This window comes from Eleutherodactylus coqui, chromosome 4 (genome assembly GCF_035609145.1).
Source record: "Eleutherodactylus coqui strain aEleCoq1 chromosome 4, aEleCoq1.hap1, whole genome shotgun sequence".
NCBI lineage: Eukaryota > Metazoa > Chordata > Amphibia > Anura > Eleutherodactylidae > Eleutherodactylus > Eleutherodactylus coqui.
In genome coordinates this window covers 280,887,570-280,959,658 of record NC_089840.1, presented here as the reverse complement: position 1 = coordinate 280,959,658, position 72,089 = coordinate 280,887,570, and the positions used below count along the sequence as shown (strand labels likewise).

At 44.9% G+C, this 72,089-nt stretch overlaps 2 protein-coding genes across 2 annotated transcripts; both read left to right on the top strand.

Annotated features, from left to right (window-relative positions):
- The first annotated feature begins 10,560 nt into the window (after window positions 1–10,560).
- LOC136626729 (zinc finger protein 773-like) lies at window positions 10,561–11,134 on the top strand. Its single transcript, XM_066601735.1, has 4 exons — window positions 10,561–10,572; window positions 10,667–10,807; window positions 10,852–10,957; window positions 11,055–11,134. Exons 1-4 carry the CDS (start codon window positions 10,561–10,563, stop codon window positions 11,132–11,134), a joined length of 339 nt encoding a protein of 112 aa, XP_066457832.1.
- A 33,068-nt stretch (window positions 11,135–44,202) lies between these two features.
- LOC136624422 (oocyte zinc finger protein XlCOF7.1-like) lies at window positions 44,203–62,659 on the top strand. Its single transcript, XM_066598397.1, has 2 exons — window positions 44,203–44,302; window positions 60,206–62,659. Exon 2 carries the CDS (start codon window positions 60,256–60,258, stop codon window positions 61,489–61,491), a length of 1,236 nt encoding a protein of 411 aa, XP_066454494.1. The 5' UTR covers window positions 44,203–44,302; window positions 60,206–60,255; the 3' UTR covers window positions 61,492–62,659.
- The last annotated feature ends 9,430 nt before the right edge of the window (window positions 62,660–72,089 follow it).

Genomic DNA, 72,089 nt, shown 5'->3' with positions numbered 1-72,089 from the left:
ATAAAAAACCCCGGTCTGACTGGGGCATGCAGACACCTTGACAGAATGAATACTGTGTGGCACATGGATTCCCCATTGCTATGCCCACGTTTGCAGCTCCTGACAGAGGTGGCACAGGATTGGAGTTCTCATTGCTTCTGTACAGCATTGTGGGCTATCGCCCCGCCCCTTTTAAAGAGGGTCGCTACCTGGCCGTGCCAACCCTCTGCAGTGTGTGCCTGCGGTTCCTCCTCATGGCAGACGCACTTATAAATAGACATGAGGGTTGTGTTGCTATGAGGCCAGCGTGTGGCATGAGGGCAGCTGAAGGCTGCGCAGGGACATTTTGGTGTGCGCTGTGGACACTGGGTCGTGCGGGGGGGTTGGGCAGCATGTTACCCAGGAGAAGTGGCAGTGGAGTGTCATGCAGGCAGTGATTGTGCTTTGTTGGAGGTAGTGTGGTGCTTAGCTAAGGTATGCCTTGCTAATGAGGGTTTTTTTTTAGAAGTAAAAGTTGTTGGGAGGGGGGGGGGCACTCTTGCCGCTATTGTGGCTTAATAGTGGGACCTGGGAACTTGAGTTGCAGCCCAACATGTAGCCCCTCGCCTGCCCTATCCGTTTCTGTGTCGTTCCCATCACTTTCTTGAATTGCCCAGATTTTCACAAATGAAAACCTTAGCGAGCATCGGCGATATACAAAAATGCTCGAGTCGCCCATTGACTTCAATGGAGTTCATTACTCGAAACGAACCCTCGAGCATCGCGAAAAATTCATCTCGAGTAACGAGCACCCGAGCATTTTGGTGCTCGCTCATCTCTAGTAACTAATAACACACGTCTGAACTGCACAAACATGAAATTTGCCACAACCATTCTTTATGTCCCAATGGGGAAAGTAAAGGGTTTGCAACTTCAATATTTAATTTTAAGCCTGAAAAACTGAAAAGCCGCCATACATTACATAGTTCTTTTCTCAGAAACGATAATGCCTAGGGAAATGATTTGTATACTGAGGAGAATATAACTGATCTCTGTGTGTATATACTCAGGAGAATCTACCTCACCTCTATGAGTATATACTGAAAGGCTATAAAGTACATAAGGAAGCCGCCATGCACTGCAGGGATGGAGCCCCTAAGGCTAAGAAGGGGCTGCAACCTCCAGTCTGGGGGTAAATTTGAATAAAAAGGGGCGTTACCTTTAAAAGTAAAATGTGAGGAGAGTGGTAGGGGTTGCACATTCTGCAGAGGGACATTGCTACATACAGTCTGAGGAGAATCTAACACTCCTATATGTGTATACATATTTTATTCCTTGGTTTTCAAGTAACTATGACTTAATTTTCCCTGCGAACAACATGTAAACACCTGTACTAAATTAACTTGGGCGAAGCCGGGTATATCAGCTAGTATATATATATAAAGATGAAAACACTCACTGACTGGCCATTAACTCTCTTACTTCCTGGTGTCGTACAAACATAAAATTTGGCATGACCATTATTTTGGTCCTAAATAGGAAAACTAAAACATTCACAACTTGATTATACAATGCTAAGTGCAAAAGTAAGTGACCCCCTATGTTATGTAACTTCCCAGTGTCGTACAAGTGTTAAATTTGCAACGACCATTCTTGAGGTCCTACATAGGAAAAGTAAAGGGGTCACAACTTGAGTATTCAATTCTAAGCTTGAAAAAATCTGTGATACATAAAGCTTAAGGAAATGATTTGTATAATCTACCTCACCTCTATGTGTATATACTGAGGAGAATCTAATGCTTCTCTGAGTGTATATACTGAGGAGAATCTACCTCACCTCTGAGTGTATATACTGAGGAGAATCTACCTCACCTCTATGTGTATATACTGAGGAGAATCTAGCTAACCTCTATGTGTATATACTGAGGAGAATCTACCTCACCTCTGTGTGTGTATATACTGAGGAGAATCTACGTCACCTCTGTGTGTATATACTGAGGAGAATCTACGTCACCTCTGTGTGTATATACTGAGGAGAATCTACCTCACCTCTGTGTGTGTATATACTGAGGAGAATCTACGTCACCTCTGTGTGTATATACTGAGGAGAATCTAGCTAACCTCTATGTTTATATACTGAGGAGAATGTAGCTCCCCTCTGGGTGTTGTAGCAATGCAGGGGGAAACACACCTGGCCACGACCAAATGCTGAGCGTCTTGTCTTTATTCAGACTTGATGAACAAAACAAAAAGTACTGGCATTCTCCAGATAACAGAAAGTTCAAGGAAAGTCCTTTTAAATAAGCAGTCCAGCAGTAGTAACACAAAAGTCTTTGTAAACTCCAATAGGGCAAAGTAAAGCAAACCATCCCAGCAGCGTGGTGCAGTGTCTCCAGCTCAGCACTCTCTGTAAGCCTCTGCTGCTCACACAGGACACACCTCCCTCTTCAGACTGCAACCTGCGCCCATTTATGCACCTCACCTACTTGGGCCAGGTGGAACTGAGTACTGGAGTGAGAGACGGACCGGGTTTACCTCACAGATGCTAGCAGTCTCTGCGATATGTACCGTCCGTCCCACACTTTACCTCTCACTCTACTACAGTGTATGTACTGAGGAGAGTCTAGCTCACCTCTGGGTGTATATACTGAGGGGAATCTAGCTCACCTCTGGGTGTATATACTGAGGAGAACCTACCTCACCTCTGCATGTGTATATACTGAGGAGAACCTACCTCACCTCTGTGTGTGTATATACTGGGGAGAACCTACCTCACCTCTATGTGTATACATATTTTATTCCTCTATTTCTCGGAAGTAACCACAGCTTCATAAAATGTTCCACGCAGACAACAGATAAACACTTGTACCAAATTTACTTGCCCGAAGCCTGGTATATCAGATGTGGATGATCTCCATCCTCTGCAGACTCTTTCATGTCTGTTACATGTGCTCCTTGTGAAGCTGCTCTTGTCTGTGAAGAGAACAGGGTGCCAATGGTGGACTTGCTAATTCCGGTGTCTCTGGCAAATGCTATTCAAGCTACATGGTGCTGGGATGTGAGCTCAGCTTCCACTACAGCATGTTGGGCCCTCATGGTTCCCGCGGAGTCTGTTTCCAACAATTTGGTCAGTAGTGAAGTGATGACAGCGAAGTCGAGAGGCGACTACTCCCTGCTAATCCTCCTTGACCTGTTTCAGCATTTGACACTGTTGACCACAAACTCCTCCTTAACATGCTTTACTCTATCAGCCCTCCTTACTGGCCCTATTTCCTTTCCGCCTCCTCTCGCTGTTGGGGTGCCCCAGGGCTCAGACCTTGGTCCCCTAATCTTCTCTAAAGTCCCAATTGGACAAACTATCCGCAAACTCGGCCTCTAATTCCAGATCTACGCTGAGGACACCCAGCTATATGCCTCTTCCTGTGACATCTCAACACCATTCCTCCAAAATCCCACAGACTGTCTGTCTGCTGTCTCTAACACCATGTCCTCCCTCTTTCTCAAACAAAGCCTTTCCAATACTGACCACCTCGTGTTTCCACCCTCTGCTTACCGATCTCCCTCCAATATCTCCATATCGGTATCTGGCACCACTCCCAGACAGCACGCCAACTTCTTGGGCGTCATACCAGACTCTGACCTCTTCTTCAACCCCCACATCCAATCTTTGTCCCAAAAATGCCAACTGCTCCTCAGAAATATTTCTCAAATCTGGCTATTCCTCACCATGGACATGCTAAAACAGTTGTTGCTGCCCTCATCCATTCCCGACTTGACTACTGCTACTTGTTGCTCAACGGCCTTTCCGTACCAGACTCTCCCCTCTTCAATCTATATTAGACACACCAGCTAGGCTCATTTTTCTATCCAGCCATTTCTCTGATGCCTCTGAACTATGCCAGTCATTGCATTGGCTGCCCATCCACTGCAGAACTAAATTTAAACTCCTCAGCCTCACCCATGGCACATCGCTTCCCTTCTGTCCATTTATCACCCAGCCCACATACTCTGATCTGCTAACACATGCAGACTAAACTCCCCACTAATACAAACCTTACATGCTCGCCTCCAGGACTTCACCAGAGCAGCACCCATCCTCTGGAAAGCTCTACCCCAAGGCATCTGGACAATCCACAATGCACAAAATTTCAGACTCGACTTAAAAACGCACCTCTTCAGGAAGGCATACTAAATCTCCTGACCTAGTCCCCCTGCCCCTCCCTACAGCTTCCCACACCTTCCACCCTGCATATGACCTCTACCCCGGCACCTCCCTACCGATCCACCCGTTTGCTTCCTAATAACTGATTTACTCATGTAATTCCTGTACTGCCTATATCGCCTCCACCTCGTTTGTTTCAAATTGATTGTAGAAAAACATGTAATTAGTTGTATTGTCGGTTTTCTCCTGTGCTTGAAAGCGCTGCAGAACAAGTTGGCGCTATACAAATAAAGATTATTATTTTATGGTCTGCTGAGGGTCATTCTGTAGGGTTCTGGCACTACTTCTCCTGTTCCTCCTTGCAGAAAGGAGCAGATCCTAGTCCTGACACTGTGGATAGTGAGTTCAGGACGGTCCTTCGCCGTGTGCCTGCAGGCTGCAACGAGCACAAATCAGTCAGGAGTTCTGTAATAATCGTGGAATATACAGCAATAAGCTATACAAGCTGTTATGTTATTTCCCCTTAATGTTTGGGTAGAGCCACAGGCGCCGTGTAAGGAGAAGCCATCCTCATTCTCCATTCAGCTGCTCCTTCCATCTGTCCCCAGCTGATACCCCATGCACTATGTCAGGGTCTCTGCAACATGCAATCACTCTATCAGACCTGGACCCCCATCCCCAGTGCTGCCTCCGCACATGTGCAAGTATTATTATCATGTCCCTCTCCTCTGCTGCTGGAACCAGAAGGACTGGGCATGCTCAGTAGGAACTTCCCACATCTTGGTATAAGTAACGGTCAGCTGGGTTAGTGAATGGCTACAAACATATGTGTGCCCACTGATAATGGCGGTGCCGGGCTTATAAAGGCGTCTTTATTCCCCGGTCAGCAGCACATGATCAGCAGACTGTAGTTGCAGCGCAGTACAGGGCAGTTTACAGCAGGAGGCGTCAGCAGCTCTTATCCACGGCTCGTTTGGCTCCTGCGCTCTGTAATCTTACAAGCTGTATGAGCGCCCCCTGGAGGTAGGAAATTACCATCACCGCATGGGAGGGAATCAGCGCAGAACACGTCCTACAATGTGGAAGTAAAAAAGTAAGTTTATTGGGTAAAGTAATTGTCCCATTAGGATGTTATCAGTAGACTAGGCGCTCCACAAATTATTGTACCTGCAGTTAATGGGAAAACCCCTTTAACTATTTAATATTTTTACATATCTGAGCTTGAATAACTACGACAAAAAATATCTCCCGTTTTGGTGGAATAAATGTGCTAAGGATGGACGTCGCCCCTCGCTTGTTGTACTTATTCCAGACTCTGCCTATTCAGCCCCCCGTGAATTTTTTTTAAATGCCTACAATCTGCTTTTACACATCAGCTACCGAACCCTCTGAAAACCTAAACCCACAGGAGGGGCGGGGCTTTCTGGCCTTAAAGGGGTTGTCTCATGAAAGCATGTGGGGTTATGCACTTCTGTATGGCCATATTAATGCACTTTGTAATGTATATTGTGCATTAATATGAGCCATACAGAAGTTATTCACTTACCTGTTCCGTTGCTGGCGTCCCCGTCTCAATGGATCCGTCTAAAATCGCCTCTTCTGGCGATTTTAGACGCACTTGCGCTGTGCGGTCTTCTCTCTTCTGAATGGGGGCGCTCGTGCCGGAGAGCGGCTCCTCGTAGCTCCGCCCCGTCACGTGTGCCGATTCCAGCCAATCAGGAGGCTGGAATCGGCAATGGACTGCAGAGTAAAGATCCCGGCGGCCATCTTACTAAGGTAAGTAAGAAGAAGGAAGAAGTCGCCGCAGCGCGGGGATTCGGGTAAGTACTACCCGTTTGTTTTTTTTTTAACACATGCATCGGGTTTGTCTCGCGCCGAACGGGGGGCCTATTGAATAAAAAAAAAAAACGTTTCGGCGTGAGACAACCCCTTTAAGCCTCTATCCTTCTTAGATCGTTCGACTGGCACTTCCACGGGAAGTCTAAACAATGGATTAAGCTAGAAACGGATATTGTTGGAACTTCTCTAAACACGCTGCCTTGGATTTTTTCCTCAGCCAGACCCCATCCATAGTTTAAAAGATATTGTAGAATATAACTCTTATTCACATCTTGTATAAATATCTCCTTCCTGCTGTGGCAAATATTCTGGCAGCATTTACAATTTTATTTGCCACATCCAAAAGCGTCGTATATGCCCCTCACTCCCCCCCTCCGCAAACACATGGATGTACCTGGAATATGAGTTAGGATCTTCCATTTGGGTTGGTGAGAGGGTGCCAGTATATTTTTCAGTTTTATTTCTTCGAGTACCACTTGAGGTCGACTGGGGATATTGTCAGATAGAAAGGGGTCACCTTGTAGGATCCCCCAATGTTTCGATAGGATGTTCCTCAGGTGAGGATGTTGAGTATTAATGTGGATTCAGAACAATGTTTTGGAGTTCTGCTCCTCAGTTTTCTCAGGTTTCTGTTGTGGATTCTCTAACTGGTCTTGTTGTTGCGCTCTTAGCATCGCTGAACTCACCAGCACCCCTGGGTGCCCCTTCTCTTTAAAACACTTCTTTTATACATTAGATTGTTCATTAACCCCTTAGTGACGAAGCCTGTTTGCGCCTTAGTGACGGAGCCAGATTTTGGAAATCTGACATGTCGTTCAACATAGCATAACTCCGTGAAGGTTTTGCGTATCCAAGTGATTCTGACATTGTTTTTTCGCCACATGTTGTACTTCATCTACGTTGCAAAAATAGACCGATTTAATTCGTGTATGTTTATTAAAAGTACCAATACTGGGGAAAAAAATTAAAAAATTATCATTTTTTTCACATTTTCAATTGTAATATGTGCAAACATACTGTACAATTTTTTGATAGGATATATATTTCCATCTGTTTACTTTATTCTGAATGCACATTTGAAAAACTTTCGTGTTTTTTTTAACCATTTAGATGACGTACAAATTTAACATTAATTTTCAGCATTTTGAGGAACACTTTGTTTTCTTACAGCAAGCCGAGTTTGCAAAGGCTCATAGGTGTCACAATGATAGATACCCTCCTAAAAGACCCCATTTTAAAAACTACACCCCTTAATGTATCCACTTAGGGGGGTTGTGTGTATTTTGACCCCACGGTTTTTTTTTTTCAGAAATTAATTAAATTTAGAGAAGAAAAAATAAAATTTCATATTTTTGCAAATATGTCATTTTAAAGACATTGTTTTCCTATAGTGCACATTAAAATGAGGATTGACACCCCAAAATGGATACTCCTGTTTCTCCCGTCTTCAGAAATATACTCATTGTGGCCCTAATCTTATATCTGGATGCACAACGGGGCCCAAAATGGAAGGAGTAGTCAGTGTCTTTCAGAACATAAATTTTGCTTGAAAGCGTTTTAGGCCCCATACCTCTCTTGTAGAGCTCTTCAGTGGCCAAAACCATATAGAACCCCCACAAATGACCCCATTTTAAAAACTAGACCCATTAACAAATTTATCTAGGGGTGTACTGCCAATTTTGATGCCACAGTTTTTTAATGAATTCAAACAAAGCAAAAGGAAAAAATTGTGATTTTTATTTTTTTGGCAATTCTGTCAGTTTAAAAACAACTTTTTTGTACAGCACATACATGAATGAAGACTTGCACCCCAAAATGGATACCCCTGTTTCTCCCGTGTTCAGAAATATACCCATTGTGGTCCTAATCTACTTAAAGGAAACATTGCTAGGCCTATAATGGAAGGAGCACCCATTGGATTACCCACTTGTAGAGTCATTGAGTGGCCAAAACGATAGAGAACCCCCACAAATGACCTCATTTTGAAAACTAGACCCCTTAACGAATTTTGACCCCACAGCATTTGAATGAATCTAAGCAAAGCAGAAGGAAAAAATTATGATTTTCATTTTTTTTGGCAATTGTGTCAATTTAAAAACTTTTTTTTTGTACAGTGTACACAGGAATGAAGACTTTAACCCCAAAATGGATCCCCCCATTTGTCCCGTGTTCAGAAACATACCCATTGTGGCCCTAATCTACTTACAGGACACATGGCAAGGCCTATAATGGAAGGAACACCCGTTGGATTGCAGGGCACAACTGAATAAATTCCAGGCCCCACTGCTCACTTGTACAGAATAAAAATTGACACGTTAAAAGATTCCCCCCCGTCCGCACCCTTTTTGGCGTTCCCCAAATCTTAGATAAAAGTAATAATGTGAACTGTGTGGTATTTCCGAAGACAGGGGTAATTACGGGGGCTGGTTGGGATGGGTATACATTGGATAGCGCCGATTGCATTGCCGGGGGGGACTGCCCGCAGCCCAAGATGACAGCTCCATGCTGTCGGCTACCTGCGGGCACTGACAGCATGAAGCTGACACGTCCTCAGCTGAGAGGGTATTAATCCTAAGAGGACGCATGTTTCTACGTCCTCTAGGATTAAAGCCCACTTAGTGAGGACGTAGAATCCCGATGGGGCCGTCACTAAGGGGTTAAAATTTTGGAGATTTGTGTGTAAAAAATAAAAGTATGGGGGTTCTGGAGAAATAATATAAAATGTGGCACTCGTTTGTTATTAAGTATACTTAATCTGTATAAAGAGCATGTGCAAGACGAGCAAGCGTACAAAATTGCGTCTAGAAATTTACCTCTGCTTCCGGTTAGGCGTGTACCGGGATATAGCTCAGCAGCTACTTTCTTCTGGATGCACGCACGTACACACTTCCGGTCGCCCCAGTTCTAAGAAGTACCTGATACTTTTATCATGTCTCTGTGTCATATGCTCATGAAAGGTGGCAGATTAGTCAGTAAGCCCTCCGACTCGCGTTGCATCTCCTGTATTGTATCTATTGTCCTACGCTAATGGAATAAACACCAGAAGGTACCGACTCTCCAAAAGAAACCTGGAGGAACGGGTGATAATTTAGAGGCTAACCTGGATTCTTGAGGAGGTTCGCTAATCTCTGTAAACCCCTTATTCAAGTAAGTAAAACCTCATACATAAAAGGAAATATACAGAGGTCAGCGTAGCGCTCCTGCGGTCATGTATAGTGAGATTAAAAAAAATTTGATGGGGACTTACCCGGTACTGTGCAGGGTCTTAGTCCAAGACAGGCCCTGCCAGCACCTCTCGGTCCAAGATCGCCTTAAGATATTAGATGAAAATACTTCCTCCACATCCACAGATTGGGAGAGCTGCAGGGTTCCTTGAGTACCCCAGGAAGGGGACCCAATAAAATCAGCATTGATGCTTGAAAAAGGCCACGTTTAGTGGCTGAAACGCGTTGCAAAATAAACTAGTTATTTCCATATACATTTGGAATATTTTTCTCCAGCGAGCGCTGGGGCCATTTTTTTCTCTTTTCATTTTCCTCATACATAAAAGAGCACGGGGTTTTTGTAACTTGTCTTTTTCACAATTTGTATGAATATTTTATATAGAAATTTTTATAAAATATTGATATAATTGTAATGTTAAAATCTGTTTTATTCTTCGCAGATGACGACATCAGGAGCTTAGAGGAACATTTGATATCTTCAGGTTTTACAATGGAAGATGATGGTAACATACAAGATACACACGAAGAGCCTGCCATTATCCCAGATGTACCCTCAGCCCTTCCCAGCAAACATCTGTCATCTGATCCTTTTATAGAGGTTCCATCTTCTAATTCATCACAGACTACTAAGCAACATAACATTTACAGAAGAGATGTTAAAGAAGGAACTGTTGTCTCAGGGAAGAAGTCATTTTCATGTTCAGAATGTGGGAAATGTTTTACCATGAAACCACATCTTGTTGATCATCAGAGAATTCACACAGGAGAGAAGCCATTTTCATGTTCTGTCTGTGGGAAATGCTTTATCCAGAAATCATATCTTGTTGATCATCAAAGAATTCACACTGGGGAGAGGAAATTTTCATGTTCAGAATGTGGGAAATGTTTCACCCAGAAATCAGGTCTTGTTTATCATCAGAGAATTCACACAGGAGAGAAGCCATTTTCATGTTTTGAATGTGGGAAATGTTTTACCCAGAAATTAGGTCTTGTTAGACATCAGAGAATTCACACAGGAGAGAAATCATTTTCATGTTCAGAATGTGGGAAATGTTTTACCCAGAAATCATCCCTTGTTGTACATCTGAAAATTCACACTGGTGAGAGGCGATTTTCGTGTTCTGTCTGCGGGAAATGTTTTACCCAGAAATTAGATCTTGTTAGACATCAGAGAATTCACACAGGAGAGAAGCCATTTTCATGTTCAGAATGTGGGAAATGTTTTACTACATAAACAGGTCTTGTTGATCATCAAAGAATTCACACAGGAGAGAAGTCATTTTCATGTTCAGAATGTGGGAAATGTTTTACCCAGAAATCAGGTCTTGTTAGACATCAGAGAACTCACACAGGAGAGAAGCCATTTTCATGTTCAGAATGTGGGAAATGGTTTACCACAAAATCACATCTTGTTAGACATCAGAGAATTCACGCAGGAGAGAAGTCATTTTAATGTTCAGAATTTGGGAAATCGTTTACCCAGAAATTAGATCTTGTTAGACATCAGAGAATTCACACAGGAGAGAAGTCATTTTCATGTTCAGAATGTGGGAAATGTTTTACAAGTAATACAACTCTTCTTACACATCAAAGAATTCACACAGGGAAGAAGTCATTTCAGAATGTAGAAATTCTTTTTTGAACAAATCACATCTTGTTGCACATCAGAAAACACACAGGAGAGTGGCCATTTTCATGTTCAGAATGTGGAAAATACTTCTTGTTGCACATCAGAGAATTCACATGGGGGACAAGCCATTTTCATGTTCTGAATGTGAGAAATCCCCATAAAGGGGATCTTGTTAAACATCAGAGAATTCACACAGGGGAGACAACATTTTTATATTATGACTGTTGTCAATATTTTTAAGACAAATCAGATCTTGTAAACTATAAGAGAACTCACACAGGGGAAAACCGGCATTTATGTTCAGATTGTTGGAAATATTGAAGAAAAAATGACTCCGCCCATCAATTTCTGATGGAATTCTGCCCTTTAAACATCCATCCCATGATCCTCTTTCCATTGAAGTCTTTCGAACGTAATGTATAAGAACCCACTCACATATGTTTTATTTTGTCCTTATCCTGGCCGGCGCCTATTACTCCCTATCTACTGAGCCAAACTTTTTGGTTTCTCTTTGTTTTTTCCTGGATTACAGATTTGTAGCTGAATTTAGTTGAGATTTAAAGGGATTGTCCAGTTGTCAACTATTGATGGTTCATTCTCAAGATCAGTCATGAATAATAGATCTGTGGAGTCTATCACTGGGGCCCCTAGTGATCAGCTGTTCTCTGGGCCAGTGTGCTCAAGCACAGTCTCATTATTGGAATCGCAAAGCCTAAGAGTGAACCTGTAAATCCCCCCCCCCTCTTCTGATTCAATATCCGCTTTTTTTTTTATTGCCAGGGTTTTATCACCCAGGCTGTTTAGAGGTATTCGCCCATTTACTTAAAGCAATTTCCTCTATGGCTATGATTAAAGCACTGCTTGCGTTGCACAAAGTAGACTTTCTGACTGTAGGTGTTGCTTTTATCAGCTTTTTAAGAGGCCCCAATTGCAGTGTAATCCCTCAGACATCTTGTCAGCACAATGTGCAGAGTTTACAATAGTTAGTAGGATGATTAACTCACTTCTAAGAGGCAGTTTTCTTTTGAATGTACACCGCCGCTAAAGCTGGTGGAAACAACCCTGTGCTTAAGAGGAGTTCCTCTGTTGTGTCTTCTCTTAAATCTACTACCAAATTCCTGTAAGGCTCTCATGTGGCATACTCAAAAGCTTCTAAGAAGAACCATGTCTTCCTGGGTACGTCTGTCTTGTTAGTGTGACAATTTGCAGCTGATCGCCGGGATTATTAAAAACTTTTTTAAATTTATCGGTCTACTTTTTTTTACTCTGATTAAATATGTTCTGTACCAGATAGAGAATGCTTAGATTTCTGTGATGCACATACTTGGTAAATGCCTTTCATATTTCACAATTTTCACTAGCGCTCTGTCATATAAAGAGATTAAGAAAGTGTCCCAATGTCAATACAAGTGGCCTTTTGACAGGTAGATGCTGATTTGCTCTCCCCAGACTGGTGGTTGTTGCCTTTAGAGAGATAGTTGTATTACCTCACCCCAAGCTCAGGAATTCCCCTCAAGCTACGTAAACCCATACCTGGTTATGATTTCTGCCTCATGCTTGATATTCATGCATAGATAAAATCATGACAAGAAATATGGCAGTATATCTTCATGATTAGAGACCCTCCCACCGAGATATGACTGACACTAGGGAATTACAATTTTTGAGTTCCTACAAATCCGACCCTCCCTTCTCTGTATGACCTCAGAGGGGTGGGGAGAAGGTGTATATTGGGGGACCCCATAGTTCTAACCAGTCAATCCATGGAGCTATACTTCGGTATATGGGCGTCCCTCTGTTCTGGATCCCTTTGGGCCGTGTATCCCAAAATCTGGTAACTTTCTTTTATTTTAATCCTGTTTATTTTTAAAATACTGCTGAGTGTTTATTGCCTGTATGTCCTTATTCTCCCCATGTAACAACCTTTTGGTATATCTTTATACATACTATATATTTTGGCACTACTAGATCTTTTCTAGAATAAATCTAGAATTTATCAGTTCAAGCCCTGTCAGGTTTAAAAACGAACCATATTCTCCAAAGATTGTATTAATAATTCATAAATCGAGTTCCAGTGCACCGTTGACAAACTAGTAGTGGCAGTGTTTTATTTCTATGCGTATTGTAGAGCTCTGGAGTGCGTTATAACGGATCAGGTGGATGATTTGAGCCTTCACTTGGCATGCGTGCAGGAGCCTAGTAAAGCTGGGTACATATCAGCCTGTATTCTAACGACTTCAAGGTTGCAATACTGCTAGGGTGATTGAGGACTGAGGCGGGATCAATTGGTATCGTCCCTTCTACTCTCTTCTCCTGTCCAGTGTGGGACAAATTGGTTTGCAGTGCAGGGCCAGGCAGATAGCTGTAGCATTGTAGTCGTACGTGATGGTCGCTTGTCCACTGTGTACAGCATTCACAGCTTCTACAAATGAATGTATGCAGTCTAAATTCACAAACCTAAAATGATCAACATAGTAATATAGTATGCTAAGCTAAAAAAGACAAATGTCCAGCCTATTAACCGCCTTCCCTCCTGTTGATCCAGAAGAAGACAAAGAAAAACTCTTGGAACTGTATGAGGTTTCAGTAACCGTAATGCAATGGTCACATTTATGGAATACAATTGAACTGGATGAGAGCGACTTTTTCATCTCTAAACATGGCAATGTGAACTTCTGGTTCTGACGCCATGCTTTATGGTATTTATTTTTGTTTCTATTTTTATTGTTGGTTAGTGTTCTAAAGTCTTCCAAAACTTTGCTGTTAAAAAGTAGTTATATAAGGACCTTTGGTCTCCGTCAGATAGAATTTACTGGGTAATTTAAGGTTGGTGGTTAATGGTTTTTTAGTGGGAGTGGTGTCTTCAAGTATGGAGTCCTCTAAGGGCTCTCTCCGTTTTATAACTCTACAGTATGATCCCTCAGGTGGGAGTTTGTTTTCATTTAGTGACTAGAATCTCTTTAGTGTCAATTTTCTTACAAAGTGATTAAGGTCTATAAAGAGTTCGAAAAGATCAGGCTTGCTTGATGGACTAAAGGACAAGCCCCTGGATAGTAATTCCACTTCTTTTTTTCAACGTGTATCCAGAGATATTGAATATACCCAATTTTATCGCTTCGTCGTTGTGTGAGGGTATATGTATATATTGCCATATGTTTTTTATGCTTTATACCTATATGCAAGTTCTATTCAATTCCAAATGAAAAAAAAACTTATATGTCGCCTTAACATCAGATATTCCAAGGCTTTGCAAGGCTGAGAGAGATGTTTCTAGAAATTCAGAGATGATACCGAACCAGACACGAAGGCCGCGTGTACTTGGCTGTTTTCCCAGAGGCGCCAGTATCAAGATAACACTGTTCAACTATGTATATAATTTTCACTGTCTCAGGCCGGAAATCCGGACTTCCCATATATGGTTATGCTGTGAATTTCAGCCAATGAGCTCATCACTCATTTCTGGTGATGAGACCAAAGGGTATAAGATCTCATGTAATCTGTAATAAAGGAGCGCAGCCATGTTCCCGTGTGAGGAAACTATACCAGACCTCCGTGTGGTGTCTCTTCTTTACGGCCGGCAACGGGACATTTGGGGTGGGCCTGATTGGTGCTGTACTTAGAATTTCCCTGACAAAATGGCGCCCGAAAGTGGGGCGGTAAAACCAGGAGTCTACAGCGCAATTCACCCAGATCCACGCCACGGTGAAGCCGTCCTGCTGCAAACCGAGCCTGATCAACTCAAAGAACTCCAGGTAAGACCGGCATATATTTATGTTGTGTTTTACACTGCGAGTCTTGCAGTGGGAAGGACTATCTGTGTTTTGTGACCGGACGGGTTGGGTTAAGAGTTCTATATGGTAACTCGTGTGGGCTTCGGGTTTGCCGTCACGGACCACGGACCGTGATAAGCGTACCAATCAGCTCACCCAGAAACTAGTCTGTAGTTTATTTGTACTTTGAAGTCCATGGTGTTTTAACGATAGTGAAGGTTGTTTGTTGTATTTAGTCTCACAAGAGAAGGGACCCTCGGTTGTTTTTCCAGTATTTAAGGGGCTAACGATTTGAAAATTAAGAGGGATGCATGCAGAGAGGGATGCATTTTGTGAGACAGGTTTCATAGGAGAAGGTACCCTCGGTTGTTTTGCCATATATATATATCCCAGGCTAACAATTTGAAAATTAAGAGGGATGCATTTTATGAGACAGGCTTCATAGGAGGAGGGACCCTTGGTTATTTGCCTTATATATGGGGCTAACGATTTGATTTCAGAGGGATACATTCTGTGAGGTTGGTTCCATAGGAGAAGAGACCTTCGGTTGTTTTGCCAGTTTATAAGGGCCTGACAATTTGGAATTAAGAAGGATACATTCTATGGAGCGTGTTATTATTATTGTTGTTGTTGTTCTAATATGCGTAAGACCTTATTAAAGAAGATAGAGCCCCTCAAGGGCTGCCGCCGTGCGGATGAATTTGTAAACTGTAAGAAAACGCTTATAAAAATGTGTAACAAGGACCCGCACGGTAGATTACAAAAAATAGTGTCTGGGAGGAGGGTCTTTAGGACCAAGAAGCGCGCCTTTTAAGACCAAGGTTTGCTAGAAAGTGCTGGAGTGAAGTGAGAAGCAGAGAGACAGTCAGAGAAAGTTATGTACACATTATTTGTTTAAGAAAGTATCTGTAAGTGAAATGTTGGAAAGTACAGTAAGTGATCTGGAGGTTGTCAGGAAAGTGTCTATTGAAGGTTACATTGGCAGTTAGGTAGGGAGAAAGTGCTGAAGGAACAAGCAAAGTCGAGAAGAAAGTTACAATGCATGTGATTTGTTGGCAAAGAGAGAGCAAAAGGTGTATAATATGTATAATCCATACTAGGTGGGTATATGTGTGTGTATATATATATATATATATATATATATATATATATATACTGTATGTGCAAATAGTTAACTGAGCTTGCTATTAGAAGAGAAGGTTTTGTTGACATGTAGCTGCGAGCTTGTGTTTAGTTTTCAAGGTCAAGAGATAACGAAGCGAGAGAAAATGAAATACTGACCCTGGAAAATATCTCTGCTTGCTTAAATGGAATGGAGGCTTGAAATGAATTTAATTAATTATACCGTCTTAGTAGGCAGGAAATATAGCAATTTCTAAGGTATATTCTTACTTATACAGGGATTGAAAATGAACAACATGTTACAAGGTCCCAGCATATGTGTTAATTATGAGTTCAAATGCCGGGAATAGTTAAACTGGGACAACTCTATTGTCTGTGTGTCATATTCGTAGAGAGATAACACATGTTTTAAAAAGGTGGGGGCTTTCAGACTTCACTCTCAGCTCAGGGTCAAATACAGAGAAAAAAAGACAAGGGGGGCTGAAAGATACCCACGCATTCTAAAATACTTCAGCGTTTAATATAACATATAATAGTTTCAGTAAATAAGAAAGATAGAATGTCTCAGTCACTCAGCAAATTTTTTTTTTCACATAATTTGTCAAAGATAGCGCTCATTCACAATCTCATCTCAATAGAATCATGTACTTTATAACATTATAGCACTCACCGCAATGTTTTTCAACTGATGCATGTTTGTTTGTCAAACTTTTTTTTGTCTGTGCATCTGTATGTACTGGTACACCTTCAATAGGGGGTGATGGAGCAGACTTGAGCACATGGATGGATGAGAGTTAGTGACCCGTGTTCAGGCTGTGTGTAAAATGTGTGATGCAGATATTGACTGGGGATAAAAGTCCCGCCTCATGCATGGGACTTTGCTTGGTTGAGATGTGGACGTGCAGACTGTTAAGCTGAAATGAAGTTCTGAAAAAAGACGCACGGAGCCAATATCGAAGGGGTGGAGCTAGATGATGTAAAAGTACGCAATGTGGGTCATCCCTCTTGTCCAAGGGAGGGGGTGAGAATCTTGAGCAGCTAGTAAAAGTTTTTTGTTTTTTTTTCCCTCCCAAATTTGATAAGACATTGCAGGCAGGAACAGACTAATAATGAATTCATTTAAAGGAATATCACATTTCAAATATTAATAGGTGTTTGTAGATTATTCTGCCCCGATGTAACTCATGTCTGTTATTGGTGCTAACATCTTACAGGCCTTATCTGCATCCATCAAATCTTTTTACAATGTTGTACTACCTTAAACCCGGCTACTATTCTTCCAATTCAGTACCCTGGTTCATAGGGGGGGGAGGAGAAGGCATAGGTGATCTAGGTATTGCAAATCAGCCATTTTTAAATTTTTTGCAGCCATTTTTTAAATTTTTTTGCTACAAGATTCTGATCTTTTTGAAATAGAATACCAGCCTGATTGTCTAGAATTGATGCAACAAGAAAATTTAAGTTTAAAAAAAGTTACTGAAAGCCCTTGCTAACAATGCATATTTTAAGTTGTTTTTTATAGATGGTACCAAGGGTGATTGGCGACTCCACACTGGATATGCAGTGGTCACACAACAAGATGTCCTAAAAGCAGAATGCCTACGCATGTCGCAGCACAAGAAGTGGAATTAAAAGCCCTCGCTGGGGCGTGTGGAGTGGCCACAGGTAAGACGGCAACCATTTACACTGACTCCCGGTATGCATTTGGCATAGCTCATGATTACGGCCCAACCTGGAAGACCAGACAGCTTGTTACCTCAGCAGGACAGCCAATTAAGAATGATGCAGCGGTATCACGGAGGCCCTACTTCTACCTGACAAGGTGGAAAGCTCACACCAATTCCTACACCGGAGAAGCAAGAGGCAACGCCATCACAGACCACACAGCAAAAGCAGCGGCCCTCAAGCCGTAGAAGAAAAGAAGAATTTAACAATAACTTTGGACTTTGATAAAAACTTGGACTTTGATATGAATTTGGACTTTGATATGCTAAAGACTTTACAGTTACAAGCCAGCAAGGAAGAAAAAGACAAATGGACTAAAAAGGGACGGCATGTGGTGAACAGTCAACAGCACTTGCCTACCACGGTCCCTGTGCCCCATGATGGCCCAGCTGATGCACGGAAAGACGCACTTCTCAAAGCAGCAATGATGTCGACGCTTGAACAAGGACGGTCGGCTCCTTGGTTTTCTGTAGCTGCTGCATCATTTGTCCAATTTTGCATGATCTTTGCCGTAAAGCAACAGGGCAGAAGTAAGTTTGCCACATAACACTTGCCTAGACCACTCTACCCATTTCAGGGATTGCAAATTGGCTACACTCAGCTCCCACTTGTTGGGAAGTATGAATATGTGCTTGTTGTTGTTGATTTCTTTTCAGGTTGGAGACCTACCCTGTTACCAAAGTAAATAATCAGGTAACCGCACAGGAGCTCATGAATGAGGTAATCTGCAGATATGGGGCACCGGAAGTGATTGAGTCAACAAAGGTACACACTTCACAGGTGAAATAATGCAACATATCATGTCTGCTTTGGGTATATTCCAGACTTTTCATACACTTTACCATCCGCAGAGTTGTGGGAAAGTAGATACAAAAGGCAATGAAGGAAATGGTCAAATCTTGAATTGAGTGTCTTCTATTAGTTTTCATTTTTTTCAGGTGGATACATGCCACAGTAGCTGAATTTGGGGGAATGATTTTCTTGTTAATTTTGTCATAGGCCTCTCCAAGGAATTGTCAATAATGCATTCTGCAGTCTCTGCTTTTCTCCCAGGTCCTACAGATGAGTGTCACAATCTGAAACCAGGTGACAGGGTCTATGTGAAAAAGTTTGCGCCCACTTGGATCCACACTTCGCACTGAAAGAACTAATGATCCTGCATATCCTTTACATGCTATAATGTGGTACAATTTCTCTAACACACACCTTTGACTACTGTACACTAGCCCCCTGTTACAGAACAAATTAATACAATCAAATGTGCAATATGAAGAGTACACTGAGGGTGAGAATCCAACACCGCATCGTGCTAAGAGACAAGTTGACACTCTAGGTGGTAACTTTGATCCACATGTACACGTAGATGTAATAGGAGTGCCAAGGGGGGTTCCAGATTAATTTAATTCTAGAGATCAGGTTAAAGCAGGTTTTGAGTCCTTATTTGCTATTGTCACTGTTAATAATAATGTAGATTGGATGAATTATATCTATTACAATCAGCAGAGGTTTGTAAACTACACCAGAGATGCTTTACAAGGGTTAGCTGACCAGTTAGGGCCCACTGCACCCATGGCGTTCCAAAATAGAGTGGCCCTGGATATGATTTTAGCAGAAAGAGGTGGGGTATGTAACTTCCTGTATGTAATTTCCTGTATGTGTATTATCCCTTTAATCAAAAAGAGTATGAGTAAGGGACTGGATAATGTGACACTAACATTTCCCTTGTTTGAAAAAAAAAGAGATGAAGAGCCAGTTCCGATAATGCCAACCACATACGTTACCAGAAGAATGGAGAGATGTACTAGTACTGCGCCTGCCCCGATCTCCTAAGATGGACTGTCAGTGGAATTCCCATTTGCCTAGGGATAGTGCAGAAGACCTTAGGTTCCGGCGAGGGCACACCCTGTGGGGTGTTAACTTGTACAGATAGAGGGTATGGAGGCCCGGAAATAAGCCCAGGGAATCCATGGCCTCCTTCTGAGGAGAGGTAGGGATCCCCCCTCCTAGGAGTAGGGACTTACGGGCAGTGGAGAAACCCTGACGCAAGGGAGAGGCGACCGAGTAAGAGTGCAAGGTCTGGTGCTTGATCTCCATATTAAGTTTTTTAGGGGGGTTTGTGAGGGTATATGTATATGTATATATTGCCATATGTTTTTTATGCTTTATACCTATATGCAAGTTCTATTCAATTCCAAATGAAAAAAAAACTTATATGTCGCCTTAACATCAGATATTCCAAGGCTTTGCAAGGCTGAGAGAGATGTTTCTAGAAAGTCAGAGATGATACCGAACCAGACACGAAGGCCGCGTGTACTTGGCTGTTTTCCCAGAGGCACCAGTATCAAGATAACACTGTTCAACTATGTATATAATTTTCACTGTCTCAGGCCGGAAATCCGGACTTCCCATATATGGTTATGCTGTGAATTTCAGCCAATGAGCTCATCACTCATTTCTGGTGATGAGACCAAAGGGTATAAGATCTCATGTAATCTGTAATAAAGGAGCGCAGCCATGTTCCCGTGTGAGGAAACTATACCAGACCTCCGTGTGGTGTCTCTTCTTTACGGCCGGCAACGGGACATTTGGGGTGGGCCTGATTGGTGCTGTACTTAGAATTTCCCTGACAGTTGGAGTTTGTATCTTCCGAATTGTTTTTAGATATTTTTGATTTCTGGCATGTTTTTCTCCCTGCCCATTTGCCACTTATTCTCTTCCTTTTTCTGATCTGTTGCGTGACTGATAAAAGTGAGTAATTTTTGAACATCCCATCGGGTTGTTCCCAATGGTTTTGAGTAGTGTTTTTCCTTTAGGGTTCAGGGACAGCACAGAACTCCGTGTGACCCGGGTGTTGCTTATTAGACCCTCTGTTTCTGAAAGTCGAGGGGTTGTCTCCCCTAAAAAAGATGTTATCGGGGTAGTAACATGATTTGTATTGTTGGTAATCTCAAATGATTAGCTAGTTGGAAGGATAGGATCAATATTAATATTGGTTCTAAGGGGGGTATTTTCCTTACTTTGTAGGAAATTGATCAAATCTGACGGACTTCCTGCGATATTCTCCATAGCTGGTGGTTCTAAACGCATATCTGAATATATTGGAAATTGGGTGGGTTGGTTGAAGAGTTAGTTGGGGACAGTTTATCCAATGGAACTTGTGTTATGTTTTCTCCAGAGGAGTTCGGATTATTAGAAATAATGGAAGGGAATGTGGGTTTTGAAGGTAAATTATTATTTAATGGATTATAATCATAAGTGTTTTTTTTAGGGTAATTATATCTTCTTCTATTGGCTCTCAGTGCCCTTTCTTGGGTAGGGTTTCTAGGGTATCTGTGCTTCCAAGTAGATTCTCTTGGGATGTGTCTGTATAATGGTTCAGAATGAAAAGTGTTGTATTGATATCCATCTAGTCTGTTTGGCCATCTGGGGGGGCTGAGGTGTAAGACCCCGTTCATAGATCCCAAAAGAGGTAACTAGATGATCATTGTATTGGTACTCATAGGGGTCTGGATATTGGTTGGATCTAGAGTTAGAAAAGGAGGAATTTCTGTTACGGTGACGGGATCTTTCTGGATGATTATATAATTCAAAAGTATTTCTTCTGTTCTGGTAAATGTTGTGTGTTTTTCTATTATCTGCAAATTTGACCTGTGGGGTAGCTTTATATTCCCAAGGGAAATATCTTTTTTCAATATTTTTGGTTTAGATCCCTCTGTAATTTTTTGATTTTGGATGGAAGACCCATCATAGTGGGTATTTGTTTCACTTACCAGCTACAATATGTCGACAGACAACTACAAAGATTTGTAACAAAACTCCCTGCATATTTGAAGGACACATCTAAATTATTATCCCTATTGCAACAGATCCCTTGGAAAAAAACACACATATGGGTAACTCTTGACGTTTGCTCCCCATATTCTAACATCCCCCATTTACAAGGAATTGAGGCCATTGCCCACTTTTTAGAAAAGGATACTTTAATTCCACCAAAACAAAAACAATTTCTGTTGGACAGTGTGGAATTTATTCTTTACAATAATTATTTTAAATTTAACAACCACTTCTACCTGCAAACAAGGGGGACCGCCATGGGGACCAAATGCGTGCCCTGTTATGCAAACATGTACATGGGCGCATTTGAAGAAAACATCAAAGATCCCCACATCTATTTCTATAGACTATACAATGATGACATCATCTTTATTTGGGACGACACCATGGGAGAAGTAAAACAATTTATCAAAAATCTGAACCTAAACACATGGGGTTTAGAATTAACTGGCACTTGTAGCACTACACAAGTTACTTTCTTGGATTTGGACATCTATATTAAGGAAAATAACATTTGTACAAAAACACATTTTAAACAAGTGGATGCCAACAGTTTCCTGGACTTCAGAAGTGGCCATGCAAAAAAATGGAAATTAAACGTTCCTTTCGGACAATTCAAACGGATCCGAAGAAACAGTTCTACCCTTGAAACACTTGACGAGCAGGCAAAAATTCTGTATAATAGGTTGAAAGAAAAAAAGTATCCAGAAACCCTATTAAAAACATCTTCTATTAGAGCTAGGCAAGAGGGCGGGCCAATACGTACTAATATAATAACAACAAAACAAATGACATCTGAGAAGAATGAAGGTCGCTATGATCTCTGCTCCATCACGAGATATAACTCAAAACAAAGGGAACTGAGGAATATCCTAAATAAATGATGGAATATTATAAAAGGAGATCCTTTTATCTCAAATACTTTCCACCAACCCTAACCTGATCTTTAGGAGGAGCAAGACGTTGGGAAATATTCTAGCTCCATCATGCCCTCGCAAATTCCAGAAAACACTCAAGCAAAGGGTCTTCCAATTTTTTCTTCTACTCCGAATACAGGAGTATATAGATGTGGAACCCCTGGCTGCGAATGTTGCGAGAATATATGCCACCGAAGGCAATCAGTCGATATGGGACCTGACAGTATACCTTTTCAGATCAAGCAATATTTGAACTGCGGTTCTGAACATCTGATTTACTTAATTGAATGTCCTTGCCAAAAACGATATGTTGGCCGTACAATAAACACCCTACGAAATCGTATTAACCAACATAGATACAATACTAAAAGAAATTACCTAAAACACACTGTCTCTAAGCACTTTTCCATGTATCACAACTCGGATCCCTCTTTAATGAAAATCACCCCGATTAAAAAAAATTCCTAAAGGCGAATTCACTAAACTCAGAACTAAGGAGATGTTTTACATTTTTTGTTTTAATACTTTACATCCTCATGGTCTCAATGAGGTACTTGAAAAGATCCAGCTTTCCCTTAATTAATTTTATAGCAGATATATTATCATTTTATATTTAATCTGATTATTACATTGAGGCTACAAACATATCGATCTATTCTATTTCAGGTATTTATCAACCACTGTTATTTATTTTTATGATAATGTTTTAAATGTTTTTTATAAATTGATAATTTATCTTTTTATATACTGTGAGGGATTAGCGTCAGGATAAGGTAGCCGCCTGGGCATCCACGGCCAGAGACAGTGACACAAGGAAATAAAGTTCTTTATTCCAGGCTTCGCCTGGGTTTATTTCAGAAAACGAAGTAAAACAGGGCTTAACTCCAGGCCAACAGAAATGAACACCTGCTCGTCTGAGCACTCACTATACATAGATCGGTCCTGACTACTCACTGTCAAAAAACACGGCTTGCTGCGCACAGCCAGTCTGGTCCTCAGACCTGCAGAGGTCTCACCACACTCAAGACCTGCAGGCCCAGGTTTTTATGAGGCCTATTACCAGCCTCACTTGGCACATGGGAGTGGCCATCCCACCCTTCGCTTTGACCACTCCAGGAAAAGCCGGCCCGGACTATGCGGCTTGGAGCCACTTTGTAAAACTACACCGTGTCAGTAACTTAGAGACAGTCAGGGATGCGCCAGGTTTTTCCAATGGGATTCATATAGGGCTAACGTGCATATAATCATAGAGCACTCACCTGGTGCCTCGCAGGGAGAATCAGCTGATAATCCCCGCCGACACCGATGTCCAGGAAAGCTTTGTATAAAAATCTTTATTCCCCCATCCGTAGCTTCACGGAAAGCAGCGAAGAATCAGCAAACAAAACACCCGGTTCGGTACTTGGTACAATATTCGTATCAGAAAGAAAAATAGCTATCTTTGCGCTCGTTGGGAAAAAGAATTTATTTAGAAATAAAGAGCGACGCGTTTTGGCAAAATATTATCGCAAAGGGACGTACACGTCACGATAAACGTAACGTATGACGTCAGAATGTTGGTACGTGACATGGAACGCATCTGCGTCCCATGTATTCCAAATCAACTTTATTGACAGCCGGCTGTCAACGCGCAACTCGGCAATTAACTGGCAAATCGCACACCTTGCTGAAATCGGTACGGTTTTGTAGCGGTTTTTCATAGCGTGATGCTGAAAACTAAAAAAATCACAATTAGATAGACAATATTTACAATCTAAACAGGTGTGCCGCATAAACTGTCTTAAAACCCTGCACTTCCTGATCATCACTACTACTGTAGTCTCTATTCTTATCTTTACTGTTTTCTATTAAACCTATGTCCAACGCTCACCTCTGGTACATTCTATCAATATTAGCCCCTCTCTCCTTTCTTCACCTATGCACAGCTCACATGCACTCTTCACTTTCCTAAAATGACTCAATCCCCCTGAAGCCACAGTGAAACATAACTATCGGCCTTCATAAATCCCCTACCCACCTGCTCCCTCTCGCTATCCTGCTGTTACTAGCCTCAGGGGACATTTCTCCCAATCCTGGTCCACCCTCTAGGGCCCCTAACTATTACCCCCCACCTGCCCCACTGAGTCACCCTTCTAGCCCAACCACTAGTCCATGCATAACCTCCCTGGTTTCCTTTCAATGCTCTGGAACTGACAGTCAGCATGTAACAAGCTCCCCACCATCTATGACTTTTTCACAGCTAAATCCCTAAACCTGCTAGCTCTAACAGAAACGTGGATACAGCAGTTTGACACGGCCTCCCCTGCTGAATTGTCTTACAATGGCCTGCAGTTCTCCCATACCCTGAGACCAGAAGACAAGCGAGGTGGAGGAGTAGGTGCTCTTCTCTCCTCGTAAAGCACCCTCCAGGTCATCCCCCTGGTAACCTCACTCACTTTCCCATCATTTGAGGTATAAGCCCTATGACTTTTCTGTCCGCTATCCATGTAAGAAGCAGTTATCTAACCTCCTCTCTTTCTCTGTCAAGCTTCCTAGTATCTCCCTAGACCCTCCTACTTACCATACTTACAGGAACCTTCAGGCCATTCAAACCCAGGTCTTTGCTGAGTGCTTACAGTCCTCTCTGTCCCCTATCTCTCTCCTCTCTTGCCCCAACCTGGCTGCCGCACACTACAACACCGCTCTCAAACATGCCCTGGATGAAGCGGCGCCCCGCGTGACCCAAGTTATCTGATGCAGACCACGGCAGCCCTGGCTCACACCTCAAACGTGCTCTAGGTGTGCTGAACGGCTGTGGAGAAAGTCTCAAAAGTCCGCAGACTTTCTCTGTTTCAAATTCATGCTTAGAACCTACAAACTAGCACTCCACCATGCCAAGCAACTCTACTTCACCTCTCTCGTCTCCTCACTATCTCACGACCCTAAATGACTCTTTGACTCTTTGCACTCCCTTCTCAGCCCAGAATTTCAGACGCCAGAAATGGATGTCAGTGCTGAAAAGCTGGCTGCTTACTTCAAAAAGAAAATTGATGACATCCGGCTGTAAATAACCTCCCAATCCCAGACTAGCCCTGATCCTACTCGGATGCCTCTGCCCTGTGCCAGTCACTGCACTGGCTGCCTGTCAAATACAGAATATAATTTAAACTCAGCACCCTCATCCACAAAGCCCTCAACAGCATCGCGCCACCCTACATTGCCCCTCATCTCAATTCAGTACACAGCCCGAGCACGCCGCTCTGCTAACAAAATCAGATTAAGTGCCCCTCAAATTTGAACCTCTCACTAGCACCTCCACCATCCCCCTGTACACCCCTAAACTTACTCCCTCATGTCATCAAGAATCCTAAGCCATGGATTCCAGAGAACCTCTGGAATACCTTTGAAAGATTTTCAATCCATGACTTACAAACAATCACGCACAAAGAACCCACTTCTATAATAAACACCCTATGCACACAAAAGAAGCTGCAAGAGCTACACATCGCGCACATCTCAAATGTAATCTCAAATTTTAAAAGAGAACATCTCTCAACAAGTCCGACAACAGAATTCGAAAGATTAATAAATAAAATACAGAATCTAGGAGAATATCCCACATAACCAAAAACTTTATATCAACCAACAATTTGATTAGACCGACCTTTATCACGTCCTGGGAGAAGGAAGTAGAAATAAAAATTTCAGATGCTGAACTTAAAACAATATTTAAATCCGCCTACGGTATCTCACCATGCGTACGCCTCCAAGAAAACCACTATAAACCTCTGTCCAGATGGTATAAGACCCCCGAGTGGCTTTTCACCTATAAACTCTCTGACTCAAACAAGTGTTGGCGCTGCCAAGAGAATGTAGGCTCATACCTTCACACATGGTGGAGTTGCAAGATAATAAAGCCCTTCTGGACAGAAATTGAAAAGGAAATTACAATAATTCTCAAGAAAGCCTTCAAGCTATCCCCGGACGTGATAATTCTGAGCAAACCAAATAAGACATTTAACCCTCAAAAAGACAAACTCATCTCTTTCATGTTAGCAGCAGCAAAAGCACTGATCCCCCTATATTGGAGAAGTACAACATCTCCCTCCAAAAAAATGTGGAAAGAAAAGATGGCTCAGATACATCAGTTTGAGGAGATTCTGAGTTGGACAAACTCAACATACACGTCCTTCCTCAACATATGGTCGCCTTGGGTAAACTACCAATCCAACACCACAACAAGTGATTAGGCTCTGAGATTTTAGTGTTCCCCCTACCGGAACGTAATTAAGCCAAATCATACATGAATATACTATACCCATATAACCCTCAGAGAATGAGGAGCATGAAACACAGACTAGAAGGTTGACCACTCCTCTTAGCCATTAGCCATTAGACAAAACCATATCGCAACCCTATACGAAATAATGGCCCTGAGGCTAAAGTAAGAACTTAGCTCATAAGACAGCGGATCGGCCGCGCCCTCGGAAAGCTGCCTCTCTATTATCCCCCGGCGGAGACGCGGCAATCTATACAGACTTTTCTGGTCTGGTTCAGATTCCGCTAATAATTTTGGCATCCTACAAACGGAGGGCGCGACGACTCGCAAGCAGGGACACGAACAGAGAGGCAAGGTAACCGGTCTCAGGAGCAACAGACCATACGGAACGCAGGCAGAAGTTAACAACACAAACAGGGTGGGTCGGAAACTCTGACTCCACCCCGTGGATAATAGCGCCACCCCCCCCTCCCATCCTTTCTCTCCTCATCCTTTACCCTTCCCCACTCCCCTGGTTAATATTCGATTAACATTAGGTAAAGTTATTACAGATTTCCTGATGCATGAGTGCGCTTGTGGAAGGTAGGCAGCGGCTCACTCCGGCCCGGCAAATAAAGCCTTTAAGCAAACAAACCTGGGCGGGAGGGACCTGCTGGTACTGGCTTTAGGATATAAATAAAACCTTTGTCTGAGCTGGCTGACAATTTCATAAACAATATATCTGATTCTTGTAATGTCAAGCTATAATTTTGCAAAGTGCACGTTCAATCTCATGTATACCTTGTATTCTGAAAACTTCTTCAATAAAAAGTGAATTAACAAAAAAAATAATAAATTTGAACCTCTCATTCCCGCCTCCAAGACTTGTCCAGAGCAGCACCAGTCCTCTGGAACGTGCTACCCCCAACTATCCGGGCAATCACTGACTCACTAAACTTCAGGCGTGCTCTAAAAACGCACCTCTTCAGGGAAGTATACTGTATACCCTAAACCAAAGCCCTCTGTACTCTGCCTGATAACATGCTCCCTGTCCTACCGACTGCAATTCCTGCTAGCTGTAATCAACCGCCACCTTCAGTCATACCGGTTTAGCCACTATACGGCCCAATTTGATTATTGTCTATGTGTATAGCATCCATCGCTCTCCATCTCACCATACCGTGCACATCTCCAGCCCCGTTACCTTTTGAATCACCCCATTATTTGTAGTATGTAAGCTTGTTGGAGCAGGACCCTTGGTAACCGTGGTCTTGTTTTTATTTCCCCTGTCTTGTCAGCGCTGCAGAATATATTGGCGCTATATAAATAAAGATTATCATTCAATTATTATATTTCTATGCTACAGTATTGTTAGCGGGATTTGCTCCCACCCCAAATGTCCTCCACTTGCACTCCTCACCAAGAAGCCATTGGTGGGGACAGCATATCTATAAATACAAAATTATATTATTTTGTATAATATTAAAGTGCTGTATCATGGGACCACCAAGAACGGTCCCTTTTTAAAGGTACAGGTGCGTGGGGGACTCATGACGCGGCGCTCGATTAACCAATCAGAGCATTAGCTTGCTGGAGATGGGGTACTCAAGCCCTGCTACAAGGAAGGACTACTCTGTCGGCATGCAGGAGGACACGGAAGCCTGCAGCAGTGCCGGAGACCAGAGCGAAGAATCCGAACGCTGGCTGTTAGGTAAGTATTATAAGACCCACCCCCGAAAATAAGACACTTTGCCTCTTTTTAGGCAATAATTTATATAAGACAGTGTCTTATTTTCTGAGAAACGCTGTAGCATACACCCGCCTGCAACAGCTACGATCAGCTCTAATGCTAATTGCAGCTGTTAACCTCTAAATGCCCTGATTGTTGTTCACAGGGTTCCAATCAGTTGTCTCAGTAGCTGGAGGCTTTCTGAAAGCCCCAGGGCTGCCATGAAGAAATGCTTATAGAGGCATGACTGTGGCATGTCTTCATAGATTGCCTGTCAAAATGGGGTATGTATGAAAAATCAAACGTCCCTATGGGGACTAAAAAAAAGAATAATAAGTTGTTGTTTTTTTTTTAAATTATTGGAAAAAATAGAGGAATTAAAAGTTAAAAAAAATGAATTATTTTCCCATTGTTAATAATGATAATATAAATAAAAGCAGATTTGGTATCGCTGCATCCATAAAAATCCAATCTATAAAAGTAACACCTTATTTATGCCGTATGGTGAATGTCATCAGAAAAAAAACAATGGCATAATTGCACATTTTTGGTCATGGCGTCTCCAAGAAAAATGTAATAAAAAGCGTTGAAAAAGTCACACACACTTTAAAATGATACCAATAGAAACTACAAAACATACCGCAAAGAAATGAGCCCTCACACAACTATCTCAATGGAAAAAATAAGTTATTGTCCCACCAAAAGTCTTTCAGGACAGCACACTGCCAAAACACATACATGATGGTCCCATCAGAAACCAGACATATTGCCGAAGGGAGCAGACCCATAATGCGCAGCCTGGAAGGTGTATAGTATATGTGGTGCAGGAACTTGGCCTGGATGAGCCTGTCCCTAGCGCTAATCAAAGGAGAACCAGAGCCCTTTAGTATGTCCTCATCTTCCCCCAATAGCAGATCGGGGATAGCAGCCACCCATTTCTGAGTCAAGAGAAGATTCCAGGTCCTGGAGAAAGAGGAGAGTGTCATCCACATAAAGCACAATGTGCTCTTTGTAATCGCTCAATTTAAACCCCTTTACTGTCAGCAATGTTCAAACCTAGATCACAAGAGGCTCTACAGTAAGGGCAAACAAGGTGGCAGACAAAGGGCATCCCTGCCCTGCACCCTTACCTAGGGTAAACTGGGCAGAAACATGATTATTAGTTTAAATACAGGATCGCGGGGGCGTGACCTGGCTATGGCGGATTGAGCACGCTTTTAAGTGAGCTCCCAAACCTGGAGTGCCTTTAGACGGCCACACAAAGCCACCTTCAGCCAAAAAAGCCCACCATGGGCAGCAATAAGAAGAGCCGCACGCAGCGGCACCTGGGAGCCTGATCGGGAGCTCCTAACAGCCTGGGGATCGATAACTTCCTCCTCCACGGGCAGCGGCTGCACCCCGACCGAGGAGAGGAGGAAAATGGCGCCGGCAGCAGGCAGAAGAAGCCGACAGACACCCCCGCGGCAGAGCAGAAGGTGACAGAGCGCGGCTCCCCTCAGCTGCTCACCGCTATTAGACCGGAGGACACCAGGAAGCCCAGGACTCCCCCCCGCAATACACAGCAGCCCTGCCCTGCCGGTAAGGAGGAGAAAGATGGCACCGGCAGAAGACAGGAGCCGACAAGACCGGCAAAAGGTACAATGGAGCAAGACAGCCCCCCCCAACCGCTCACCTTCGGAGCTGCAGGAGACTGTGAGGAGCTGGTTGTTCCCTCCTGCAGCAGGCAGCGGTCTGATAGTAGCAGCGGTGAAGAGGGGTCCCCGCTGAAAAACAGCATGGAGCAATGGGCTGCAGCTCAGAGCCTCCCTCATCCCTCAGCCGCCGCAGCCATGGAGGACACTAGGGGCAGTGGGGAGGGCAGCCAGCAGACAGACATCACTGCAGGTGCTCCAGGCACCTTTACAGTTAACCCCACGAGGCAGGCTACAGTCACACCAAAGGGTCTTGCAGAGTGGGCCCAGGTGCCCCCCAGGCAGAGGAGCCCAGAGGTGCATATGGGGGCTTGTGAGGGAACCCCCCCCCCCACTGACACCCTACAGAGGGGTCCACCCTGGCCATAGAGCACCGCCCCATCAGCTCTGGCCAGAAGCGCAGCAGCATCCAGCCCAATAGGACTGACACCCCCAATGCCCCAAGCCTCGCAAGGCGCGCCCGAAGATACCCCGGAAGCTCTCACACAGGCAGCCCGACCAAACCGGGGGCATGTCTCAACCTCTCTGGAAGCAGCTCCAGGCACCCCAAAACAACCGTGGGAGAGGCAGTCCCCACGCGGAGCCACCTCGCACACAGAAGCCGCTAAGCTGGGCGATCAGGGACCGGAGCTACGGCAAAGAGAGACACAGCCACCAAACAGAACAGCAGACTCCCCCCCCCCCCCCCAACATCCCAGCATGAGGGTCAAAATTGCACAATGTCAGAGTTCCAAGAGCTACGGGCGCAGCTGCAATCTATCCCTACCAGAGAGGATATGGAGGCATACATCTCACGCCTAGAATCTGCCTATAAGACTGAAATGTGCTCCGTCCGCCAGGATGTTCACCTCCTTGGGGAAAGGACCGTGGCGACTGAAGGTGCTGTCTCGTCCCTCGCTGATAAAGTCGACCGCCATGAAACCGCCCTGGCCACGGTGTCCCGCCAGTTACGGTACCTAATGGACTCCATTAACAACGTGGAAAACAGGGGGCGCAGGAACAATGTCCGCGTCAGTGGTCTGACTGAGGATATTGAATCCTCCCAGCTAGAAGAAACTGTGCGACATATCTTCAACGACCTGCAGGGGGCCGCGCCAGATGCTCCCTTGGAACTTGATAGATGCCATAGGGCCCTTGGCCCTCGCTCCAGAGACCCTGAGCGCCCACGCGATGTTATCTGCAGGGTCCATCGGTTCCAGCTGAAAGAAGCCATCATGAGGGGAGCCCGAGAATTGCGAGCAATACAGTACAAAGGATCTCAGCTGCAGATCTTACCGGACCTTTCCAGACTCACCTTGGCCAAGAGGAGAGCTCTTCGCCCGTTGCTAGAAGAACTCCGCCGACGGAACATGGCCTACAGTTGGGGATTCCCTTTTCGCCTACAGGTCCGCCACGAAGGGACCCTGAGGGAGCTGCGACATCCTGGTGAGGCTTCAGACTTTTGTTATGCGCTGGGTATACCTGTGGTCGACATCACTGACTGGCCCACCTTACCTATCCCACCCACCAATGACCCCCCACCCAGATGCCACGCAGAGGGCTCAGAAGAAGACGTTGCCGCCGGGAGGCTAGAGGTGCTGCTTGGTCCCCACCCGATTCTCCACGTGACTGACCGGTCCAGGTTTGAGGAACTCTGCTGCTTCACTCCTCTTTAATGCTCGTTATGCTGCCAGTATTGATATTACGTATACCACATCTATTGGTGGGCTTTTTCCTTTGGCTGATTGCATAAAGTAACTGTTGTTGATATGTGGCGGGCTGGGGGTGCAATCCGGGAGGAGACACTCCGCCGTCGGAAAGCGCGTCCCAGACCTGGGGGGCTCGGACCTGGCTTTTTGGTCATTCCACGGGCAGTTTTTGTTGTTAATTAACTACCCCCACCGCCTCTTTGGGGCGCAGAGGTTTATCCAAACCTTAGATAAAAGTAATAATGTGAACTATGTGGTATTTCCGAAGACAGGGGTAATTACGGAGGCTGGTCGGGATGGGTACATGGGGCAATAAAACCGGGTATGCCCCCTCCTCTCATGCTTTTTGGGGGGGTATTTCGTGACCTCAGTGGCAGGTATGGGGTGTAAAAAGTGGCGCTCTGTGAGTCTTCGTAAGCTTGATGAGGTGCGGTGGTCTCACACAGAGGGCGCTCAACAAGCTGCTCCTGGAACTTGCTGCGTTCTCTTTTTTACGAGTGGATTACGTAATTCCGACCCACTAATGTGAGCGGAATTGTGTAATCCAATGCGATTGATCTGTGTATTACCGCGGATCAGACGCATGCGGAATCTGTAATTCCTATCCAGTCATGTGAGACCGGCCTTAGGTAGATCGCTACCTTTTTATCACGTGACCGGCGACCGCTCAACAAAGTCACTGCTCTAGTCTCTCGGCGACCATTGATCGCTGGGAGTAAGGAGATTTTAAAATTCCTGGGCCCCCCGACTCGTGCGCATGTGTCCGGTCTTTTGCTGGTGGTCGCATGTGCAGAATCCAGGAAAGTTCACGGAGGAAGTTCACATCGGGGTTTAAATACGGAGGCCTCCGGTAAAAAGCTTCATTTCCTCTCACCGATCGCATCGGTGAGGGGAGATGAAGCTTCACCTTTTTTTTTACTTTGACGTGGTTGCCATTATGCATTGGATAACGGCGAACACGTGATCAAGAACCGCTCACTGCGGCTCTCCGTGAAATCTCTGGGCTCTCGGCTAAGTTTTGTAGCCAGGAGCAGGGAGATTTTTAAATTCCCCTGGCAATCCACGGCATTTGTGCATGCGTCTGTCATTTTGGCGACGGGCGCGTGCGCAGAAGCTGGGGTAAGGTCCGCTGATAAATTCCGGGAGCCTTAGGTATGTCATTTCATCCTCCCTCACAGATATGATCCATGAGGGGAGATGAAAACGTAAGCATTTTTAACATTTTTTTACTTTTTAATTTTTTTTTTACTTTAGAGGATCACTGTTATCCATTGGATAACAGTGATCATGTCCTTGGTGACATCCCTCTGCTCCGGGGTACACATGGCAGCCAGGAGCAGAGGGATTTTAAATTTCCCGGGGCTCGTGCCCCTCTGTGCACGTGCCCAATGATTTACATTGGGTGCGCATGCTCAGAAGGGGACCTCGGGTCCCGGGAGATCAGGACATCGCTGGAGGACCTGAGGTGAGGATGTTCACCTCCCCTCATGGATCCGATCCATGAGGGGAGGTGAAACTGACACTTTTTAAAAAAATTTTTAAAACTTTTCCGCGATCGCCGCTATCCCGGGGACATCTCCTGGTTTCCGGCTACCTTCAGGAGCCGGGAGCCAGGAGATTTTGAATCTGCCGGGGCTCCCGGCCTTCTGCGCATGCGTGTAACGTCATACGTCTGGCGCGCATGCACAGAAGAGCGGCGCCGGGGCCCGGAGGACCCATTGACCGTGGGATATCGCGGACAAGCCGGGTGAGTATTTTCAGTTGCCCTGATGGATCTGATCCATCAGGGCAGCTGAATATCTAACTTTTTCACTTTTTTAAAAACTTTATTGCGATCGGCACTATCCATTGGATAGCGCCAATCGCGATGCCGGGGGGGACTGCCCGCTGCCCGGGATGACAGCTCAATGCTGTTGGCTAACTGCGGGCACCGACAGCATGGAGCTGTCACTTCCAGAGCCTGAGGGGCATTAATCCTAAGAGGACGCATAATACTACGTCCTCTAGGATTAAAGCCCACTCAGACAGGAGGTAGTTTCCCGATGGGGCCATCACTAAGGGGTTAAGATTGTAGGAGCAGTACCACCTTTCCATTCATGTAAACTTATCTTATCTAAAACACACACATGGACAGAAGGGGAGGGGGAAGGGAAATAGATGAGGATGGAAAGGGGGGGGGTGGGAGTGGGGGTTGGAAGGAGAAATAAATGCAGAGGAATGACTCTGGGTGGAGAGTCCTGTGAACGCCGGTCCGGGTGGTGGTTTAGTCAAGTAAGCCTTGATCTAACCATCGTTTAAGGTCGTCCGACCCTCTGAACGCTACCCATTACTGCCATGTCTTGTAGTATGCTTCCCAAGATTTTGGGTCTTCGGCTCCCAGTTCGTCAAATCTCATAAGGGTTGTGGAGTTCTTCAACCCACATGCCCCTAGTTGGAACGGTTGGAGAGCGCCAGAACCTTGGGATGAGTCTTCTCACTGGTAATATGAAATTTTTTAGGAGACTTAATTTAGCGGCTCTCTCTTGCTGCCCGGGAACAGTGAGAGCAGGGCTAGTTTCGGTGTCATTATCACTCTTGAGTGGTTGATGTGGTTATATAGTTATATAATTGTCACCTCGTCCCATAGGTCAGCCACTGGTCGACAGTCCTACCAGAGTCTTGTATTTTTCCAGCTGTGGATAGCTTGTGGGTTAGGGCCCAAATGTTACACCAGTCCTCCTCCGTGATGCTTTCCCCTAATTCCCGTTCCCAGGCCTCCCTGTAGTTCGGGGTCTCCTCCTTCGTCTCCCGATCCAGCAACATCTTATATAACGTGGAGATCATGTGCCTCTGGCTTAGGCTTGATATGCAGAGTTGCTCAAACTCCATCAGGGGCGCCGTCAGGTTTTCTTTTGGAATCAGCGTACTCACAAAGCCTCTCAGCTGCAGGTATTGAAGCCAGGACCCTGGCTGAGGTGGGGACTGGTCTAAGATCTCGGTCATGGGTTGCAGGCCCGTCTGCATCACTACGTCCTTCAGTCTGGGGGTTCGCTCCGCTGGGATAGACAGCAGTCCCTTCTGGCTTATAGTAGCTTCAAATAGGGAATTTGCTATGAGCGGGGTTAGGGGGCCTGGGATTGTGACCAGTCTATATTGGGGGGCTAAACTCGGCCATGTCTTAAATAGTTGTAGGCCAAAGGGGGAGATGTTGGGTATAGACTTAATCCATTTGGGCAAAATCCAGGGGGCTCCGTATAGGCCATCTTGGGGTAGATCCCCAGCCCGCAAGACCTCCAAAGACTGGGGAATGGTCCGACCATGATAGGTCTCCGTGTGAGCAGGACGGGGCACTATCGAGAAGACTATGTGAGATCAGGAGATAATCAGTCCTGCTGTAGGAGTTGTGAGCTGCTGAATAAAAAGTATAGTCCCGAGACTCTGGATGTAGGATTCTCCATAAGTCAACTAGCTGTAGTGTGTCTAATTTTTTCTTAAGAGTCCTGGTTGCTGATCGGGAGACGAAGGACTTATACGAAGAGGAGTCCACGGCAGGGTCCATTACCATGTCGAGGTCTCCACCCAGAATTAGTCTTGATCCATCTGCGAAGTTGGTCAGGGCCTTCAGCACTCTTGTTGCAAAAGGTACTTGGTTCTGGTTTGGGAGATAAATATTGGCAAAGGTGATTACAAAGCCTAGTATTTCCAGCTTGAGGAAAATATACCTTCCTCCCAGGTGGATCACTGAATCGATTTGTTGATTCTGGAGGGTTCTATGAAGGGCGATCTAGACTCCTCCCGCCTTTCTGAGGGGGTCGGGGCTATGTAGCCAAGTTGGGTAGTACGAGGAGGAACAGATTGGCACACACCCCATTTTGAAATGGGTCTCTTGCAACAGAGCCACCATCACCTTTTTTCTGTGGAGATGGTAGAGGAGCTGTCTTCTTTTCTGTGGGCTGTTCAGCCCTTTAGTATTGAATGAGCAAAAGGTTAAATTCGCCATTCAGAATTCAGTATGGGGGTGGGGGTGTGCTTTCTTTCTCTCTTGAATGGGTTGGAGGGGGGGGGGGACCTGCTGTGGAAGGGCACATGAGGAAAGAGGAAGTGGGGGGAAAACAGAAGGGCGAAACATACAACATAAATGTAAACGGAAACGAAAAGGGGCCACTGTAGATCCCCTAGAACTAAAGGTCTGCCTAAGCTTGGCAGAAAATAACAGCTTCAACTAGCTGCTAGCCCTAAGTGGGAGAGCGGGGGATAAGGAGGGGTGGGTTTGGAGCTCCATTATCTGTTGAGAGTGTAAGTGTAGTTCCTGATTATGGGTTTCTAGGGTATCAGTGTTCTTCTCCTGCGCCTCTTCTACTGCCTCTACTCTCTGGCCTATTTGTCGGATCTAGTGTTGCAGGAAAGCCATATCTTCCTTACGGGCATCTTCCAGTTGCTGGAATAGAGCATCAATGTGGTCCTGGGTCGGGAGAGCCTTGAGGCGTTTTTTCCAATCCCAGTCTTCATCTTTCCATCTTTCACAGGCGTGGGGGGGGGGGGGGGTTGGGATCTGGGTGGATTGTCTAAGTGTTGATATTTGACTCTCTCGGTTACTGGGTTCCCCCTGGTCATTTGACCCCTGGGTCGATTTGGGTTTTGTTGCGGCCTGGGAGTCGGTCTGTCTGGGCCTCTTCTGAATAGTGCTTTTTTAGCGGCAGTGGGTCACTTTGCTGCGGCTGAGACGTTACTGTAGCTGGCTTGTTGGGGTAAGGGTAAGGGCTGTTTGTGGAGCCCATGGTAGGGCCTCTCTGCCCGGAGTACAATTCGGAGAAACTGTGCGGAGGTGGGGAGCTGAGCAGTGACGTGGAGCCGTGCGTTGGTGGGGAGCGGGCACTGGTCTGGGGTGAACCTTGTTGTGGGGGTTCTCCCCCATTCTCTGTGTGCTGCGGGAGTCCCTTATTTGGTTTCTCTCCTGCACAGGGCTTACTGCTCGTAGGGGTCGTTGCTGTCTCCCTCTTTGGCATTAGGGACACTTTGGACAAGGGGGGCTGATGTGGGCCTCCTTCCTCCTGTGCTGCATGCTTTTGCTCCTCTTCTCCTGAGGGTTTCTCCATAGTAATGTGAGGGGGGGCTACGTGTTCCCCAGGGGACCCCGGCTCTGGGCTGCTTATGTCTCCCCACTCCTCTGTAGCAGGCCTGCCAGCTGCACTCACCGCTCCTGCTGCCTTGGATGCTGTGCCACTGTCCCGGCTCGCCGCTCCTCCCCTCCCCCCCTCTTCACTGCCGCTGCGAGTACCTGGGGTACACTCCCCGCCGTCTCGGAAGCTGTGCATCTACCGGTTCACCGCTCCTCTTCTCACTCCCTCCGCGAGGCCGCTGGTGAGTACCGGGGATTCGCTTCCCACTGCCACGGGTGCTAAGTCTCCGTCCCGCCATGCCGCTCCTCCTCTTCTCCCCTCCGTGCGGCCACCGGCGGGTATCGGGGTATCTCTTCCCGCGGACGATTCTTCGCTGATTCCGCTGTGGTGGTGGCTGGTAGTTCCAGGGTCTGCTGTCGGACTACCGCGGCCTCCAGGTCTGCCCTGGGCTCTCGCTCCACGCTGCTGGTCGAGGTCTGATTCAGGGCTTGATTGCTGCGCTGGAAGTGCTGCGGGCGCCATCTTGGGAGCGGCCGTGTGGGACTCCGTTCCCGCTGTTCTTCTCAGGAAGACGGTTATATTTCTTCTGGGGTCGTCCAGGGAGGTCTGTGATGCTCCCCTCTTCTTCTCCCTCGGCATGTTCGTTAAAAGCCGGGTCTGGGTCATCCGCATTAAGGATAACTAGGGCCGGGTGCTGGAGCCGAGCAGAGATGTGTCCTACTCCTCCATTAGCTTGCCACGCCACCCCTGCTTTGTTTTTTTAAACTTTTTTGGGGTGTTTTTGTTTTTTAAATGCTGCTCTTCACAGACTCTCCAAAACCTCTTCTAAAGCTCCTCGTGTGAATGTAGCCTCACTGCAATGTGATTAAATAATGTAGATATGAGGAGAAATGTAGATATGAGGAGAAAACATACCAGCTGTACACAGAGATAGTGATTACAGTGCAGTTACCTCCAGTATTAGTGATTACAGTGCAGTTACCTCCAGTATTAGTGATTACAGTGCAGTTACCTCCAGTTTTAGTGATTACAGTGCAGTTACCTCCAGTATTAGTGATTACAGTGCAGTTACCTCCAGTTTTAGTGATTACAGTGCAGTTACCTCCAGTTTTAGTGATTACAGTGCAGTTACCTTCAGTGATCACAGGTGATGTGTCCTCTGATTGTGGTCATCCATTTATTTTCTTTCTCTGGGCCCAGACCACCATGAAGACTTCTTCCAGCTATGACTTGTCCCTGCACACTCTGTCCATCCTGACACTGCCCCAATTAACCTCTCAGTAACTCCCCCATAGTACTAATGCATCTTCTGTGGTCTGACAAATTAGTAATGTCTCTTTCCCTTTAATTAAGATGTCCCTTTGTGCCTTCACTAAGCTGTAATGCTGCCTTTGTTGCCCCACTTAGTTATAGTGCCACCTATGTATCACCCAGAGTGGCTTTGTTCCTAGCATCACCTGACTCCGCCCCCTCTCCATCCTTGCACCCAGCATGTCTGGGGTTTGTGGGACAAGTCAGGTAATGCTGTGAACAGCGTGGCGCTGTGTGGCAGTCCTGTCAGTCAGGAAGACAGAAGATGGCTGATAATGGTGCTAATGAACTGGGGGTCAGCAGTGGGGGCCGAGCAGTGGGGTGTGGAGGGGGCTGTGTTGGGGCTCAGCGGGGGTGCGGAATGGAAGAGGGGGGAATGCCCGGTAATTGTATTATTATAGCGGATTTTGTATGATGTTACATTGTCTCGTCTTCTTCCCTTTCAGGATCCTCGGCTGTTATCTTCTATATCAGATAATTATCCTGATTGACCCGACAAGGATGGAGAGGAACCGGGACAAGATGGCGGAGAGTATATTCACCCTCACCCTAGAGATACTCTTTCAGCTTACAGGAGAGGTGAGAGCAGGGGGGTACCTAAAGGCTCAGGGGCCCGGGTGCAAAAGTTCAGCTCAGGGCCTCCCCCACCCCCTGTACCCATGCCTAAATCCTGCACTACAGGAAAACTTGTTTGTAGCCCCTTAGGCCACTCTCTCACACCGCTCTTTACCGCTATTACCATGGCGCCCCGAGCGTCATGCTAACCACCGTACAATGCTCCCATTGACCTTAATGGGGTTACTCAGACCTGAGCTTGAATGCAGTGTTCCTAATGCCGTGATTTTCGAGAGCTGTCTGTTCTATTTTTGTGTTTTTTAACGTACCTCCTCACGCATCACAATGGTGGGGTGCATTTAGAAGCGCTGTCAAATGTTGTACCATGCGTTCAAAAACTCCGCTGGAAATTGCAGTAAAAATGCCACAATTTAGAACTGCGTTTTCTGAACGCATGTGTGAGAGCGGCCTTAGGGTGTGTTCATGTTTTTTGTTATACTTTTGAAATAAAATAAAAGAATACATTTTAAAAAAACTGCATGCGGTATTCAAAGACCACATACGTTTTTAAGATGCCGCATACACTATAAGAAACTGCAGGTGTTTTTGATGCATTTTTTAATTGTGTGCAAAATGTGCAATTATATACAGTCTATACAGGGAGATGCATAACTATATAGCAGTGATGGACAGATAAGGTAGATAGATAGATGAGAGAGGTAGGTAGATGAGAGTGTGGTAGATGGCTGAGAGGTTCACCATCTTATCTGTATTTTTTGTATTTTTATAAGCTGTGAAGATGCTATATTGTGTCTCTAATCTAATCCTCTGGGGGAAGGGAACATCGACCCCCCCCCCCTCCTCCACGAGAATTGAAGGAGCAGTGCTTTGTGTCCAAAAGCTGGTCAAACCGGTTTTTAACCAGTTGAAAACCGATCTAGGAATGCCTTTATGTAAAGGGACAGGAAATGGCTGGTTGGAGAGAAACACGGGAAGTATTTCCTTCAGACAACAAGTCAAGAATGAATAGAGCATGCTCAGGGGAAGCTCCTCCTGGGTAAATGATCTCACAGCTACCTCACAAATACCTCCCTATGAGAATGACCTACCAGCACACAAAAGCATGTAACTGTATCCTAAATTACCTAACTTCCTGATTTAAAACCTTATATAAACTTTTACCCGCCTAAATAAAAGGAGAACCTTGGCACACATGATTTAGACGTGTGCTCTTTTAAAAGGGTCTCCAGGCCTGTACATTATTCCTATCTAATATGGCACCCACAGTATATCAAATAGTGAAAATTGCGCTAACAAGAGAGATAGGTAGGTAGATGGAGAGATAGATGAGAGAGGTAGGTAGATAGATAAATGACAGAGGTAGGTAGATAGATGAGGTAGGTAGATAGATGAGAGATAGATAGGTAGGTAGCTAGATGAGAGATACAGTTAGGGCCAGAAATATTTGGACAGTAACACAATTTTCGCGAGTTGGGCTCTGCATGCCACCGCATTGGATTTGAAATGAAACCTCTACAACAGAATTCAAGTGCAGATTGTAATGTTTAATTTAAAGGGTTGAGCAAAAATATTTGTAAAGAAATGTGTATCAAGCTCGGACGAGTACGTTCGCTCATCTCTAGATTTTATCCTTTGTTCTTCAGGAGTTCAAAATCCGCAGCATAAGGCCTTAGTCAGACGGGCGTTTTTAGCCGCAATTTGCGCATGCGCATGCGTCCGGCGATTTTTTAAAACCATTGCTTTGCAATGGTATCGGACACATGAGCGCTTTTTATGCGCTCGTCCGATAAATTATAGAACAAAAAATCGCAGATCGCACCTATCTGCGATCTGCGATTCCTGTTCTCTTCTGTATATGCGCTCAATGGGGCCGGCGGCAGCAGCGCCGACCCCATTGAGAACATATAGAAGACAAATCATTCTTCTCTGCCACAGCTGTAACAGCTGTGGCAGAGAAGAACGATGTTTGCCCATTGAATTCAATGGAGCGGCAATACAGCCGCTCCATTGAAAGCAATGGGCTGCCGGCGTGCGAGGGGTGAATTGTCGGGAAGGGGTTAAATATAATAATAATAATAATAATAATAATCTTTATTTGTATAGCGCCAACATATTCCGCAGCGCTTACATAGACAGGGGGGAATACAGAAAGACAAAATACAAACATTACAGAACCACGGTTACATATAGTAATCAGTTGATGGAAACAATAGGGGTGAGGGTCCTGCTCCAACGAGCTTACATACTACAAGTAATGGGGTGATACAGAGGGTAAAGGGGCTGGAGATGTGCACAGTATGGCGAGGTGGAGAGTGAGCGATGCTATACACATAGACAATGGTCAGACATTTAGCCGTGTGACGGCAGAAACGGTGTGACTGCAGGAGCGGTTTATGATGGCTAGCAGGGATTGCAGTCAGTAGGTCAGGGAGCATGTTATCAGGCGGAGTACAGAGAGGTTTGTTTAGGGAATGCGGTATGCCTCCCTGAAGAGGTGCGTTTTTAGAGCACGCCTGAAGTTCTGCGAGTCCTGGATTGCTCGGGTAGCCTTTGGTAGTGCGTTCCAGAGGACCGGTGCTGCTCTGGAGAAGTCTTGGAGGCGGGAATGAGAAGTTCGAATTAAAGGGGCGCTCAGTCTGGTTTCATTAGCAGAGCGGAGAGCCCAGGCTGGTTGATGGATTGAGATGAGGGAGGCGATATAGGGTGGCGCTGTACTGTGGAGGGCTTTGTGGATGAAGGTAGCGAGTTTGAATTGAATTCTGTATTTAACGGGCAGCCAGTGCAGTGACCGGCACAGGACAGAGGCGTCCGAGTAGCGGCTGGACAGGAAGATGAGCCTGGCTGCCGCATTCAGGATGGACTGGAGAGGGTAGAGTCTGGTGCAGGGGAGGCCGATCAGCAACGAGTTGCAATAATCGAGCCGGGAGTGGATGAGGGCGACAATAAGCGTTTTTAACGTCTCCACAGTGAGAAAAGAGCGGATTCTTGCGATGTTCTTGAGGTGCAGCTGACATGTTCGGGCCAGAGATTGGATGTAGGGGGCAAAAGAGAGATCAGAGTCAAATATGACCCCAAGGCAGCGGGCGTGTTGTCTAGGAGTTATGGTGGCGCCATAAATATATAAACCCTTCCCTGCAATTCATCCTAAAATGTGTTAAAATAAAAAAAAAATTGTATACTCACCTTTCCGCTGCAGCCGGAGTCCAGCCGCGGCCGCTGTCAGTTCTCCTGAACTGCTTCTTGACACTATTCAGCCGGCGGGGCTTTAAAATCCCCGCCTGCTGAATGATCTGCCTCTGATTGGTCACAGCCCTGACCAATCAGAGGCTGAAAACACTCACACACCCATTCATGAATTCATGAATGGGTGAGTGACTGCTGCCTCTCAGCGCTGAGCCAATCAGGGGCAGGTCTGACTCACATCCATTCATGAATGGGTGTGAGTGAGGCATGCCTCTGATTGGCTCAGCGCTGAGCCAATCAGGGGGCAGGTCTGACTCACACCCCCTTCACACCCACTGCAGGACGGCCGCTCGGAGCTCCGGCTGCCGGGAGAAGGTGAGTAAATAGATATTTTTTATTTTTACACATTTTAGGATGAATTGCAGGTAAGGGCTTATATATTTAAGCCCTTACCGACAATTCATCCCGCGCTCGCCCGCAGCGCATTGCTTTCAATGGAGACGGCTGTATTGCCCTCTCCATTGAATGCAATGCGCTGGACAGCTCCGGCCCGTTTCTAATGAAACGCGGCTAGGAGCAGATTTTCGGGCGATTTGCGGGCGACTTGCGCGCATCGGTCACGCGATTTGCGGATGCGCATCCGTCATGCGATCCGCAAATCGCGCGAAAAAACGCCCGTCTGACTAAGGCCTTAAATCCGTAGTATAAATAGTCTCGCTGCGGATTTAGAAGCTGCCGCAGTTCTCAAAGACTAAGTAGATTTGTTATAGAAAATACCGGCACCGCGTGAAAGACATTTTATAAATCTCCCCTGCATGGCCTGTACTGTAAATGCTGCAGCCAAGTGTGAAGACGGACGGAATGCTGGAAACTATTGCAGCTGGTAAAATGCCGAACAGCCAACAGAATAGAACTGTCAGGGTAATCAATCAGTGCAGCATCAGTCAAAACCCACCCTAATGTCCCGTTGTCAACGGTAAAGGAAAAACACCACACACAGGTCTGGTATGCTTCCCTGTACGGGAGTAATGGCCAACACTTTACTGGCTTACACAGGGCTTTATACCCTCCTGTTGCTACACAAAGCATATAGCATCTCATTGGTCCAGATATATAGCATCACCATATATGTCCATAATACTGTCCATAGCAAAAGTTAATCAGACAGGCGGCTGTATCAATCACATGTTCCTTATTCATAGCAGACACTTCTCTTTTTCTCCTCAGTCCTTCGAGCAAGATGTTGCAAGTTCCTTAAACTGCCAAGCTAATCGCCGTTGTATCTTGTTCCTCTTTGTAATTTTCCAAGACACAGTCTTCTCCGCCTTGCAGAAGCCTTTGTCGTATCTGATATGATTTTTTAAGAATGCATATTACGTATTTTGAATATTAAGTTTTTTGTCACAAAGCATTGCATAGAATTTTCACGCAGGTCTAAAGATATGAAAACATATAGCAATATATACACGTGCCCTCACAGAACAACAGAACTGAGGAACACAGATGTGAAGAGCCGACATAACTGCCGGACCAGACTGGGAGGACTCTAGAATTGTCTGCAGGGATATTTATGGATGTATCTCCCCATAAACAGGATTACACGGTAGTGAAGAAAACTTCTAGTGATGGCTGTCAGGCCCCGGTGTCTGATGGATGGGGAAGACCCCTGAGCCCAATCACAGGGCCTCCACCTCGCCCCCTGATACTTGAGGAGATCAAGGAGCAGAAGATCCTAGAACTCACCAGCAAGATGATTGAGCTGCTGACTGGAAAGGTGATGCTGCTGGGAATGCTGGGACATTATACAGTAACGCTATGGCGGTATAACGTGTCTGGGTGATGACGGTATCATTGTGTTGTCAGGTTCCTATTAGGTGTCAGGACTTCACTGTCTTTTTCTCCATGGAGGAGTGGAGGTATTTAGAAGGACACAAGGATCTGTACAAGGACATCATGATGGAGGACCACCAGCCCCCCCTATCACCAGGTAATAGACAGGACTAAATCCACACGGACTTTATTATTTGTATGTAGAGAATGAATTCAGTGGCTGTCTGTGTTTTCTGCAGGTAGATCCAGTAAGAGAGCAGCAGCGGAGAGATGTCCCCAGCCTCTTCTTCCACAGGAGGATCAGGTAGATGGAGAGAAGGTCTCATGAAACCTTCCCTCTGGTCTGTAGGACGGCTGGGAAGGTCTTGTGTTTAGTCTTATTATATGATTGATACTTGTGTAATGAGAAAGCTGGAGATGGCAGGATTACAGCCGACCGCAGACATTAGATCTCCGCATCTTATCACTATTTTCTGGTTCTGGAGACTTCTGATTGGAATAAAGAAGCAACAGGTTGGAGTTATACAGGAGACCTGCAGCTGTTTGGCCCAGATCACTACTGCTGTCATGTCATTCCGGCTCCTCATACTAATTAATGACCTTTTCTGGCCATATAAAACCTTCCACACGACTTCTCCAACTGTGTGATGACTTTTTCAATATTTATTTCACAGCTGGTGAAACTGGAGGAAGATCTGATCCCCATTGATGCTACAGAGACACATGTGAGGGGGGATCAGCCGTGTAAGGAGGAGTTTCCTACAGATGACCCCCCAGGTGAGACTACATGTAGAGAAGAGTCTGTGTTGTCGGGGTTTTCAGCTGTATATTTCCTTATTCAGCCAAAATATATATATATAAAGGCAAAAGCCCTCACTGACTGACTGACTCGCCACTAGTTCTCTAACTTCCCGATGTCGGACAAACATGAAATTTGGCACAACGATTTTTTAGGTCCAAAATAGGAAAAGGAGTCATTACTCGATTATTCAATGTTAAGTGCAAAAAATAAGTTACCCCCTATGTTATATTACTTCCCGGAGTCGTACAAGCGTGAATTTTGGCATGAACATTCTTTGGGTTGTAAGTAGGAAAAATCAAGTGTTGTCAACTTGATTATTCAATTCAAAGTGCAAAAGTAAGTGCCCTATATCTAATGTAACTAATAGAGATGAGCGAGTGTACTCGTCCGAGCTTGATGCTCGTTCGAGTATTAGCGTGTTCGAGATGCTCGTTACTCGAGGCGAGCACCACGCGATGTTCGAGTTACTTTCACTTTCATCTCTGAGACATTTGCGCGCTTTTCTGACCAATAGAAAGACATGGAAGGCATTACAACTTCCTCCTGTGACGTTCCAGCCCTATACCACCCCCCTGCAGTGAGTGGCTGGGGAGATCAGGTGTCACCGGAGTATTAAAATCTTCCCCGCCCGCGGCTCGCCACACATGCATTCTGACATAGATCAGGGAAAGTGTTGCTGATGCTGCTGCTTCTATAGGGAGAGTGTTAGGTGTTATTTTAGGCTTGAAGAACCCCAACGGTCCTTCTTAGGGCCACATCTGACCGTGTGCAGTACTGTTGAGGCTGCTTTTAGCAGTTTTGCACAATTTTTTTGTATATCGGGCGTGCAGACCATTGCGTCCTCAGTCTGCAGTCATTTTACTCAGTATAGGTGCAGTACTGGTGAGGCAGGGACAGTTGGAAAGGTGAAAGAGATATACTGTCTATATAGGCAGAGGGCTAATATGCAGCTAAGCGTTACAGCAGGCTTGCGCAAAATTGTTTCCTGGCTCTGCTGTGCCCGTTACATCACCGCCGTGATAGCGCCAGAGGGAAACAGTAAACATAATATACGCTGCATACAGTATCTGTCTGCTGTTTCAGCTCACCATTTAAAAAAAGGGAAGCCAGATACTTAAGGCGTACCACTGCCCTTTGGCGACTTGACTGCTTCTGCGCTGTGAATTCCACTAGCTGAGTGATACGCACCTACGTCTCACTACAGGCGTGCACAAAATTGTTTCCCTGCTCTGCTGTCTCCGTTACATCACCGCCGTGATAGCGCCAGAGGGAAACAGTAAACATAATATACGCTGCATACAGTATCTGTCTGCTGTTTCAGCTCACCATTTAAAAAAAGGGAAGACAAATACTTAAGGCGTACCACTGCCCTTTGGCGACTTGACTGCTTCTGCGCTGTGAATTCCACTAGCTCAGTGATACGCACCTACGTCTCACTACAGGCGTGCGCAAAATTGTTTCCTGGCTCTGCTGTGCGTTCCGTAAGGGAAGTCAGCCTCCAACCACAGGCCAATAAGCGGAACATTTAATTACAGCGTTCTGTTTCTGCTCTACTCGTAATACACCATGCTGAGGGGTAAGGGTAGGCCTAGAAGACGTGGACGCGGGCAAGGACGCGAGGGCCCAAGTCAGGGTGTGGGCACAGGCCGAGCTCCTGATCCAGGTGTATCGCAGCCGACTGCTGCGGGATTAGGAGAGAGGCACGTTTCTGGTGTCCCCAGATTCATCTCACAATTAATGGGTCCACGCTGTAGACCTTTATTAGAAAATGAGCAGTGTGAGCAGGTCCTGTCGTGGATGGCAGAAAGTGCATCCAGCAATCTATCGACCACCCAGACTTCTACGCCGTCCACTGCTGCAACTCTGAATCCTCTGGCTGCTGCTCCTCCTTCCTCCCAGCCTCCTCACTCCATTACAATGACACATTCTGAGGAGCAGGCAGACTCTCAGGAACTGTTCTTGGGCCCCTGCTCAGAATGGGCAGCAATGGTTCCTCTCCCACCGGAGGAGTTTGTCGTAACCGATGCCCAACCTTTGGAAAGTTCCCGGGGTCCGGGGGATGAGGCTGGGGACTTCCGGCAAGTGTCTCAAGAGCTTTCAGTGGGTGAGGAGGACGATGACGATGAGACACAGTTGTCTATCAGTGAGGTAGTAGTAAGGGCAGTAAGTCCGAGGGAGGAGCGCACAGAGGATTCGGAGGAAGAGCAGCTGGACGATGAGGTGACTGACCCCACCTGGTTTGCTAAGCCTACTGAGGACAGGTCTTCAGAGGGGGAGGCAAGTGCAGCAGCAGGGCCGGTTGGAAGAGGCAGTGCGGTGGCCAGGGGTAGAGGCAGGGCCAGACCAAATAATCCACCAACTGTTTCCCAAAGCGCCCCCTCGCGCCATGCCACCCTGCAGAGGCCGAGGTGCTCAAAAGGTCTGGCAGTTTTTCACTGAGAGTGCAGACGACCGACGAACTGTGGTGTGCAAGGTTTGTCGTACCAAGATCAGCCAGGGAGCCACCACCACCAGCCTCACCACCACGCGCAGGCATATGATGGCCAAGCACCCCACAAGGTGGGACGAAGGCCGTTCACCGCCTCCGGTTTGCACCACTGCCTCTCCCCCTGTGCCCCAACCTGCCACTGAGATCCAACCCCCCTCTCAGGACACAGGCACGACCGTCTCCCGGCCTGCACCCACACCTTCACCTCCCCTGTCCTTGGCCCCATCCAGCAATGTCTCTCAGCGCAGTGTCCAGCCGTCGCTAGCGCAACTGTTTGAGCGCAAGCGCAAGTACGCCACCACGCACCCGCACGCTGAAGCATTAAACGTGCACATAGCCAAATTGATCAGCCTGGAGATGCTGCTGTATAGGCTTGTGGAAACGGAGGCTTTCAAAAACATGATGGCGGCGGCGGCCCCGCGCTACTCGGTTCCCAGTCGCCACTACTTTTCCCGATGTGCCGTCCCAGCCCTGCACGACCTCGTCTCCCGCAACATTGTACGCGCCCTCACCAACGCGGTTACTGCCAAGGTCCACTTAACAACGGACATGTGGACAAGCACAGGCGAGCAGGGCCAATATATCTCCCTGACGGCACATTGGGTGAATTTAGTGGAGGCTGGGACCGAGTCAGAGCCTGGGACCGCTCACGTCCTACCCACCCCCAGAATTGTGGGCCCCAGCTCGGTGCTGGTATCTGCGGCGGTGTATGCTTCCTCCACTAAACCACCCTCCTCCTCCTCCTACACAACCTCCGTCTCGCAATCAAGATGTGTCAGCAGCAGCACGTCGCTACCAGTCGGTGTCGCGCGGGGTGGCAGCACAGCGGTGGGCAAGTGCCAGCAGGCCGTGCTGAAACTACTCAGCTTAGGAGAGAAGAGGCACATGGCCCACGAACTGCTGCAGGGTCTGACAGAGCAGACCGACCGCTGGCTTTCGCCGCTCAGCCTCCAACCGGGCATGGTCGTGTGTGACAACGGCCGTAACCTGGTGGCGGCTCTGCAGCTCGGCAGCCTCACGCACGTGCCATGCCTGGCCCACGTCTTTAATTTGGTGGTTCAGCGCTTTCTGAAAAGCTACCCTTGCTTGTCAGACTTGCTCGGAAAGGTGCGCCGCCTCAGCGCACATTTTCACAAGTCCAACACGGACGCTGCCACCCTGCGGACCCTGCAACATCGGTTTAATCTGTCAGTGCACCGACTGCTGCGCGACGTGCCTACACGGTGGAACTCTACGCTCCACATGTTGGCCAGGCTCTATGAGCAGCGTAGAGCTATAGTGGAATACCAACTCCAACATGGGCGGCGTAGTGGGAGTCAGCCTCCTCAATTCATTACAGAAGAGTGGGCCTGGTTGGCAGACATCTGCCAGGTCCTTGGAAACTTTGAGGAGTCTACCCAGATGGTGAGCGGCGATGCTGCAATCATTAGCGTCACCATTCCTCTGCTATGCCTCTTGAGAAGTTCCCTGCAAAGCATAAAGGCAGACGCTTTGCGCTCGGAAACAGAGGCGGGGGAAGACAGTATGTCGCTGGATAGTCAGAGCACCCTCATGTCTATATCTCAGCGCGTTGAGGAGGAGGGGGAGGAGTATGAGGAGGAGGGGGAAGAGACAGCTTGGCCCACTGCTGAGGGTACCCATGCTGCTTGTCTGTCATCCTATCAGCGTGTAGGGCCTGAGGAGGAGGAGGAGGAGGATCCTGAAAGTGATCTTCCTAGTGAGGACAGCCATGTGTTGCGTACAGGTACCCTGGCACACATGGCGGACTTCATGTTACGATGCCTTTCTGGTGACCCTCGCGTTACACGCATTCTGGCCACTACGTATTACTGGGTGTACACACTGCTCGACCCACGGTATAAGGAGAACCTTTCCACTCTCATACCCGAAGAGGAAAGGGGTTCGAGAGTGATGCTATACCACAGGACCCTGGCGGACAAACTGATGGTAAAATTCCCATCCGACAGCGCTAGTGGCAGAAGGCGCAGTTCCGATGGCCAGGTAGCAGGGGAGGCGCGGAGATCAGGCAGCATGTACAGCGCAGGCAGAGGAACACTCTCCAAGGCCTTTGCCAGCTTTATGGCTCCCCAGCAAGACTGTGTCACCGCTCCCCAGTCAAGGCTGAGTCGACGGGAGCACTGTAAAAGGATGGTGAGGGAGTACGTAGCCGATCGCACGACCGTCCTCCGTGACGCCTCTGCCTCCTACAATTACTGGGTGTCGAAGCTGGACACGTGGCCTGAACTCGCGCTGTATGCCCTGGAGGTGCTTGCTTGTCCTGCGGCTAGCGTCTTGTCAGAGAGGGTGTTTAGTGCGGCTGGGGGAATCATCACGGATAAGCGTACCCACCTGTCAACCGACAGTGTCGACAGGCTTACACTCATCAAGATGAACAAAGCCTGGATTTCCCCAGACTTCTCTTCTCCACCAGCGGACAACAGCGGTACCTAAACAATACGTAGGCTGCACCCGCGGATGGAAGCATCGTTCTCTATCACCATCAAAAACAGGGACCTTTTAGCTTCATCAATCTGTGTATTATATTCATCCTCCTCCTCCTGAAACCTCACGTAATCACGCCGAACGGGCAATTTTTCTTAGGCCCACAAGGCTCAGTCATATAACTTTTGTAAACAATGTTTATACATTTCAATGCTCATTAAAGCGTTGAAACTTGCACCTGAACCAATTTTTATTTTAACTGGGCTGCCTCCAGGCCTAGTTACAAATTAAGCCACATTAACCAAAGTGATTAATGGGTTTCACCTGCCCTCTTGGTTGGGCATGGGCAATTTTTCTGAGGTACATTAGTACTGTTGGTACACCAATTTTTTTGGGCCCTGGCCTACAGTGTAATCCTAGTAATTTTTAGCCCACCTGCATTAAACCTGACATTACCTCAGCTGTGCTGGGGACTGCAATGGGATATATTTATGTACCGCCGGTGGGTTCCAGGGAGCGAACCATGCTGTCGGTCCACACGGAGTTGTAACTGTATGTGTCCACTTCTAAAGAACCCCAGTGTGACCGGGGAATGCAGTGTGGGCCGAAGCCCACCTGCATTAAACCTGACGTTAGCTTTGCTGTGCTGGGCACTGCAATGGGATATATTTATGTTCTGCCGGTGGGTTCCAGGGAGCCACCCATGCTGTGGGTCCACAGGGACTTCACATTAGGGATTTATACCTGCCGTGTCTATGTATTAAAAACCCCGGTCAGACTGGGGCATGCAGTGTGGGCCGAAGACCACCTGCATTTAATCGGACGTTACCTCAGCTGTGATGGGCAATGCAATGGGATATATTTATGTACCGCCGGTGGCTGCCTGGGACCCACCCATGCTGTCGGTCCACAGGGAGTTGTAACTGCATGTGTCCACTTCTAAAGAACCCCAGTCTGACTGGGGTATGCAGTGTGGGCCGAAGCCCACCTGCATTAAACCTGACGTTACCTCAGCTGTGCTGGGCACTGCAATGGGATATATTTATGTACCGCTGGTGGGTTCCAGGGAGCCACCCATGCTGTGGGTCCACAGGGACTTCACAATAGGGAGTTGTAACTGCATGTGTCTGCTTATAAAAAACCCCAGTGTGACTGGGGTATGCAGTGTGGGCCGAAGCCCACCTGCATTTAACCTGATGTTAGCTCTGCTGTCCAGGGCACTGCAATGGGATACATTTATGTACAGCCGGTGGGTTCCAGGGAGCCACCCATGCTGTGGGTGCACACGGAATTCCCATTGCGGAGTTGTACCTGCCTGTGACTATTTATAAAAAACCCCGGTCTGACTGGGGCATGCAGACACCTTGACAGAATGAATACTGTGTGGCACATGGATTCCCCATTGCTATGCCCACGTTTGCAGCTCCTGACAGAGGTGGCACAGGATTGGAGTTCTCATTGCTTCTGTACAGCATTGTGGGCTATCGCCCCGCCCCTTTTAAAGAGGGTCGCTGCCTGGCCGTGCCAACCTTCTGCAGTGTGTGCCTGCGGTTCCTCCTCATGGCAGACGCACTTATAAATAGACATGAGGGTTGTGTTGCTATGAGGCCAGCGTGTGGCATGAGGGCAGCTGAAGGCTGCGCAGGGACATTTTGGTGTGCGCTGTGGACACTGGGTCGTGCGGGGGGGTTGGGCAGCATGTTACCCAGGAGAAGTGGCAGTGGAGTGTCATGCAGGCAGTGATTGTGCTTTGTTGGAGGTAGTGTGGTGCTTAGCTAAGGTATGCCTTGCTAATGAGGGTTTTTCAGAAGTAAAAGTTGTTGGGAGGGGGGGGGCACTCTTGCCGCTATTGTGGCTTAATAGTGGGACCTGGGAACTTGAGTTGCAGCCCAACATGTAGCCCCTCGCCTGCCCTATCCGTTTCTGTGTCGTTCCCATCACTTTCTTGAATTGCCCAGATTTTCACAAATGAAAACCTTAGCGAGCATCGGCGATATACAAAAATGCTCGAGTCGCCCATTGACTTCAATGGAGTTCATTACTCGAAACGAACCCTCGAGCATCGCGAAAAATTCATCTCGAGTAACGAGCACCCGAGCATTTTGGTGCTCGCTCATCTCTAGTAACTAATAACACACGTCTGAACTGCACAAACATGAAATTTGCCACAACCATTCTTTATGTCCCAATGGGGAAAGTAAAGGGTTTGCAACTTCAATATTTAATTTTAAGCCTGAAAAACTGAAAAGCCGCCATACATTACATAGTTCTTTTCTCAGAAACGATAATGCCTAGGGAAATGATTTGTATACTGAGGAGAATATAACTGATCTCTGTGTGTATATACTCAGGAGAATCTACCTCACCTCTATGAGTATATACTGAAAGGCTATAAAGTACATAAGGAAGCCGCCATGCACTGCAGGGATGGAGCCCCTAAGGCTAAGAAGGGGCTGCAACCTCCAGTCTGGGGGTAAATTTGAATAAAAAGGGGCGTTACCTTTAAAAGTAAAATGTGAGGAGAGTGGTAGGGGTTGCACATTCTGCAGAGGGACATTGCTACATACAGTCTGAGGAGAATCTAACACTCCTATATGTGTATACATATTTTATTCCTTGGTTTTCAAGTAACTATGACTTAATTTTCCCTGCGAACAACATGTAAACACCTGTACTAAATTAACTTGGGCGAAGCCGGGTATATCAGCTAGTATATATATATAAAGATGAAAACACTCACTGACTGGCCATTAACTCTCTTACTTCCTGGTGTCGTACAAACATAAAATTTGGCATGACCATTATTTTGGTCCTAAATAGGAAAACTAAAACATTCACAACTTGATTATACAATGCTAAGTGCAAAAGTAAGTGACCCCCTATGTTATGTAACTTCCCAGTGTCGTACAAGTGTTAAATTTGCAACGACCATTCTTGAGGTCCTACATAGGAAAAGTAAAGGGGTCACAACTTGAGTATTCAATTCTAAGCTTGAAAAAATCTGTGATACATAAAGCTTAAGGAAATGATTTGTATAATCTACCTCACCTCTATGTGTATATACTGAGGAGAATCTAATGCTTCTCTGAGTGTATATACTGAGGAGAATCTACCTCACCTCTGAGTGTATATACTGAGGAGAATCTACCTCACCTCTATGTGTATATACTGAGGAGAATCTAGCTAACCTCTATGTGTATATACTGAGGAGAATCTACCTCACCTCTGTGTGTGTATATACTGAGGAGAATCTACGTCACCCCTGTGTGTATATACTGAGGAGAATCTACGTCACCTCTGTGTGTATATACTGAGGAGAATCTACCTCACCTCTGTGTGTGTATATACTGAGGAGAATCTACGTCACCTCTGTGTGTATATACTGAGGAGAATCTAGCTAACCTCTATGTTTATATACTGAGGAGAATGTAGCTCCCCTCTGGGTGTTGTAGCAATGCAGGGGGAAACACACCTGGCCACGACCAAATGCTGAGCGTCTTGTCTTTATTCAGACTTGATGAACAAAACAAAAAGTACTGGCATTCTCCAGATAACAGAAAGTTCAAGGAAAGTCCTTTTAAATAAGCAGTCCAGCAGTAGTAACACAAAAGTCTTTGTAAACTCCAATAGGGCAAAGTAAAGCAAACCATCCCAGCAGCGTGGTGCAGTGTCTCCAGCTCAGCACTCTCTGTAAGCCTCTGCTGCTCACACAGGACACACCTCCCTCTTCAGACTGCAACCTGCGCCCATTTATGCACCTCACCTACTTGGGCCAGGTGGAACTGAGTACTGGAGTGAGAGACGGACCGGGTTTACCTCACAGATGCTAGCAGTCTCTGCGATATGTACCGTCCGTCCCACACTTTACCTCTCACTCTACTACAGTGTATGTACTGAGGAGAGTCTAGCTCACCTCTGGGTGTATATACTGAGGGGAATCTAGCTCACCTCTGGGTGTATATACTGAGGAGAACCTACCTCACCTCTGCATGTGTATATACTGAGGAGAACCTACCTCACCTCTGTGTGTGTATATACTGGGGAGAACCTACCTCACCTCTATGTGTATACATATTTTATTCCTCTATTTCTCGGAAGTAACCACAGCTTCATAAAATGTTCCACGCAGACAACAGATAAACACTTGTACCAAATTTACTTGCCCGAAGCCTGGTATATCAGATGTGGATGATCTCCATCCTCTGCAGACTCTTTCATGTCTGTTACATGTGCTCCTTGTGAAGCTGCTCTTGTCTGTGAAGAGAACAGGGTGCCAATGGTGGACTTGCTAATTCCGGTGTCTCTGGCAAATGCTATTCAAGCTACATGGTGCTGGGATGTGAGCTCAGCTTCCACTACAGCATGTTGGGCCCTCATGGTTCCCGCGGAGTCTGTTTCCAACAATTTGGTCAGTAGTGAAGTGATGACAGCGAAGTCGAGAGGCGACTACTCCCTGCTAATCCTCCTTGACCTGTTTCAGCATTTGACACTGTTGACCACAAACTCCTCCTTAACATGCTTTACTCTATCAGCCCTCCTTACTGGCCCTATTTCCTTTCCGCCTCCTCTCGCTGTTGGGGTGCCCCAGGGCTCAGACCTTGGTCCCCTAATCTTCTCTAAAGTCCCAATTGGACAAACTATCCGCAAACTCGGCCTCTAATTCCAGATCTACGCTGAGGACACCCAGCTATATGCCTCTTCCTGTGACATCTCAACACCATTCCTCCAAAATCCCACAGACTGTCTGTCTGCTGTCTCTAACACCATGTCCTCCCTCTTTCTCAAACAAAGCCTTTCCAATACTGACCACCTCGTGTTTCCACCCTCTGCTTACCGATCTCCCTCCAATATCTCCATATCGGTATCTGGCACCACTCCCAGACAGCACGCCAACTTCTTGGGCGTCATACCAGACTCTGACCTCTTCTTCAACCCCCACATCCAATCTTTGTCCCAAAAATGCCAACTGCTCCTCAGAAATATTTCTCAAATCTGGCTATTCCTCACCATGGACATGCTAAAACAGTTGTTGCTGCCCTCATCCATTCCCGACTTGACTACTGCTACTTGTTGCTCAACGGCCTTTCCGTACCAGACTCTCCCCTCTTCAATCTATATTAGACACACCAGCTAGGCTCATTTTTCTATCCAGCCATTTCTCTGATGCCTCTGAACTATGCCAGTCATTGCATTGGCTGCCCATCCACTGCAGAACTAAATTTAAACTCCTCAGCCTCACCCATGGCACATCGCTTCCCTTCTGTCCATTTATCACCCAGCCCACATACTCTGATCTGCTAACACATGCAGACTAAACTCCCCACTAATACAAACCTTACATGCTCGCCTCCAGGACTTCACCAGAGCAGCACCCATCCTCTGGAAAGCTCTACCCCAAGGCATCTGGACAATCCACAATGCACAAAATTTCAGACTCGACTTAAAAACGCACCTCTTCAGGAAGGCATACTAAATCTCCTGACCTAGTCCCCCTGCCCCTCCCTACAGCTCCCCACACCTTCCACCCTGCATATGACCTCTACCCCGGCACCTCCCTACCGATCCACCCGTTTCCTTCCTAATAACTGATTTACTCATGTAATTCCTGTACTGCCTATATCGCCTCCACCTCGTTTGTTTCAAATTGATTGTAGAAAAACATGTAATTTGTTGTATTGTCTGTTTTCTCCTGTGCTTGAAAGCGCTGCAGAACAAGTTGGCGCTATACAAATAAAGATTATTATTTTATGGTCTGCTGAGGGTCATTCTGTAGGGTTCTGGCACTACTTCTCCTGTTCCTCCTTGCAGAAAGGAGCAGATCCTAGTCCTGACACTGTGGATAGTGAGTTCAGGACGGTCCTTCGCCGTGTGCCTGCAGGCTGCAACGAGCACAAATCAGTCAGGAGTTCTGTAATAATCGTGGAATATACAGCAATAAGCTATACAAGCTGTTATGTTATTTCCCCTTAATGTTTTGGTAGAGCCACAGGCGCCGTGTAAGGAGAAGCCATCCTCATTCTCCATTCAGCTGCTCCTTCCATCTGTCCCCAGCTGATACCCCATGCACTATGTCAGGGTCTCTGCAACATCCAATCACTCTATCAGACCTGGACCCCCGTCCCCCAGTGCTGCCTCCGCACATGTGCAAGTACTATTATCATGTCCCTCTCCTCTGCTGCTGGAACCAGAAGGACTGGGCATGCTCAGTAGGGACTTCCCACATCTTGGTACAAGTAACAGTCAGCTGGGTTAGTGAATGGCTACAAACATATCTGTGCCCACTGATGATGGCGGTGCCGGGCTTGTAAAGGCGTCTTTATTCCCCAGTCAGCAGCACATGATCAGCAGACTGTAGTTGCAGCGCAGTACAGGGCAGTTTACAGCAGGAGGCGTCAGCAGCTCTTATCCACGGCTCGTTTGGCTCCTGCGCTCTGTAATCTTACAAGCTGTATGAGCGCCCCCTGGAGGTAGGAAATTACCATCACCGCATGGGAGGGAATCAGCGCAGAACACGTCCTACAATGTGGAAGTAAAAAAGTAAGTTTATTGGGTAAAGTAATTGTCCCATTAGGATGTATTCAGTAGACTAGGCGCTCCACAAATTATTGTACCTGCAGTTAATGGGAAAACCCCTTTAACTATTTAATATTTTTACATATCTGAGCTTGAATAACTACGACAAAAAATATCTCCCGTTTTGGTGGAATAAATGTGCTAAGGATGGACGTCGCCCCTCGCTTGTTGTACTTATTCCAGACTCTGCCTATTCAGCCCCCCATGAATTTTTTTTAAATGCCTACAATCTGCTTTTACACATCAGCTACCGAACCCTCTGAAAACCTAAACCCACAGGAGGGGCGGGGCTTTCTGGCCTTAAAGGGGTTGTCTCATGAAAGCATGTGGGGTTATGCACTTCTGTATGGCCATATTAATGCACTTTGTAATGTATATTGTGCATTAATATGAGCCATACAGAAGTTATTCACTTACCTGTTCCGTTGCTGGCGTCCCCGTCTCAATGGATCCGTCTAAAATCGCCTCTTCTGGCGATTTTAGACGCGCTTGCGCTGTGCGGTCTTCTCTCTTCTGAATGGGGGCGCTCGTGCCGGAGAGCGGCTCCTCGTAGCTCCGCCCCGTCACGTGTGCCGATTCCAGCCAATCAGGAGGCTGGAATCGGCAATGGACTGCAGAGTAAAGATCCCGGCGGCCATCTTACTAAGGTAAGTAAGAAGAAGGAAGAAGTCGCCGCAGCGCGGGGATTCGGGTAAGTACTACCCGTTTGTTTTTTTTTTAACACATGCATCGGGTTTGTCTCGCGCCGAACGGGGGGCCTATTGAATAAAAAAAAAAAACGTTTTGGCGTGAGACAACCCCTTTAAGCCTCTATCCTTCTTAGATCGTTCGGCTGGCACTTCCACGGGAAGTCTAAACAATGGATTAAGCTAGAAACGGATATTGTTGGAACTTCTCTAAACACGCTGCCTTGGATTTTTTCCTCAGCCAGACCCCATCCATAGTTTAAAAGATATTGTAGAATATAACTCTTATTCACATCTTGTATAAATATCTCCTTCCTGCTGTGGCAAATATTCTGGCAGCATTTACAATTTTCTATGCCACATCCAAAAGCGTCGTGTATGCCCCTCACTCCCCCCCTCCACACACACATGGATGTACCTGGAATATGAGTTAGGATCTTCCATTTGGGTTGGTGAGAGGGTGCCAGTATATTTTTCAGTTTTATTTCTTCGAGTACCACTTGAGGTCGACTGGGGATATTGTCAGATAGAAAGGGGTCACCTTGTAGGATCCCCCAATGTTTCGATAGGATGTTCCTCAGGTGGGGATGTTGAGTATTAATGTGGTTTCAGAACAATGTTTTGGAGGTCTGCTCCTCAGTTTTCTCAGGTTTCTGTTGTGGATTCTCTAACTGGTCTTGTTGTTGCGCTCTTAGCATCGCTGAAATCACCAGTACCCCTGGGTACCCCTTCTCTTTAAAACACTTCTTTTATACATTAGATTGTTCATTAACCCCTTAGTGACGAAGCCTGTTTGCGCCTTAGTGACGGAGCCAGATTTTGGAAATCTGACATGTCGTTCAACATAGCATAACTCCGTGAAGGTTTTGCGTATCCAAGTGATTCTGACATCGTTTTTTCGCCACATGTTGTACTTCATCTACGTTGCAAAAATAGACCGATTTAATTCGTGTATGTTTATTAAAAGTACCAATACTGGAAAAAAAAATTAAAAAATCATCATTTTTTTCACATTTTCAATTGTAATATGTGCAAACATACTGTACAATTTTTTGATAGGATATATATTTCCATCTGTTTACTTTATTCTGAATGCACATTTGAAAAACTTTCGTGTTTTTTTTAACCATTTAGATGACGTACAAATTTAACATTAATTTTCAACATTTTGAGGAACACTTTGTTTTCTTACAGCAAGCCAAGTTTGCAGCGGCTCATAGGTGTCACAATGATAGATACCCTCCTAAATGACCCCATTTTAAAAACGACACCCCTTAATGTATCCACTTAGGGGGGGGGGGGTCATGTGTATTTTGACCCCACAGTTTTTTTTCAGAAATTAATTAAATTTAGAGAAGAAAAAATAAAATTTCATATTTTTGCAAATATGTCATTTTAAAGACATTGTTTTCCTATAGTGCACATTAAAATGAGGATTGACACCCCAAAATGGATACCCCTGTTTCTCCCGTCTTCAGAAATATACTCATTGTGGCCCTAATCTTATATCTGGATGCACAACGGGGCCCAAAATGGAAGGAGTAGTCAGTGTCTTTCAGAACATAAATTTTGCTTGAAAGCGTTTTAGGCCCCATACCACTCTTGTAGAGCTCTTCAGTGGCCAAAACCATATAGAACCCCCACAAATGACCCAATTTTAAAAACTAGACCCATTAACAAATTTATCTAGGGGTGTACTGCCCATTTTGATGCCACAGTTTTTTAATGAATTCAAACAAAGCAAAAGGAAAAAATTGTGATTTTTATTTTTTTGGCAATTCTGTCAGTTTAAAAACAACTTTTTTGTACAGCACACACATGAATGACTACTTGCACCCCAAAATGGATACCCCTGTTTCTCCCGTGTTCAGAAATATACCCATTGTGGTCCTAATCTACTTAAAGGAAACATTGCTAGGCCTATAATGGAAGGAGCACCCATTGGATTGCCCACTTGTAGAGTCATTGAGTGGCCAAAACGATAGAGAACCCCCACAAATGACCTCATTTTGAAAACTAGACCCCTTAACGAATTTTGACCCCACAGCATTTGAATGAATCTAAGCAAAGCAGAAGGAAAAAATTATGATTTTCATTTTTTTTGGCAATTGTGTCAATTTAAAAACTTTTTTTTTGTACAGTGTACACAGGAATGAAGACTTTAACCCCAAAATGGATCCCCCCATTTGTCCCGTGTTCAGAAACATACCCATTGTGGCCCTAATCTACTTACAGGACACATGGCAAGGCCTATAATGGAAGGAACACCCGTAGGATTGCAGGGCACAACTGAATAAATTCCAGGCCCCACTGCTCACTTGTACAGAATAAAAATTGACACGTTAAAAGATTCCCCCCCGTCCGCACCCTTTTTGGCGTTCCCCAAATCTTAGATAAAAGCAATAATGTGAACTGTGTGGTATTTCCGAAGACAGGGGTAATTACGGGGGCTGGTTGGGATGGGTATCCATTGGATAGCGCCGATTGCATTGCCGGGGGCGACTGCCCGCAGCCCAAGATGACAGCTCCATGCTGTCGGCTACCTGCGGGCACCGACAACATGAAGCTGACACGTCCTCAGCTAAGAGGGTATTAATCTTAAGAGGACGCATGTTTCTACGTCCTCTAGGATTAAAGCCCACTTAGTGAGGACGTAAAATCCCGATGGGGCCGTCACTAAGGGGTTAAGATTTTGGAGATTTGTGTGTAAAAAATAAAAGTATGGGGGTTCTGGAGAAATAATATAAAATGTGGCACTCGTTTGTTATTAAGTATACTTAATCTGTATAAAGAGCATGTGCAAGACGAGCATGTGCACAGAATTGCGTCTAGAAATTTACCTCTGCTTCCGGTTAAGCGTGTACCGGGATATAGCTCAGCAGCTACTTTCTTCTGGATGCACGCACGTACACACTTCCGGTCGCCCCAGTTCTAAGAAGTACCTGATACTTTTATCATGTCTCTGTGTCATATGCTCATGAAAGGTGTCAGATTAGTCAGTAAGCCCTCCGACTCGCGTTGCATCTCCTGTATTGTATATATTGCCCTTACGCTAATGGAATAAACACCAGAAGGTACCGACTCTCCAAAAGAAACCTGGAGGAACGGGTGATAACTTAGAGGCTAACCTGGATTCTTGAGGAGGTTCGCTAATCTCTGCAAACCCCTTATTCAAGTAAGTAAAACCTCATACATAAAAGGAAATATACAGAGGTCAGCGTAGCGCTTCTGCGGTCATGTATAGTGAGATAAAAAAAATGTGATGGGGACTTACCCGGTACTGTGCAGGGTCTTAGTCCAAGACAGGCCCTGCCAGCACCTCTCCGTCCAAGATCGCCTTAAGATATTAGATGAAAATACTTCCTCCACATCCACAGATTGGGAGAGCTGCAGGGTTCCTTGAGTACCCCAGGAAGGGGACCCAATAAAATCAGCATTGATGCTTGAAAAAGGCCACGTTTAGTGGCTGAAACGCGTTGCAAAATAAACGTTATTTCCATATACATTTGGAATATTTTTCTCCAGCGAGCGCTGGGGCCATTTTTTTCTCTTTTCATTTTCCTCATACATAAAAGAGCACAGGGTTTTTGTAACTTGTCTTTTTCACAATTTGTATGAATATTTTATATAGAAATTTTTATAAAATATTGATATAATTGTAATGTTAAAATCTGTTTTATTCTTGGCAGATGACGACATCAGGAGCTTAGAGGAACATTTGATATCTTCAGGTTTTACAATGGAAGATGATGGTAACATACAAGATACACACGAAGAGCCTGCCATTATCCCAGATGTACCCTCAGCCCTTCCCAGCAAACATCTGTCATCTGATCCTTTTATAGAGGTTCCATCTTCTAATTCATCACAGACTACTAAGCAACATAACATTTACAGAAGAGATGTTAAAGAAGGAACTGTTGTCTCAGGGAAGAAGTCATTTTCATGTTCAGAATGTGGGAAATGTTTTACCATGAAACCACATCTTGTTGATCATCAGAGAATTCACACAGGAGAGAAGCCATTTTCATGTTCTGTCTGTGGGAAATGCTTTATCCAGAAATCATATCTTGTTGATCATCAAAGAATTCACACTGGGGAGAGGAAATTTTCATGTTCAGAATGTGGGAAATGTTTCACCCAGAAATCAGGTCTTGTTTATCATCAGAGAATTCACACAGGAGAGAAGCCATTTTCATGTTCAGAATGTGGGAAATGTTTTACCCAGAAATTAGGTCTTGTTGTACACCTGAAAATTCACACTGGTGAGAGGCGATTTTCGTGTTCTGTCTGCGGGAAATGTTTTACCCAGAAATTAGATCTTGTTAGACATCAGAGAATTCACACAGGAGAGAAGCCATTTTCATGTTCAGAATGTGGGAAATGTTTTACCACACAATCAGGTCTTGTTGATCATCAAAGAATTCACACAGGAGAGAAGTCATTTTCATGTTTAGAATGTGGGAAATGTTTTACCCAGAAATCACATCTTGTTAGACATCAGAGAATTCACGCAGGAGAGAAGTCATTTTCATGTTCAGAATGTGGGAAATGTTTTACCCAGAAATTAGATCTTGTTAGACATCAGAGAATTCAAAAAGGAGAGAAGCCATTTTCATGTTCAGAATGTGGGAATTGTTTTACCCAGAAATCAGGTCTTGTTAGACATCAGAGAACTCACACAGGAGAGAAGCCATTTTCATGTTCAGAATGTGGGAAATGTTTTACCACAAAATCACATCTTGTTAGACATCAGAGAATTCACGCAGGAGAGAAGTCATTTTCATGTTCAGAATTTGGGAAATCGTTTACCCAGAAATTAGATCTTGTTAGACATCAGAGAATTCACACAGGAGAGAAGTCATTTTCATGTTCAGAATGTGGGAAATGTTTTACAAGTAATACAACTCTTCTTACGCATCAAAGAATTCACACAGGGAAGAAGTCATTTCAGAATGTAGAAATTGTTTTTTGAACAAATCACATCTTGTTGCACATCAGAGAATTCACATGGGGGACAAGCCATTTTCATGTTCTGAATGTGAGAAATACCCATAAAGGGGATCTTGTTAAACATCAGAGAATTCACACAGGGGAGACAACATTTTTATATTCTGACTGTTGTCAATATTTTTAAGACAAATCAGATCTTGTAAACTATAAGAGAACTCACACAGGGGAAAACCGGCATTTATGTTCAGATTGTTGGAAATATTGAAGAAAAAATGACTCCGCCCATCAATTTCTGATGGAATTCTGCCCTTTAAACATCCATCCCATGATCCTCTTTCCATTGAAGTCTTTCGAACTTAATGTATAAGAACCCACTCACATATGTTTTATTTTGTCCTTATCCTGGCCGGCGCCTATTACTCCATATCTACTGAGCCAAACTTTTTGGTTTCTCTTTGTTTTTTCCTGGATTACAGATTTGTAGCTGAATTTAGTTGAGATTTAAAGGGATTGTCCAGTTGTCAACTATTGATGGTTCATTCTCAAGATCAGTCATGAATAATAGATCTGTGCAGTCTATCACTGGGGCCCCTAGTGATCAGCTGTTCTCTGGGCCAGTGTGCTCAAGCACAGTCTCATTATTGGAATCGCAAAGCCTAAGAGTGAACCTGTAAACCCCCTCTTACCGCCTGATTCAATATCCGCTTTTTTTTTTATTGCCAGGGTTTTATCACCCAGGCTGTTTTAGAGGTATTCACCCTTTTACTTAAAGCAATTTCCTCTATGGCTATGATTAAAGCACTGCTTGCGTTGCACAAAGTAGACTTTCTGACTGTAGGTGTTGCTTTTATAAGCTTTTTAAGAGGCCCCAATTGCAGTGTAATCCCTCAGACATCTTGTCAGCACAATGTGCAGAGTTTACAATAGTTAGTAGGATGATTAACTCACTTCTTAGAGGCAGTTTTCTTTTGAATGTACACCGCCGCTAAAGCTGGTGGAAACAACCCCGTGCTTAAGAGGAGTTCCTCTGTTGTGTCTTCTCTTAAATCTACTACCAAATTCCTGTAAGGCTCTCATGTGGCATACTCAAAAGCTTCTAAGAAGAACCATGTCTTCCTGGGTACGTCTGTCTTGTTAGTGTGACAATTTGCAGCTGATCGCCGGGATTATTAAAAACTTTTTTAAATTTATCGGTCTACTTTTTTTTACCCTGATTAAATATGTTCTGTACCAGATAGAGAATGCTTAGATTTCTGCGATGCACATACTTGGTAAATGCCTTTCCTATTTCACAATTTTCACTAGCGCTCTGTCATATAAAGAGATTGAGAAACTGTCCCCCCAGCTGTCCAGTATCAATCAGTTGTCGTTCAGGACAATAGAAAAGTTGAGCTGACAACCTTTGCCCCTTGAATCTACTCTAATGATAGATAGATAGTTAGATACTAGATAGATGGATAAAGATATGAGATGGGTAAATTCTAATGTTCTAATCCCCCCTTCCTCTTGTGTAATTGGCAAGCCTTTGATATACAAGAGAACAGGAAATACTTTGTCCCAATGTCAATACAAGTGGCCTTTTGACAGGTAGATGTTGATTTGCTCTCCCCAGGCTGGTGGTTGTTGCCTTTAGAGAGATAATTGTATTACCTCCCCATACCTCACCCCAAGCTCAGGAATTCCCCTCAAACTACGTAAACCCATACCTGGTTATGATTTCTGCCTCATGCTTGATATTCATGCATAGATAAAATCATGACAAGAAATATGGCAGTATATCTTCATGATTAGAGACCCTCCCACCGAGATATGACTGACACTAGGGAATTACAATTTTTGAGTTCCTACAAATCCGACCCTCCCTTCTCTGTATGACCTCAGAGGGGTGGGGAGAAGGTGTGTATTGGGGGACCCCACAGTTCTAACCGGTCAATCCATGGAGCTATACTTCGGTATATGGGCATCCCTCTGTTCTGGATCCCTTTGGGCCGTGTATCCCAAAATCTGGTTACTTTCTTTTATTTTAATCCTGTTTATTTTTAAAATACTGCTGAGTGTTTATTGCCTGAATGTCCTTATTCTCCCCATGTAACAACCTTTTGGTATATCTTTATACATACTATATATTTTGGCACTACTAGATCTTTTGTAGAATAAATCTAGAATTTATCAGTTCAAGCCCTGTCAGGTTTAAAAACGAACCATATTCTCCAAAGATTGTATTAATAATTCATAAATCGAGTTCCAGTGCACCGTTGACAAACTAGTAGTGGCAGTGTTTTATTTCTATGCGTATTGTAGAGCTCTGGAGTGTGTTATAACGGATCAGGTGGATGATTTGAGCCTTCACTTGGCATGCGTGCAGGAGCCCAGTAAAGCTGGGTACATATCAGCCTGAATTCTAACGACTTCAAGCTTGCAATACTGCTAGGGTGATTGAGGACTGAGACGGGATCAATTGGTATCGTCCCTTCTACTCTCTTCTCCTGTCCAGTGTGGGACAAATTGGTTTGCAGTGCAGGGCCAGGCAGATAGCTGTAGCATTGTGGTCGTAGGTGATGGTCGCTTGTCCGCTGTGTACAGCATTCACAGCTTCTACAAATGAATGTATGCAGTCTAAATTCACAAACCTAAAATGATCAACATAGTAATATAGTATGCTAAGCTAAAAAAGACAAATGTCCAGCCTATTAACCGCCTTCCCTCCTGTTGATCCAGAAGAAGACAAAGAAAAACTCTTGGAACTGTATGAGGTTTCAGTAACCGTAATGCAATGGTCACATTTATGGAATACAATTGAACTGGATGAGAGCAACTTTTTCATCTCTAAACATGGCAATGTGAACTTCCGGTTCTGACGCCATGCTTTATGGTATTTATTTTTGTTTCTATTTTTATTGTTGGTTAGTGTTCTAAAGTCTTCCAAAACTTTGCTGTTAAAAAGTAGTTATATAGGGACCTTTGGTCTTCGTCGGATAGAATTTACTGGGTAATTTAAGGTTGGTGGTTAATGGTTTTTTAGTGGGAGTGGTGTCTTCAAGTATGGAGTCCTCTAAGGGCTCTCTCCGTTTTATAACTCTACAGTATGATCCCTCAGGTGGGAGTTTGTTTTCATTTAGTGAGTAGAATCTCTTTAGTGTCAATTTTCTTACAAAGTGATTAAGGTCTATAAAGAGTTCGAAAAGATCAGGCTTGCTTGATGGACTAAAGGACAAGCCCCTGGATAGTAATTCCACTTCTTTTTTTCAACGTGTATCCAGAGATATTGAATATACCCAATTTTTTGCTTCGTCGTTGTGTGAGGGTATATGTATATATTGCCATATGTTTTTTATGCTTTATACCTATATGCAAGTTCTATTCAATTCCAAATGAAAAAAAAACTTATATGTCACCTTAACATCAGATATTCCAAGGCTTTGCAAGGCTGAGAGAGATGTTTCTAGAAATTCAGAGATGATACCGAACCAGACACGAAGGCCGCGTGTACTTGGCTGTTTTCCCAGAGGCACCAGTATCAAGATAACACTGTTCAACTATGTATATAATTTTCACTGTCTCAGGCCGGAAATCCGGACTTCCCATATATGGTTATGCTGTGAATTTCAGCCAATGAGCTCAACACTCATTTCTGGTGATGAGACCAAAGGGTATAAGATCTCATGTAATCTGTAATAAAGGAGCGCAGCCATGTTCCCGTGTGAGGAAACTATACCAGACCTCCGTGTGGTGTCTCTTCTTTACGGCCGGCAACGGGACATTTGGGGTGGGCCTGATTGGTGCTGTACTTAGAATTTCCCTGACAAAATGGTGCCCGAAAGTGGGGCGGTAAAACCAGGAGTCTACAGCGCAATTTACCCAGATACACGCCACGGTGAAGCCGTCCTGCTGCAAACCGAGCCTGATCAACTCAAAGAACTCCAGGTAAGACCGGCATATATTTATGTTGTGTTTTACACTGCGAGTCTTGCAGCGGGAAGGACTATCTGTGTTTTGTGACCGGACGGGTTGGGTTAAGAGTTCTACACGGTAACTCGTGTGGGCTTCGGGTTTGCCGTCACGGACCACGGACCGTGATAAGCGTACCAATCAGCTCACCCAGAAACTAGTCTGTAGTTTATTTGTACTTTGAAGTCCATGGTGTTTTAACGATAGTGAAGGTTGTTTGTTGTATTTAGTCTCACAAGAGAAGGGACCCTCGGTTGTTTTTCCAGTATTTAAGGGGCTAACGATTTGAAAATTAAGAGGGATGCATGCAGAGAGGGATGCATTTTGTGAGACAGGTTTCATAGAAGAAGGTACCCTCGGTTGTTTTGCCATATATATATATCCCAGGCTAACAATTTGAAAATTAAGAGGGATGCATTTTATGAGACAGGCTTCATAGGAGGAGGGACCCTCGGTTGTTTGCCTTATATATGGGGCTAACAATTTGATTTCAGAGGGATACATTCTGTGAGGTTGGTTCCATAGGAGAAGAGACCTTCGGTTGTTTTGCCAGTTTATAAGGGCCTGACAATTTGGAATTAAGAAGGATACATTCTATGGAGCGTGTTATTATTATTGTTGTTGTTGTTCTAATATGCGTAAGACCTTATTAAAGAAGATAGAGCCCCTCAAGGGCTGCCGCCGTGCGGATGAATTTGTAAACTGTAAGAAAACGCTTATAAAAATGTGTAACAAGGACCCGCACGGTAGATTACAAAAAATAGTGTCTGGGAGGAGGGTCTTTAGGACCAAGAAGCGCGCCTTTTAAGACCAAGGTTTGCTAGAAAGTGCTGGAGTGAAGTGAGAAGCAGAGAGACAGTCAGAGAAAGTTATGTACACATTATTTGTTTAAGAAAGTATCTGTAAGTGAAATGTTGGAAAGTACAGTAAGTGATCTGGAGGTTGTCAGGAAAGTGTCTATTGAAGGTTACATTGGCAGTTAGGTAGGGAGAAAGTGCTGAAGGAACAAGCAAAGTCGAGAAGAAAGTTACAATGCATGTGATTTGTTGGCAAAGAGAGAGCAAAAGGTGTATAATATGTATAATCCATACTAGGTGGATATATGTGTGTATATATATATATATATATATATATATATATATATATATATATATATATATATATATATATATATATATATATACACACACATATATCCACCTAGTATGGATTATACATATATATATATATATATATATATATATAATATGTATAATCCATATTATATATATATATACTGTATGTGCAAATAGTTAACTGAGCTTGCTATTAGAAGAGAAGGTTTTGTTGACATGTAGCTGCGAGCTTGTGTTTAGTTTTCAAGGTCAAAAGATAACGAAGCGAGAGAAAATGAAATACTGACCCTGGAAAATATCTCTGCTTGCTTAAATGGAATGGAGGCTTGAAATTAATTTAATTAATTATACCGTCTTAGTAGGCAGGAAATATAGCAATTTCTAAGGTATATTCTTACTTATACAGGGATTGAAAATGAATAACATGTTACAAGGTCCCAGCATATGTGTTAATTATGAGTTCAAATGCCGGGAATAGTTAAACTGGGACAACTCTATTCAGTCTGTGTGTCATATTCGTAGAGAGATAACACATGTTTTAAAAAGGTGGGGGCTTTCAGACTTCACTCTCAGCTCAGGGTCAAATACAGAGAAAAAAAGACAAGGGGGGCTGAAAGATACCCACGCATTCTAAAATACTTCAGCGTTTAATATAACATATAATAGTTTCAGTAAATAAGAAAGATAGAATGTCTCAGTCACTCAGCAAATTTTTTTTTTCACATAATTTGTCAAAGATAGCGCTCATTCACAATCTCATCTCAATAGAATCATGTACTTTATAACATTATAGCACTCACCTCAATGTTTTTCAACTGATGCATGTTTGTTTGTCAAACTTTTTTTTGTCTGTGCATCTGTATGTACTGGTACACCTTCAATAGGGGGTGACGGAGCAGACTTGAGCGCATGGATGGATGAGAGTTAGTGACCCGTGTTCAGGCTGTGTGTAAAATGTGTGATGCAGATATTGACTGGGGATAAAAGTCCCACCCCATGCATGGGACTTTGCTTGGTTGAGATGTGGACGTGTAGACTGTTAAGCTGAAATGAAGTTCTGAAAAAAGACGCACGGAGCCAATATCGAAGGGGTGGAGCTAGATGATGTAAAAGTACGCAATGTGGGTCATCCCTCTTGTCCAAGGGAGGGGGTGAGAATCTTGAGCAGCTAGTAAAAGTTTTTTGTTTTTGTTTTTTTTTCCCTCTCAAATTTGATAAGACATTGCAGGCAGGAACAGACTAATAATGAATTCATTTAAAGGAATATCACATTTCAAATATTAATAGGTGTTTGTAGATTATTCTGCCCCGATGTAACTCATGTCTGTTATTGGTGCTAACATCTTACAGGCCTTATCTGCATCCATCAAATCTTTTTACAATGTTGTACTACCTTAAACCCGGCTACTATTCTTCCAATTCAGTACCCTGGTTCATAGGGGGGGGGGGGGGGGAGAAGGCATAGGTGATCTAGGTATTGCAAATCAGCCATTTTTACATTTTTTGCAGCCATTTTTTAAATTTTTTTGCTACAAGATTCTGATCTTTTTGAAATAGAATACCAGCCTGATTGTCTAGAATTGATGCAACAAGAAACTTTAAGTTTAAAAAAAGTTACTGAAAGCCCTTGCTAACAATGCATATTTTAAGTTGTTTTTTTATAGATGGTACCAAGGGTGATTGACGACTCCACACTGGATATGCAGTGGTCACACAACAAGATGTCCTAAAAGCAGAATGCCTCCGCATGTCGGAGCACAAGAAGTGGAATTAAAAGCCCTCGCTGGGGCGTGTGGAGTGGCCACAGGTAAGACGGCAACCATTTACACTGACTCCCGGTATGCATTTGGCATAGCTCATGATTACGGCCCAACCTGGAAGACCAGACAGCTTGTTACCTCAGCAGGACAGCCAATTAAGAATGATGCAGCGGTATCACGGAGGCCCTACTTCTACCTGACAAGGTGGAAAGCTCACACCAATTCCTACACCGGAGAAGCAAGAGGCAACGCCATCACAGACCACACAGCAAAAGCAGCGGCCCTCAAGCCGTAGAAGAAAAGAAGAATTTAACAATAACTTTGGACTTTGATAAAAACTTGGACTTTGATAAAAACTTGGACTTTGATAAAAACTTGGACTTTGATATGAATTTGGACTTTGATATGCTAAAGACTTTACAGTTACAAGCCAGCAAGGAAGAAAAAGACAAATGGACTAAAAAGGGACGGCATGTGGTGAACAGTCAACAGCACTTGCCTACCACGGTCCCTGTGCCCCATGATGGCCCAGCTGATGCACGGAAAGACGCACTTCTCAAAGCAGCAATGATGTCGACGCTTGAACAAGGACGGTCGGCTCCTTGGTTTTCTGTAGCTGCTGCATCATTTGTCCAATTTTGCATGATCCTTGCCGTAAAGCAACAGGGCAGAAGTAAGTTTGCCACATAACACTTGCCTAGACCACTCTACCCATTTCAGGGATTGCAAATTGGCTACACTCAGCTCCCACTTGTTGGGAAGTATGAATATGTGCTTGTTGTTGTTGATTTCTTTTCAGGTTGGAGACCTACCCTGTTACCAAAGTAAATAATCAGGTAACCGCACAGGAGCTCATGAATGAGGTAATCTGCAGATATGGGGCACCGGAAGTGATTGAGTCAACAAAGGTACACACTTCACAGGTGAAATAATGCAACATATCATGTCTGCTTTGGGTATATTCCAGACTTTTCATACACTTTACCATCCGCAGAGTTGTGGGAAAGTAGATACAAAAGGCAATGAAGGAAATGGTCAAATCTTGAATTGAGTGTCTTCTATTAGTTTTCATTTTTTTCAGGTGGATACATGCCACAGTAGCAGAATTTGGGGAATGATTTTCTTGTTAATTTTGTCATAGGCCTCTCCAAGGAATTGTCAATAATGCATTCTGCAGTCTCTGCTTTTCTCCCAGGTCCTACAGATGAGTGTCACAATCTGAAACCAGGTGACAGGGTCTATGTGAAAAAGTTTGCGCCCACTTGGATCCACACTTCGCACTGAAAGAACTAATGATCCTGCATATCCTTTACATGCTATAATGTGGTACAATTTCTCTAACACACACCTTTGACTACTGTACTACAGAACAAATTAATACAATCAAATGTGCAATATGAAGAGTACACTGAGGGTGAGAATCCAACACCGCATCGTGCTAAGAGACAAGTTGACACTCTAGGTGGTAACTTTGATCCACATGTACACGTAGATGTAATAGGAGTGCCAAGGGGGGTTCCAGATTAATTTAATTCTAGAGATCAGGTTAAAGCAGGTTTTGAGTCCTTATTTGCTATTGTCACTGTTAATAATAATGTAGATTGGATGAATTATATCTATTACAATCAGCAGAGGTTTGTAAACTACACCAGAGATGCTTTACAAGGGTTAGCTGACCAGTTAGGGCCCACTGCACCCATGGCGTTCCAAAATAGAGTGGCCCTGGATATGATTTTAGCAGAAAGAGGTGGGGTATGTAACTTCCTGTATGTAATTTCCTGTATGTGTATTATCCCTTTAATCAAAAAGAGTATGAGTAAGGGACTGGATAATGTGACACCAAAATTTCCCTTGTTTGAAAAAAAAAAAGATGAAGAGCCAGTTCCGATAATGCCAACCACGTACGTTACCAGAAGAATGGAGAGATGTACTAGTACTGCGCCTGCCCCGATCTCCTAAGATGGACTGTCAGTCGAATTCCCATTTGCCTAGGGATAGTGCAGAAGACCTTAGGTTCCGGCGAGGGCACACCCTGTGGGGTGTTAACTCGTACAGATAGAGGGTATGGATGCCCGGAAATAAGCCCAGGGAATCCATGGCCTCCTTCTGAGGTGAGGTAGGGATCCCCCCTCCTAGGAGTAGGGACTTACGGGCAGTGGAGAAACCCTGACGCAAGGGAGAGGCGACCGAGTAAGAGTGCAAGGTCTGGTGCTTGATCTCCATATTAAGTTTTTTAGGGGGGTTTGTGAGGGTATATGTATATATTGCCATATGTTTTTTATGCTTTATACCTATATGCAAGTTCTATTCAATTCCAAATGAAAAAAAAACTTATATGTCGCCTTAACATCAGATATTCCAAGGCTTTGCAAGGCTGAGAGAGATGTTTCTAGAAAGTCAGAGATGATACCGAACCAGACACGAAGGCCGCGTGTACTTGGCTGTTTTCCCAGAGGCACCAGTATCAAGATAACACTGTTCAACTATGTATATAATTTTCACTGTCTCAGGCCGGAAATCCGGACTTCCCATATATGGTTATGCTGTGAATTTCAGCCAATGAGCTCATCACTCATTTCTGGTGATGAGACCAAAGGGTATAAGATCTCATGTAATCTGTAATAAAGGAGCGCAGCCATGTTCCCGTGTGAGGAAACTATACCAGACCTCCGTGTGGTGTCTCTTCTTTACGGCCGGCAACGGGACATTTGGGGTGGGCCTGATTGGTGCTGTACTTAGAATTTCCCTGACAGTTGGAGTTTGTATCTTCCGAATTGTTTTTAGATATTTTTGATTTCTGGCATGTTTTTCTCCCTGTCCATTCGCCACTTATTCTCTTCCTTTTTCTGATCTGTTGCGTGACTGATAAAAGTGAGTAATTTTTGAACATCCCATCGGGTTGTTCCCAATGGTTTTGAGTAGTGTTTTTCCTTTAGGGTTCAGGGACAGCACAGAACTCCGTGTAACCCGGGTGTTGCTTATTAGACCCTCTGTTTCTGAAAGTCGAGGGGTTGTCTCCCCTAAAAAAGATGTTATCGGGGTAGTAACATGATTTGTATTGTTGGTAATCTCAAATGATTAGCTGGTTGGAAGGATAGGATCAATATTAATATTGGTTCTAAGGGGGGTATTTTCCTTACTTTGTAGGAAATTGATCAAATCTGACGGACTTCCTGCGATATTCTCCATAGCTGGTGGTTCTAAACGCATATCTGAATATATTGGAAATTGGGTGGGTTGGTTGAAGAGTTAGTTGGGGACAGTTTATCCAATGGAACTTGTGTTATGTTTTCTCCAGAGGAGTTCGGATTATTAGAAATAATGGAAGGGAATGTGGGTTTTGAAGGTAAATTATTATTTAATGGATTATAATCATGTGTTTTTTTTAGGGTAATTATATCTTCTTCTATTGGCTCTCAGTGCCCTTTCTTGGGTAGGGTTTCTATGGTATCTGTGCTTCCAAGTAGATTCTCTTGGGATGTGTCTGTATAATGGTTCAGAATGAAAAGTGTTGTATTGATATCCATCTAGTCTGTTTGGCCATCTGGGGGGGGGGGGGGGCTGAGGTGTAAGACCCCGTTCATAGATCCCAAAAGAGGTAACTAGATGATCATTGTATTGGTACTCATAGGGGTCTGGATATTGGTTGGATCTAGAGTTAGAAAAGGAGGAATTTCTGTTACGGTGACGGGATCTTTCTGGATGATTATATAATTCAAAAGTATTTCTTCTGTTCTGGTAAATGTTGTGTGTTTTTCTATTATCTGCAAATTTGACCTGTGGGGTAGCTTTATATT

What these genes read in the sequence shown, in the direction of transcription:
- LOC136626729 (XM_066601735.1), top strand. An exon ending in GGAAGAAGTCATTTCAGAAT is followed by an intron (nt 10,808 to 10,851) that starts GTAGAAATTCTT and finishes GTTGCACATCAG; the next exon opens with AAAACACACAGGAGAGTGGC. An exon ending in GCCATTTTCATGTTCTGAAT is followed by an intron (nt 10,958 to 11,054) that starts GTGAGAAATCCC and finishes AATATTTTTAAG; the next exon opens with ACAAATCAGATCTTGTAAAC.
- LOC136624422 (XM_066598397.1), top strand. Translation starts at nt 60,256, where the DNA reads ATGGAAGATGATGGTAACATACAAGATACACACGAAGAGCCTGCCATT.